The sequence below is a fragment of the Pelobates fuscus genome, chromosome 8, assembly GCF_036172605.1.
Source record: "Pelobates fuscus isolate aPelFus1 chromosome 8, aPelFus1.pri, whole genome shotgun sequence".
Taxonomy (NCBI): domain Eukaryota; kingdom Metazoa; phylum Chordata; class Amphibia; order Anura; family Pelobatidae; genus Pelobates; species Pelobates fuscus.
Window position 1 is genome coordinate 156,583,314 of NC_086324.1, and position 72,089 is coordinate 156,655,402.

A 72,089-nucleotide genomic window follows, 5' to 3' on the forward strand; every position below is an offset into this window, starting at 1 on the left:
ATCTGCATCCACTATACACACACACTACATCCTTGTGGGCGGACTCAGGGCTGGCCAAGGGGGCCCAGATCTTGAGTTGTGTCAGGGGCCCTAACATTTCTGATGGCAGCCCTGCTCCCAAGCATTGCACAGGTACGTGGAGGGCACAGGGATTGAATGCCATATTCTACCTCTGTGACCACTAACACTGCATGCCACTTGATGGCTCATTTATAGACCGAGCAGAGCTAAATGAAGATCATCAGCTGTGGTCTTGCTTGGTCACATTGGTGATATTTTATAAGACAGGTCATAGTGGGTGTTGGGTCAGGTGGTTTAGGAGACACATAATAAAGAGGTTTTATGACAGACACAGAAGTGGTTAAGGGTTGTTGGAGAGACACACAAGGGAGTAAGTGAAATCAGGAGATACTCACATGGGGGTAAAGGGCCAGGAGATACACAAGTGAGATGGCGGCTGGAAGGTAGACATAAGGGAATGAGTGGGTGCAAAAATACACAAAGAAGGTGAAACAACACTCAATACAGTTTATCATTCTTGAGGGGTGCCAACAGACTAGGTACCACATAACCTAAGTACACTCTGCTCATATTCACAGTTAATGTTTTCATTATTTTCCATCACCTCATCATATCTGGATGCCCACTCCAGACATTTCTAATTTTCTATCACCGATACTGTTTTAACATGAATACAATCTGAAACCTGCTGTTATGCATTAATCGAGCAGTGATAGAATGTAATGTTCAGACCCCTAAAGCACTTAAACTTGCTGGATAACTTTATGTGTGAAGAGTGTGTCCTCTTTATTTATTTGTAGGTTGCAGAGATTTGATTGTTTCATGCAGAGAATGGGGTCTCTCTGTACACAGTACTCAGGGCATCATGACCTGCTAAGGACCATGCTCAATTTAGAGACTAAAATGTATGTTTGTGATTCACCTGCACTTGACTCGAATAAGCCAGAAGCCTGTCAAGTAATTTTCTGTTTAATATAGGCCACAATTTAATATTTTTGGCTAAACTAATTTTTTTGAAAAAATATTATTTTAAAATATTAAAAATATATTGTATAAAAAATTAAAATATTTTTCAAAATTTTAAATTTTATTAAAATTGATTTTTTTGAAAAATTAATTTAAAATGTTTGTCACAAAATATTAAATAATTTGAGAAGCTTATTCAAAAATAAGAATAATAATGGAACAGAAACATAACCCTTGCATACTAAGACAGTACAATTTAACAAACATAACAGGTAACAGTTTAATGTCAAATGTGCTATACATTTTATTTTTTCCCCTTGTGCTTGAACAGTTCACGTTTGCTCCTGTACCATACATTGTGCCCACTTTCTCTGATATAAATAATTATTACAATAATAGAAAGTGGTTAGGATACTTCCAGATATCTGAGCTGTACAGATACACTCACAAGAGTGGCAAGATTATAGAGCATTTTACTCTTCGATTGATCATATTTTCAACATTTAAATATCTTCAAATCAAAATTCAGAAGCAGGTCATCTTTAAAGACGAGTTAATTACACATCTTTATATATAATTGAGTTTTCAAATGAATTCTCTGGTATACTGTTACAGCCTCAAACCAAAATGCAATAATGGAAGAAGTATTTGATGTTGCCTAAACAATCATCCATTATCTACTCAAGTTCTTGAGCTAGTTTTCTGATACAAAGTCAGTCCCAGCCAAAGTTCTGTTCAGTCATCTGATAAAATTTCATGTTGTAAGGTCTATAAAAAGCTTGAAGGTGCCTCAAAAGTTCTTTGTCAATATTAGGGTGCAGCCGACCTTTGGATTTGCCCAAGCACCTTGGCATGCTACTACTACTACCATTTGGCTTCTTCAAGCAGGGAAAACCCTTAGTTTCATTAAAATGGAAATGTTTATCTGTGATTATTCTCTTGAGTCCTAGAAAATCCTGAACACGTCCCATCTCCTCCGATGGGTTACTGACCAGCTTTTCTCCACTGACAAAGAGGAATTTGGAAAGGGGGAAATACTGAAGCCAGTTTTCCAGATGCTTGGCATAGATCCCAATGCGGATGGCACTCCATGAAGTGTTGATTGTCCCTGTGCTTATGTTTTTAAATGCCAGTGCTTCGAAACTGGACAAGTTCTGATTTTTAGACAGTGTCTGTGTATAGTCAGAGATGGCTCTGGTCACCGGGTCTCTGACTACTACGATAAGCTTGGTATCCTTGGACATGTTGTAAATCCGTTTTGGAACCTCAGTGGTAACAAAGTAACTTGGTGTCTTCTCCATGGTAATTTGTCCCCCTTGAGTCCGTGGCATTAAATTCCTGTAGAAATGAGAAAAGGAAATATAATAAGTCTATTACAGCAATGATTAACTTTCCACACTAAAATCTTATTAAGCATCCTACATGCACGTTATGCTACTTAGTATCATCAACGACTCACTAAGTACAACAACCACTACAGCTATTGTTTGCATAATCTATGGGCAAAACAAAAGTTTGGCAATACATTTAGTGTTTATTCACTACACTAACTAATAAGAACATTAACATTAACCCCTTAAGGACCAAACTTCTGGAATAAAAGGGACTCATGACATGTCACACATGTCATGTGTCCATAAGGGGTTAAAGGAAGACTTCAAGCACCATAACCACTAAAGCTGCTTATGAACTTCCGGCTGTTTGACTGATGTAGTAGAGATGAGGAGCGGTGCCCGGCAGACCACTGTTAATAGGTCAAACCATTTAACTACTTACATAAGGGGACGGTGCCAGGGTACTTCTGGCACCATAACTGCTACAGTTAGTAATACAGTATTTGGAGTGTTTTAAATTTACCTTGATTAACGTGGGATACTGTCCTTTTTTTTATTCCATATTAACTTTCTATGAATATTAATTTACTTCCTCTCCTGCCCCCTTATAGCGCTTATGCCTATTGTGACTGTCTGTGTTGACTGCAATACCTTTACATGACCCACATTACTTATTTTCTTCCTATCTTTTTTCAAAGTCTGAAAAATAGCTTATTCTACTGATTCGTAACCTTTTCAAGGCCAATTTCCATTAAGGTCTGTCATGCTTTTGTCTAAATTGCCTTAGTTAATTATTGATAATGTCCATTTGTATCTGATATAAAACGGATACTAAACATTGAGTATTGCATTAGGCTTCACTTTTCTGTGCATTCTCGTAACTTTAATTAAAATTACAGCTAATATTGGATGACCTTAAGAGAATTCTATCTTTGGAATGCTAAGCAGGGCCTCGAGGTGTTTAATGGTAATTCCAAGTGCTACACACAACCTGTGATAAAGCACGCTGACATTAAATCTTGCATTACCAGTAAAGTAAGAATCTGTTTGACGGTAATGACCTACAGACCCTTTGGGAAAAATAGATGGATGGATTAACACACAGATGGAGCCGGCGTGATTTTTTAGCCAGATAACAAAATCGCTTGTTTCTTTCTTTGCAATCAAACTATGATTCATCAAAAGTAATTAACAAAGCGATTTCAGCTAATCTAAATGTACAAATGTGAATTGATACCCCCAAAACAAGAGAACAGGTTGTAGAGCATTACATAGATCAGCACATTTTGTTAAAAGAACTGTATTGCTAATCACAATATAACATACTAGACTACGGTATAATTCGGATTATCACAGATGGTTTCAGTCCCCCAAGTTATCAACCTGTGAATATTGGACTGAATCCACCCTTGACATAAAATGAGTAGTAAATAACTGAACTAAATTAAAATTTGAATTGGTCAATTAAAAACTACCCCTTAAACAAAAAAACTGAAATAATTTTAACAAATCCTGATCTCTATCCTCTTGTCCCCTTGCTGTCTCTGTGATGTAAGTGGCCGTCCCAATAATGCATCCTGTTGTAGCTCATACTGCAGGGGTAGGCAACCTCTAGCACACCAGATTTGGTGGATCTGCCATAATGCTCTTTCAGCCATAATGCTGTAGCCCAAATACTTGGTGTGCCAAAGTTTGTCTATTCATCTCATAGAGCCTACTGTCCTCTGTGCCAGTGGAGGTTCCCCAGCATTGCAGTTGTCATGAAGGACATCTTCCTCCTCTTATAAGATAATAGGACTCGCGCAAGTTTAAGGCACTCTTCAGATTGGCAATCAATTCTAAAAGATTAGCCATTACTTCTAGCTGTGACGAAAGGCAAGGAAAGCATTGGGAAGTCAGTGAGAATTTTTGTAGATTTTGCTAATATCTATTCAAAAAAAATGCTACAATTTCAGTCTATGCAGAGTTTGTAATATAGTTCCAAATACTATGTTTTGCAGGGATCTAACACAGGCGCCATTCAGATATATGTTGCACATTTAAAGGACCACTATAGACACCCAGACCACTTCAGCTTTATAAGTGGTCTGGGTGCCAGGTCCATCTAGGGTTAAACCTGCAGCTGTAAACATAGCAGTTAGAGTTAATCTAGCCTCTAGTGGCTGTCTCATTGATAGCCGCTAGAGGCGCTTCCGCGCTTCTCCCTGTGATTTTCACAGCGAGAAGACACCAGCGTCCATAGGAAAGCTTTCCTTTGGACCGATTGAATTCCTATGGACCGATTGAATGCACGCGCGGCTCTTGCCGCCCATGCGCATTCAGCGCTGACGTCGGTAGAGGGAGGAGAGTCCCCAGCGCCGAGGGAGCCCAGCGCTGGAGAAAGGTAAGATTTTAGACCCTCCCCCCCCTTCAGCCTGGCGGGAGGAGGGCCATGAGGGTGGGGGGGGACCTATTAATTTTATTATTTTTTAATTTATTTTCCTGGCACTATAGTGGTCCTTTAAGTTCTATCGTGTGTATACTGCACATTATTTAGAAAAAACTATGATAACCTTGTTTTAGCAAATAACTGTAACTCTTATTTTAAGGTGACCAGATCAGCAAAGACTCGTGGAAGATGCAGGGGTATATATGTATACTTTGTATATAGGTGAAATTTAAAAGCAATAAATCAGCATTGTCTGATTTCCAGCCTGCTGTTCTGGATACTTTTGTAGTTTATTTGGTAATTTCTGCCAAAACTAAAGTTAAAGGGACACTATAGCACAGCTTAATGTAGTTGTTCAGGTATGATCTATAGCACCCTGCAATAGATCATACCTTGATAGGAATACCTCCAGACGGCCACCAGAGGGACTTCCTATCATGCAGGGCCCTAAAAAGGCCCTGTACACGTCAGACGTATTAAAATACGTCTGACGTGTGCAGGAGAGAGAAGGCACTGTGTGCGCGCCTTCTCCCTCCAGCCTGTCAGCAGAGGAGGGGGGCGGGCAAAGACCGCGAGCTGAGCTGTTAGTCAGCTAAGCTCGCAGCCGCACACAACGTGCGCATGCGCGGTAGTGCGCTCAGGACTTCAGAGGGCGGCATGAATGCCGCCCTCGGAAGTATGCGCGCATGTGCGTCGAAGCCGCGCATGTGCACAAGGGAGCAATGACGCTTCCAAATGGAAGTGTCTGATTGCTCCCTGCTCGCGCCTGACTATTTCGTTATTTTGACGAAATAGGGGGCGCGGCTTCACGAGGCCCCCGGCGCTGGAAACAGGTGAGTAAAAAGGGCTGCCTGGAGAGTCCCTTTAATATAAAGGGCAATTTGAATTATCCCACACAGTCCATATATCTGTTACAAAACAGAGAAATGCAACCTATTAATTATTAAGGCAGTCTTCAATTTATTTTTTATAAATGCACCTGAATAGATTTTCCAAAGCTATGATTTTATCCATTACACAAAAAAATTGATTTCTCATCAGAAAATCTCATTAATGCTTGCACAGAAACCCTGTCACAGCGATTCTTAATGGGTTGCTGAGAACAATGGCTTATCTGAATATAATGCACATTTTCCCCCTTACTAAGAACAACAGGAAGTCAAAATATATGAAAAGACTACTAGTAAAGAGCCAACAAAGAAAAATCAGGTTGTTATATTATTTCTAATATTACCGTAATTAAATAATATTAAGTACTTACCGATTCCCTCTGAGGCTACACAACAATTACTTATATAACGCCAACATATTCCGTAGCGCTGTATAATAAGTAAATAAGACAAACATATAATTCTAATAAAACTAGTATGACATATGGGAACAGTCGATGAAGAGGGCCCTGCCCAAATATCAGCTTTCTCCTAAAATCTCCAGACAACAGACCTACCCGTATTACTAAATTCTCTTTATATGGTTTTGAACCTTTTCGCATAATTATATATTGTTCTGTTTCGACTAAAAAGGAGAAAAATACTGTAAAATCCTTTGCATATCAAGTGGGGTGTGACAATATTAAAATCCACTCTGTGTTTCCATTAAGTACACAAAGTGCATATCTGCTACAGAAAGACAAAAAATGTTTATTGGTGGAAGTTGGTTTATGAATTTGATGAAACTGTTCCAAACATTAGGTACACACTGAAATAGCATGTGGACTCATATTTGGGTTAAAGCATTATGCATTTATTTCATTGGGGGTATCTAAACACAGGTTGCAGTTCTCCTGTCTGAAGTCTTTGCAAGCCCTCCTCTTCCAACCCCACCCAGACCAGGGCCGGCGCATCCTATAGGCGATTTAGGCAGTCGCCTAGGGCGCACGGGCCCGAGGGGCGCCTGATTTAAGTGACCGGCAGGAGGGAAGCGCACGCTACATAGCTAGGAGGCACAACAGGGAGGGAGGACCACTAAGGTGGGGAGGGGGGTGGAGCTACTAAGGAAGGGAGGACCACTAAGGGGGGGGAGGGTAGTGAGAGGACGACCAAGGGGGGTGAGGGAGGACTGGAGATGACCACTAAGGGGTTTGGGAGAGGGGGAGGACCACTATGGGGTGGGGGGAGAGGGAGGACCACTAAGGGGTTGGGGGAGAGGGAGGACCACTAACGGGGGAGAGGGAACTGGAGAGGTACACTAAAGGGGGGGAGAGGGAGGACCACTAAGAGGGGGGGAGAGGGAGGACCACTAAGAGATCGGGAGAGGGAGGACCACTAAGGGGGGTAAAGTGAGAGGACCACTAAGGTGGGAGAGGGGGGAGTGAGAGGACCACCAAGAGGGGCATGGAGAGGGCCACTAAATGGGGGGGGGGGGAGACCACTAAAGGACAGGGAGAGGAGAGGAACACTGAAGGACAGGGAAGAGAGGGGAGAGACCACTAAGGGACAGTTGAGAGCTCTAAGGATGGAGGGTTAGGGGAGATCACTGTCTAAGGGACAGGACGAGTGAGGAGAGCACTAATGGACTGGGGGGAGAGAATATCACTAAGGGACAGGGGGCCAAGAGAGAGCACTAAGGGTCAGGAGGGGAAGAGAGAGCACTGAGGTACAGGAGGGGAGAGGAGATCACTAAGTAATAGGAGGGGAGAGCACTATATAAAAAAAAAAAAGTGGCTCCCCTCTCAGCCCCTAACCTACCCCACAAACCCTCTCTTTTATACCACACACATACACAATGCATCCTTACACATACACAGAAACACACAATGCAACCCTACACACACACACAGAAACATACAATGCATCTCTACTCACACAGACATATCGAAACACACAATGCATCCCTTACGCACACACACTGGTTCTCTAACACACACAGAAACACAATGCATATCTTACACACACCCAATGCACCCCTTACAGACACACACTGCATTAAATTACATACACATAAACACACCTTGCATTCCTTACACACAAACACACACTGCATCCCCTATACACACACTACATCCCTTACACAAATTGGTATCCCTATACATTACATTCCATAAAAACACCTCTACAATAACACATAACACATCCAATACACACATTCACTCCACTCCCTGTGAGCGAACTCATGGGTGGGCCATGTAGGTGGACTTATGGGCATACTCATGGTGAGCTGCTTCCTTCATTACTTGTTGTGAGCACTGTTACAAACTGTTACAATATATCATTAGTGGACACTAATCTCTAATTTACCTTACATTAAAGGGCCACTATAGTCACCTGAACCCCTACAGCTTAATATAATGGTGCTGGTGTCTAGAGTCTGTGCCTGCAGGCTTTGTAATGTAAACACACTGCCTTTTCAGAGAAAAGACACTGTGTGCAGAACTGGCGTTGGCCCATATGGCAGATCATATGGGTGAGGCATTGTACTTCCCAATGCAGCTCAATGAGAAGTCTTTGCCATGCAGGTGCTCTGGGCAATTGCTGCCTCTTTAGTTTAACTCCACTGAGCTAAACAACCAGGAAGTCGCAGGACCAGTTGTCTGATTGACAGCCAGGCGGGTGTAACAAGGTTAATTTATAAAAGTGTCAATTTCTGTTGAAATCTTCACTATTTGTAAAATGACAAAGAGAACACACTTTGCACAGATAAAGCAGTTCAGCAAGCTAAACTTTAATGTTATAGAGTGAGACCTTTAATTACCACTGCCCTAGACTGAATTACAGTGTAATACAATAAATAAATTACCGTAGTGTGTATCACTGCTCAGTACAACTGCAATTATTACAACCTTTAACACTTCCTATTTATCAAAAGAAAATGTGTCAGCCTACTGGTAACTATGTTATTTGCATATAACTTTCTTTTAATGTTTTAACTGCGTCTTACTAGTTGGAGAGCTACAATTTTACTTTGATGTGCTTCAAGCTGTCGGGTATTGTCAGCGGTTCCGTACTGAGCACAAATAAGCGCTAATAGAAAAATTAACCTCAAACGGGTCATCCAGGCTTGTGCCGCTGCCAAGTCAGTACCAGAGAGACACCATCACTCACACAAAGTGTTCCCAGGGCCAGCCATAAGGACTCGCCTAATGGGGCCTAAAAGCAGCCTGTAGACCTGCCAGATTAGTGTCCTCTCCCTGAGAAATTGGAAAAGGCATCTGTTACATATCATGTGGCTTCGACTTTCTGTTCGTACAGACAAACCCAGCTCCGCGAATATCTCAAATGGAAAGTACTGCCAAGTTTCTAGTCAGGCTGGCAACAGGAAATCTCTAAAGTTTTTCAATTCTTCAATGATTGTTCCCCCCCCCCCCCCTATTCACACTGTTCTCAGTTTTTTAGTCAATGCCACTTAAAAACACAGCAGGGTTTTTTTTCTGATCCTTTCCAAACTGTGCCCCTTTCTTTGTTTGTTCGTGGTTTTTTTTTCGTCTTCGTTTTGAGACTGCCAGCCAAATTTCAAGTCTGCCTCAAACCATTGCAAGCACCGAGGTTGAAATTTAATTGCCTTTAAGCACAAGATGCGTATGCTAATGTCCTTGCTTAATGAGGATATGATCCATCCGAAATCAAAAATACTCCCGCTGACTCCGAGGCATTTTCAATTAGTAACAGAGGGGGCTGATTTAAACCATTTCCATAACATTTGCCCTTTGCCCCAGCAGCCTAATTACATTGCTGATCAGAAGTGAGCTGTGCCAGGGAGACTGGAATAGTTTAAACTGGCTTAGTTCTGGAGCAATGACGGATGTTTCATTTTTCAACCAAAGGCCTATAAAGCTTGTTTGAATCACAGAGCTTGGATTGTGATGCCAGAAACACTCGGAGGGATGAGGGTAGAATTAGGTGATGCTGAGGCTGGGAGCTCAGTGAATGGATAATGGTGCCTTCAGTTTTCTATCTACCAATATTCTAAAGCAGTATTACTGCCTGTGTTTTTGTGAAGCAGTCAGGCAGCTCATGTCTTGCGTTTATTCATTAAATGGTAATGGAGTTGAGGTAGAGTTGAAGAAATGATTGTAGTTGAGCTATTTTGTTCTTCATCTTGCAACTCTGTTGTCAGCGCACCACAACTCAGTATGGTAGTGGGCATAGCTCTTACAATAAAAATGTAAAGAGTTACAGTAGGCAGGCATTGAGCCCTATGTGTCAATCATTACATACATGTAGAGCTGTCATCTGAAATTTTAAGATAATCAGCTCAAGGATTAGGCACTCGGGCGCTGGCACAGAGTCTGTCTACAGGAGTCCATCCACAGGACACATACCCATGTCCACCCACAAGGGATGCAGTGTGTGTGTATAGAGGATGCAGTGTACGTGTGTTTAGTGAATACAGTGTGTGAAATTACTGTGCTGTATGTAGTGCATGCAGTGTGTGTGTAGTGGATGTAATGTGTTTGTAGTGGGTGCAGTGTATGCATGTGTGTGTAGTGGATGAAGTCTGTGTGTGTGTAGTGGGTGCAGTATGTGTGTGTGTAGTGGGTACAGTGTGTGTAGTGGATAACGGTGTGTAGTGGCTGTAGTGTGTGTAGTGGACACCGTGTGTGCAGTGGTAGTAGTTTGTGTGTAGTGAATGCAATATTTGTGTAGTGGAAGAAGTGTGTGTGTGCAATGGATGCAGTCTGTGTGTGTAGTGGATGTAGTGTGTGTGTGCAGTGGATGAAGCGCGTGGTTAACTATTTACTATCTTGCCCAAACATGGTTGAGTTTTGTGTTGATTTGCAAGATTAGCTGACGAGTAAATTGGGAAAGCCACAACTGGAGTGAGAGTTAGACTTGCTGATGAACAATTACAGCTCGCATGATGCACTCCCAGGTCGTAAAGAACACTCTAAGGAACATAACCACTACACCACTAACCACTATGGTGCCCGTACCCATTGTAAGCAGCCAAACCAAGCAAATAAGAAGCTGCAGTGGTTATAGTGCTTGGGATGTTTTTAAGGCATGATTACAGTTGTTATATCACCAAAATACATTTGCAGTTTCAGAATAACCTTGAACAAAAATCACTGTTTCTAGAAACTATTTTCCACTTTGTTCTTCTCTGGTGGTAAATTTGTATCCTGCTGTTTTCAACTTCCCAAGGAACATGGTTTTAAACATGTTACTCAGTAAAAAAAAACAGCTTATACTTAGGTCAAAAGCTGAACTTACTTTACTTAATTTCCACAAACATTTGCCACAATTAACATGGACATAGTTTTGCTTTCCGCCAAGAGACCGATAAAGCCAAGAAACAGCAAAAGTAAATTCACCGATCACCCATATCACGCTAGCAGCAAAGACCTGCATAGAGACCACAGTTAACGTTAGTTATTGACAAAATAAACTGCACACAACAATACGAAAAGATAGCATCTCTGGTACTATCTCTGGTACTACGGAGGTGTATGACCGAACATGGTCTAAATGGGGGGGGGGGGAGGGACACCAGCCCGACAAATTCCCTAAATAATTGATTGTTGAAGTGGTTGGTAGATGCAGAGTCTGTACTCTGACTAAAGTAAACAAATTTCGATAGAGCCAGTATCTCATTTTCTATGTTCCCATATAACGTCAAATTTTTATGTATAAGTGTTGCTACTGTTCCAGCACACATTTCATACCCAAAGACCTACCTACCTTCCCAATAACAGAAAAATGCATGGTGTGACCAACTTACGTGACTAAAACAGGTGACAAAATGTTAGGCTCTATCGCCACCGACCAATAGCTGAAGACGTTCCTACTTGTCGGTGAAACGCTGGCTGACCACAGATGTCGCAGCATCTTGTGCTCCTTATACCAGTCTATGTCATGTTTTGGACACATAAGATTTAACATGTAACATATACCTTACCTGTATGCACCTGTCTGACATTTAGTATGTAAATCAATGTTTCACCTATGGAACGATTACTGTTTTGCCTGTACCAATGTGATATATGTGACCACCTTGCAATAAAAACAAATATTAAAAAAATAAAATAGTATTTTTTTTTTTTTTTTGCAGAAGATTTGAAGTCATTTCAAATCGGTTCATGTTGGGTATTTCACTTTTGGATCGACAGCAAAAGTAGAGCTGTGCGGATGGTTGAATTTAACAGGCTTTTTCAACGCATATAACAATGTAAGTACCAAAATATTTAAAACATTTTATTCCCACAATATGTCTGCAAAAAATTAGTGCATTACATTTTTAAATTGTGTTAATATACATAATTAAAGGGTTACTCCAACCAAATATCAGTATTTTAAGAAAACTCTTAGTTTTTTGTGTTTAGTGTCCCCCCTCCAAAAAACGCTAAAACGCACCTCTATTCCAACACAAAGGCCCAGTTCTCCCTGCAGTCTGATTTTAAGTTGACGTTGTTCCTTGAACGGACATTGTGGAGGTTGGGCTGAGGGGACCACATGGGCGTCAAGGAGGGGACATGCTACCATTGGATACCTGTCGCCAGCATGCTGTGCATGATAACAGACGCCAAATTTGCACAGAATTGACATTAGCCACCCAAAACTCTTGTTCCGGATTGACACCCCAATGACACGCCTGGAGATGAAGTTACACCTACAGGGTTAATCTCCGTATGTGCAGCGTTTCACAGCAAACATTGCACATAGAGACAGACACCATGGCCAGTCCAAATCACTGAAGTGCTCATGGTGCTTGGAGTAACCCTTTAAATTTATACCATATCCCAGGGCAATGTGCATAGCATATGTAAAAAATCTGAAGAACTGAGTAGTTAATGGACTAATAGTAATTCATCTGTGCATATTTCAGTACTAGGCTTATATTGGTTTTCAAGTAGAAAAGCATTATGGGGGACGTAGTCCCACAACAGCTGGAGAAGGCTGATCACTTTGATATAAACTCTAAGTCAACTAGCACCCTTGATTAACACTGAAAATCATTGCTTCCTAATTATTTAGAATCTCAAGCCCTTTAAAAAGATTAAATTAATTCCGTAATAACAAAGATCTGTCTTAATAGACTCTCGGGGAGCCTGCCGTTTATTATGGATTGCTGGCTTCCAGCACAGATTCCCTCTGTTAGGGTAAATCGCAATCAAACATGCTGACAGCTACAATAATTCCTGTCTCTTCCTCAATCAGCAGAAGCTATGGGAGAGTTGACATAAACCCCTAGAGAGATGAATAATTTCACTATACCTGTATTTATTTGATCCCAATTCAAATTGCTTTTCGGAGTGTGGGCTGCCGTACTAAGCCCTGCCAGCAGTTTATAAGTGCTGTGGGTAATGCTTTTTAGAACTAACAGCCTTTATTAAAGGAAAACAGATCTTAGTAACTCTGCATTGCGCTGACTAGTAGTTGTATAACTTCTAGCAAATGCAAGAGTCGGGCACGTTGCGCCATTTTAATATAATCTCAGGGATAAGGCTAATGGGTTTTGTATGTTTAGGAATCGCAATTGATCTACTAAGCCTTCGTTTTGAAGTATTAGAAAATCATTAAAAAAAAGTGAAAAGTATTTTTTGTAAGAGATCCATTAATGAGATAAAAAGTGACTTTGTTTTACGTCCCATCCGCATATTTCATCCACATATTTGCAGAGAGAGCAGATTACGGTTTGGGCTTTACAGCAAGACAGGGTTTTAAAGTCTTTTCCGCTTCTTAATCTTGCTTTAAAGTGGTTAAATCTGCTAAGTGCCTTTTCTAACACAAAGTTCTTTGGAAGAATTCTATTCCACCGCTAAATTCTTTTAGGTGACATGTTAATCATTTTGAAAGACGCCTGCCCGCTTCTTCTAATGTTGGCAACCAAATTGTTTTACGTCGTTAAAACAGGCCGGTAGCGGTCTGTATAATTTTTAAAGGCACAGGAGAGATTCATTATTCAAATTAGTCTCTTGCTGTTCAAGCGCTTAAACAGTAAAGAGAGGGCACTTTAAGATAATCACAACATTCAGTGTACAAAGGAATATAATGCAAAACACACTGAAGGTTGTGGTTGTTATAAAGTTTCGCTTGTCAGTTATTCGTTCCAAACAGTTCGCATATAAGTGATCAGAGGGAACAGATTTTTTGGATCGAGACAGAGAGCAATACAAAAATCCATATCTTTAGAATTAAAACAAAATGTAAATTTTGTGGGAAAACAAAGAAATCGAAAGGAATTTCTATTATTAATTATAGTATGTTTTCACATATTCTACAGCACTATACGGTGCAATGCATATATAAAAATATCAAGTAGTATATCGGCCTCTGCAGATTAAGCCCAGATCAGTTTGGTTGAAGCAGTGTTTAGAATAATCGTTTCAAGACCCGGTGGTTTCACGGATATCCCAAGAATGAATACAGGAGGCCAAGGTATTGTGTCTGCAGTGGGAGATCTGTCAAAGAAACTTTAAATGGAGATATTTCTTTTTCTCTAGGCCAGACTCTTAGGAAAATCTGTTTGAACTATTTATAAAGAATTCAACATTCCTAGTTTTGTGCCCATAAAGATTCAGTAGCCTCTCGCATTGCTACAAAGTATGTGCAGCACAGTAGTGATTTTTAATATATTTATTTACACATCTGCTAGTGCTTTCAGAGACTTATTAGTTAGAGTGATAGCAGAATATATGTTTCTTTTTTTTAATCTTTGATTTACTAACTAATCATTTATTTTAAAGTTAGTCCCTTTATTGGGATTAATGTGCATTTCTCTTGCACAACAAATATATTACCATAATATCAAAGTTCCAATAGAATTGTAAATCCCATCTGTTTGTAGGAAACAACCCACAACATTGGTCTTTTTGGAGTGCTTTCTAGAACAGTAGTGGCCCAGCAGGTAGATCCACAGATAAATCCAGTTGAGATGTACCATCTTGGGAAGACGAAAGGGGAAATGATCAACATGACTGTAAGTAATGTCAATTCCCTCTCATTGATATCTCACAGCTTTGGGGGGGCTATGAATGTGGGACACGAGGTGGTTTGGGCCAGAGAGGATCATGGTGATGAGATGGTGGGGTTGTGTGGAAAGTTGTGTCTGTGAGACTCACTCGGAATTATTCACTAGATTGTAGAAAATTTAAATCCACATGCCACAATTAGGACTATAATGGATTAATCTTTAGACTTTTTTCTAGCTTTGCAATTTTGGTATAAATTATGCAAGTTGGTATTAGATCCACCATGATTCATTATTGAGTAAATATACCCCACACATTACAATGTAGGCAAGGTACCAAAGCCAACATAATGCTTTAAGGTGGGAAAATTAAGCTGGGTTTTAAAGGCTAAATAAAATTTCGAATAACAAGACAGAGCCGAACATAAAAAATAAATAAATGTGTGCACAGCTAAAAGGTTTTCTCTTTATGAGTTCTAACCAAGTCCCTCAATGGGAACATTATTTTTTGCCCACAGAAGGGAAACTTCCCGGGATTTATTATGTTGTTTATTTATCCCCATATTTAGCAAATATGTATTGTGTGGTATAAAAAATACATTTAAAAGTAGAAATCCGCAGCTCTTTATCCTGCAACTGGGCACCTCCATCTTAGCTATCTGTCAATCATTGTTTTAAGCTCTGCCTTCTGCACCTGGCAGTCAGCATAGAGAAAGAGAAGAGGGGAAATGAAACAATATTTCTATTTCTAATTTGCATTGTGTGCCCTGGCTGTGCCTTGTCTGAACTAGATTTTGATATAATTTGCTATTTAAATTTTTTTTTTTTTTAAATTAAAAGAATATATAGCCTCTACTGAAAATAAGGTTAAGAGAACTTACAGGTGACTTGAAATATTGTATTGATTGGTGTTAATTCCAGAAAGGTGACAGCTCCCCTTTACATAGGTACAGGGAGATGCTGATAATGTTAGTATTAGAATTAAGAGCAAAGTAGCAGAGATTTTTTTCAACATTTGGCCTCAGTTGTGCAACTCTACATTCAACTCCGCTCAACTCTTGGTTCACCAACTAAACCGCTTTGTGGCCTTCAAGCCTTGACTCGTTAAACGGAGGATTAAACAAGAGCAGAAAAGCTGGAAAATTAAATCTCTAATGTCATTCTATGGAGTCTAGACATGAGTTTGTTAAGAAAGTTGCGTGGACTAGCTATACAATTCTCAACGTCTATCTTTTCTCCTCTCATTTGTACGCTCCAAAATGCTTCTGCTTAGGATTTGACAAACACTTTTTATTACTGGTTTCATTTCCCAAAGCAAGCACATTCTTAAAAAAAAAAAAAAAACAACAAAAAAACAACACAAACGTATCCTACAACTGATACCAGATGTCTTCCTGCCCCTTCATTGTAGAGTGTAAGCTCCCTAGGGCAAAATACCCTATTTAACATTATCGGTTTGCCCCAGCATTCCTTTACCCATCATATTTCTATATTCTACATGATAACACACAATCATCTTGCTAAGAGCTAAAAACGAAGGCCTAAATAATGACAACTATAGCGAAATATTTCTGTTCGGCACGTTTTTCAGTTTGCAAACAATGAACATAACCTGAGATTCCTACACGAGTTCTCAACATACCAGATGTTGTCTTTTAGGAATATCAGATGACATAAAACATTAAACTCGCTGAGATCTCTGCCTTTCAAGCTCGAATGAAACCTTAGAGTCACCTGAGAGAAAGAGAAGAGATCTTTTCTCGGGCTATAGAAAAGAATTGCACAGCCGATAATGTTTCCTCGCGAATTCTTTCAAAGGGAATGCCACAGGTTTATACAGAGCAGCAAAATAAAGTGCCCTCTGGGGAACAACAATATAAAAACTAACAAAAACTAAAGTATTTGAGCCTCGCCGTTTACATGCTTCAAATGGAACCCAGGAAAATATGATACTAGCTGGCTGTACTGGCTGATACACTTTATGGGCTTTGAAATGCTTGTTTGAAAAAGAAAAATGCGTTTGTTACAGGTGATTTTTAAATTCCTCTGGGCGCAGTTTATTACATTTCGCTGTGATATCCAAAGACTAAAAGACTAGTTGGTTCTCAATGTTCTATATCTCTTAGGACCGTCATTTATCTGATACAAATTATACTTTCGTGTCTGATACTCTCTTTAAGGATTTTTAAATACCCCATGAGGAGAAAAACAGAAATGAAGAATAATCGGAAATAATATTAAGAATAATTTAAAAAGCCATGTTGTCTAAACAAGGGGTAGGCAATCTTCTACTTTCAAGACTACATCTCCCATAATGCTGGCAAAGCATCAGGGGAGATGTAGTCCAAAACATCTGGAGTTATTCACTAAAAGGAGAAATTCAACATGAGTACAAAGTTAAAATCAAACTTATGTGTTAAGCATTGGATTTAACAATATAAAACAAAGACAACATAAATCAAGAACTAGAGTTTAGAAGGGAGCTCAGTTGGTTCATGCACCAACTGCTGTAACTGCTCAGGCCTCAGAATAAAAAGTTCTAGTCATAACAGTCAACTTTTATTTTTCTGAGATGACTATAAGTAACTTTTAATAGGGCAATAGAATATATTAATTAGCTGTTAAAGGGATGCTCCAAGCAACTAAACAAGTTTAGTTTAATGAAGCAGTTTTAGTTCATACATAGTGTCCCTGTAGTCTCCCTGTTCAGTTATCTGCCATGCAGGAGTTAAATCCCTTTTGTTTCTGTGGCTCACACAGCCAGTGGTGTATCCTGGTTTTGTGCTGCCCTAGGCAGGACAAAACTCAGGCCCCCCCTCTCCCCCCTGCGCCACTCCCACCCAACCCTTCCCCCCGCCCCGCCTTCTAAATACACACACACATTCACTGACAGATATGCATACACTAGCTAACAGACAAACACATTCACTAACAGACACACACACACTAACAGACACACACACAGACACACACTCACTCACTAACAGACACACACTCACTCACTAACAGACAGACACAGACAGACACTAACACACACATACACACTAACAGACACACACACACTAACAGACACACACTCTAACAGACACACACACTCTAACAGACACATACACTAACAGACACACACTAACAGACACACACTCTAACAGACATTCACACACTCACTCACATTAACACATTACTTTTTATTTAACCTCCCCCCAGCCTCCTTACCTTTGGGGTTGCTGGGGGGGGGTTCCCTCTTTGCCCGGGGGTCCAGTGGCTGTCGGGCAGCTAACTGACATGCTGGGCTGGCGGCTGGCGAGGGAGCACTTCCTCTGAGCTGTCTGCTCAGCTCCCTCGCACGCCGCCCGCACTGTGAGGCTGGGAGACGGAATATGGCGTCATATTCCGGCTCCGCCTCCCAGCCTCACTCTGCGAGCGGCACGCGAGGGAGCTGAGCAGACAGCTCAGAGGAAGTGCTCCCTGCAAGGCTAACAAGGCATTTGCCCTGGGCATTTGGGGGCAGCTTTTTTTGCCACCCCCTGGAAAATGCCGCCCAAGGCAAATGCCTTGTTTGCCTCGCGGCTAATACGTCCCTGCACACAGCCTACATGAAAAAAGGGTTAATTTTCAATCAGATCTTACAGCACCAGTGGCCTAATTATAACGGTCGCAGAGTTGCTGCTGCAACCAGGTCCGTCACTCCATGGGGGCCCGGCTGCCTTGTCAACTCCTGTGACTTGCTGGCCGGCATAACTTCACACACAGCACTCCCCCTCCTGCCAGTCACTGCATGTAGCATGGCCGAGCGGACGGCGGTCTGACAGGAAGTACTCACTGAGAGCAACAACCTCAGCCACGCTACATAGAGGTATGGAGCAGGTATAGGAGGGGAGGGATATGAGGGAGAGACACATGGAGGGGCTGGGGGGTAAAAAGAGACATGGAGGGACTAGAAGGTGGGTGAAACACATGGAGAGGCTGGGGGTGTGAATGAGTCACATGAGGGGGGGGACAAGAGTAATTTTCGCACCATGGCCCTGTGGTTACTAGTTACGCCTCTGTACAGCACAGTGTGTTTACTTTGGACATTTTAATTTCCTACTCTGTCAATTGAACTTTAATCCCACACAGGCTGCTAGTCCAGGTTCTAAACAGAGCATGAGCATAATTCTAATTAAACAGACTCTGTGCCATGAAGGAAGTTTAATCATTAGATCTCTCTTTACAGGAAATATGTAGGGAGACTCTGTAGTTAACATGTAGGGGGTGTGGCTAGAGCTACATACACACTGCTTAATTAAGCTAAAGTTGTTTTCATGCTTATAATATCTCTTCAAGAGGGTATTCATCTCTAGTTCCTTTGTGGAGACCTGTGCTATGTAAGTATTAAGGTTTTTTTTATACTGGGGTGAAATGTCTCATACTTGTCCAACCTTTATAACAGGCCGTGTTTTATTCTCATAAAGAAGTGGCTTAAGACAGTCTCATGGAATTTACATTTAACAATGAAGGTTAATCTAGGATCGTGTTCTGTGTGGACCCAGCCATGTCTTTGATTAGCTATGAAAACCCTTTCAGACCAGCACTGTTTATGCAAAGGGCTGTGAGGCACGGAAAATGAATCCCATCTGCCCAAATATCTGTCATAAAAGAACAGACAAGATCATCTGCTATGCCAAAGGGAAAATATGAAATGCTTTGAAGTTCAGCAGTAGATTGCAAGGACCAGAGAAACATGTAACCGTACTTCCCTCAATTACCAGCCTGATTCTTCAAATAACAGCCTTGATTATTTGTAATGATTCACTGCCATTAAACATACTTTCTAATTAATCATTGACTTTCGGAAGCCCTGCATTTATTTAATTTTTACAATGTGGATTAACCAGTAGCTGATTAATAGTATTTACTGGTACAGGTGGTTCTCGTTTTGCGACCTACCTGTTTTACGACGGCTTGCACTTACGACCAGCTCTCTCGCGGGGCGGTAAGTGCGAGACGTCGTGGGAATTAGAGGGATTCCCTGCTCTGCTGTGTTCTTCTATGTTCGGGGATATTTCTATTTCGGGGATATATGCAGGGAATCCCTTAACTCCTCACTTACTGACCAATTCGTTCTACAACCAGGTCGTATGAACGGAACCTGGTCCGTAAGTGAGGAGTACCTGTATTCCTTTTATCCGCATCAGATGTATCAGGATCTGTGATCATATACTAGGTATTCCAAAGATTTCCTTGACAAATTGCATGCCTCTTGATCAGACAGTTTGTACCTCTAGTTATTTACTGAAGTGAGAAGTCAAGGTGAAGTCACAGCAAATTTTAAATTTAAGGCCAACACAGAAAGCATTGCTGATTTACAGATTTTTGTGTAGTAGTGTTGGACTACTTTTTAGGGTCCCTGGCCCCCCTGTCTGTGGAGAAATAAGGCCTTTAAACTTACCTTTTCTCCTTCGCCAAGCCAGTCTCTTGATGATGTCGGCCTATCCAATTCTTTCCCATAAGAAAGCACTGGGAGACTATTGTGCATGCGCAGACAAACGCAGCCCTGAGACAATCAGCATCTCCTCATATAGATGTATTGAATCAATGCATCTCTATGGGGGACATTCAGTGCCTCCATGTAGTGTGTGGAGTCGCTGAACGTCAGTGCTGCACACTGTGCAGCACGGACACATGAAGCACCTGTGACTGCCACTAGAGGTGTACACACTGCCTTTTCTATTAAGCTGTGTAAGTAGTGGTTATAGTGACTTCCCTTTAAATGTATTCGCTTTGAATTCACTACGAATTCTCACATTAGTTAATAACCCTGCAGGTGTAGAGCTCCCTCAACTTCTCGTTCTTGCAGATGTAGCCACTCCCACCCACATCTCCCATCATACATGCAGATACTCATGCACTCATATCACATAACTCCCATCAAGCAAATGCACCCACCCTCCAATATACACATATACACTCACCCACACAATCTCACACAGAGAACTCCATATACAAATCCTGTTACACTCATGGCTGCATGCACACACAACGCACACAGAGAGTGAGGAGCGACAGAGGTTAGAATAGAGTTTGGGAACTGTTGAACAGAAGCAAGTGCAGCATAATCCTGGGATAGGAAAACAATAAAGAAAGGAAAATGTTAAATAAACAACAGTAAGGGAGTCTAACAAATAGAAAATATGGGGAAAAACATTTATATTGAGGAAAAATTAATAAAAAGAGATTTGAAATGGAAAAGGATGTCTAATATTCTGTTTACTTATCCCATATATTTAGTAAATATGTCCCTGTGAGGTCTGGAGGCTACAATTAAATGTAGTAATCCACACATTTTTCTGGAACTGGGTGGAAGTGGGTCTCCATCTTGGTTGAAGAAAAACTGCAACGATGATTCTGATCTCCTTCTCATTTGCATTGTGTGCCCTGGCTGTGCCAAGACTGAACTGGATAGCAGCAACACTTGAAATCTTGAAACCACATTTTAAAAGAAAAGGGAGCATCATATAAAAAAAAGATTAACTGGATTCATTGGTTATTTTCAATATTTTTTTTAATGGTGTCATTTCCAGAGAACTGACAATTATTTTTTATGAAAGTTGTGCGATGCGAAATGGGTGATAAACTGGAATTTTGACTAGAGCAGTAAAAACATTTGTAGTAGCCATGGCAAAATAATTATTTTAGAATTAATAGCAATAATTGCTAATATAGTTCTACAACTCAATGGTTCAAACTAAACTATGTCACTGTCTTTAAAAATACATAGACCAAAGAGCCAATATTAACTCATTGTTTATACACAAAAAGACAGAATGCTTTTAGGAGCTTTTACTGGCAGCATGTTAAAAATAACTTTTTAATAATAGAATTTTATTAAGATGCTTTAAATCATATCATTTAATTTAAACAATAAAATCATGGCACCATAACAATTTTGCATCACTGAAAAGCGTATGAGTATTCTGCATCCACTCTTAAACATCGAAGAAGAGAAGTTTGCAGAAGACAAGTTTTCACAGGTTCTTGAAAGATGCTCAAGAAAGAAGGACTGTCTCTTTAAGGACCTTTCGGTAAAGCCTTATTGATAGGAAACATGGTCAGCAGCACATTGCTCTGATAATAATATAGACCAGCTATACATGTCCTATGGGTGGACACCTGCAACAGCGGTGGGCACTGAATGGTTGCAGGGGATGTAGTTATGATTGGGACCAGGATGTCCTGCACGTTCTATTGGTTGTCTAAAGGAAGCTTAGTCTCTGATGCTCTATTTTACAGACATAGAGCATCAATAAATTATGTTCTATATGAACTCTCTCTAGTATAGAAAAATGTTTGAGAAGGAGTAGAGGAATGATCTGTGTCAAAAGGACTCTGGCCTGAATACTATCAGGAATTGGATCATAAACCACGTATATTTATCCCTAAGAAAGTGTAAAATAGGAGCTGCATTTGACCATAAGACAGTGATCATAGTATAAAGGAGGCTCTGAATTTTAGAATCCCAAATCCTTTAGAGCAGCGGTTCCCAAACTGTGTGCCGTTGACGGGCACACAGGGGAGCCGCGAGTAACTGTGCACTTTGCTGACAGCCGGCAGGGGAGGGAGGGAGAGGATCCAGGGGATCTCTAACCTGCAGCTCCACTGGGTTCTCCTCTTGCGAGCTTGAAGTGTTGCCGTGGTTATCACGGCAATTCTCTGAATCTCACGAGATTGAACTCCAACAGCTCCTGAGGCTGCTAGAGTACACTCTCACCACTAGGACCACTTGCAAGAAATGTATCCTCTCCATGCTAACCTTTGCATTTTTATTTTTAATAAAAAAAAACCAAAGTATATATTTAATAATTTGCCCTCCTACTCCCACAGACTCTACACCACACAATAACTCCCCCATACACACACACTGCCCCCCATACACACACATTATCCCCCATACACAACACACTGCCCCTCATAAACACACACTACCCACACATGCACACAATTACTCCTCCATACACACAATTACCACCCATACACACACACTACCCCCATACACACACACTATCCCCCATACACACACACTATCCCCCATACACACACACTACCCCCATACACACAATTACCCCATACACACACACTACCCCCATACACACACATTGCCCCCATACACACACATTGCCCCCCATACACACACTGTACCCCTCACACACACACTGCACCCCCCACACACACTGTACCCCTCACACAACCTGCCCCCCCACATACACACACTGCACCCCTCATGCAAAAAACTGGCCCACATACACACAAACTGCACCCCTCATACACACACACACACAAACTACATTGTTCACAAACACAATGCACCCCTGTACACATAGTGCACCCCTCACACAAACACACACGTACCCCTCACACACACACACGCACACTGCAACCGTCTTAAACAGTTTGACTACTTACCCTGGCAGGGCACTACTGGCACCATACCACTACAATGTAATTGTTTCTTTAAATAAACCAGTGCTACTCCCAATATTAGGGGCCCAGTATTTGCTGCAGCGCTGTACATATATACAACCTCGAAAATTGTTCTGACTTGGGAACTGGGGGTGCCTTGGAAGAATATTAAAATATTAAGGGCGCCTTGAACCTAAAAAGTTTGGGAACCACTGCTTTAGAGTATTACATCATTAATGTGAATGGGTCCAGCCAAATAGCATGTAAACCATCCACCCTATGAAAGTATTATAAACTACGAGATACTCTAAATTGTCTTTCTCTCAACATGTGCTGATGACATCCAGATGGGTGAGACACTTATCTATGGACAGACTTTTTGATTCATGGAAATCCCAAGCTATGCTTTAGTTACAAAATTATTCTGAATAAAATACTTAAGGGGAAGAATAGTCATATGATTTAACTTGTAAATATAACTGAACTCGCTTCATTCGGCTATTTTAAATCCCCTGATAAAGACCTGGGTAATTGTACTTATAGCTCTAAGCCACCCAAACACTTATTCACCTTAACACTACACCCAGCCCCTCCCCATTTACCCTAAATAAATACCCCATTCCAATAAAACCTGTCTTTCCTTAACACCATTTTTTTTGTAACATTGGAATTCATCTGCAATTTGGTTACAATTTAATAGTAATTCCACTGAGTTATTTTTGTAAGTATCTGCAGGCAGCAGTTCGAATCCGATCCATGTAAAAATAAAAGGGGTTTGGTTATTCTTCTCAATTCTCAGTTAAGTAAAAAAAAAAAAGAAACCACACACTCTTCCATTAAGGAAACCATGAGCGTTCGCTGTTATTTAATATGAGTTGCACACAGCCACTGTTAGCCTGTTCTTTAATCTGACTTGAAGCATACCATCGCAGTGCATGCTTTCCCAAAAGGATGGGGCTAACTAGTGCGATATAGGGAGATCTCACTTCACCTGTCAGGGAAGATATGTGAACTTTAAAGGTGAGGCTTGTTAAAATGTTTTGCTTTGCAGCTTCTGCCCTCTGTGTTGTTGCTGGTGTTTTGACATATACGTTTACCTTTAGTTACCCTTTATGTAATAAAGGCTATTACGTCAAGGAAATATTTTATTTTCAGGGCGATCTAAGTAAGATAAAGCAAAATATTCCGTCTATATATGGTAACAGGATTGCCAGCTTGCCATGACAATACTGAATTCTACACTCGGCTGGGCAGAGCCTGGAAGTGCTGGCCAGCAGTGCTTGGAATTAATCTACTGTCAGTGTGAGTCCATTTAAATAAACGCAGCAGGTATAACTAATATTTAGGTGAAATTGCTGTATGTCATGCAGCCGGGCAACTTCCACTTTGGGGTTGGGGGGGAGCTGGGCTGTAGGTGCCCGATGGATTCATGTATCATTTGAAAACAGTTTGACTATTACTAGGGGACATAACAAGAGGACTCTTGGCAGCATAACCAATAACCACTACACTGCACTGTAATGCCCTCTAAAGCGGCATTGTCACCGCTTGGGGACTTTGCCGAATTCACAAAGTTCCATGACAGTGACATCACCGCTGGTGGATCGGTAGCTGATTTGGGGCAGGTAAAGGTGAGTTAACTTACCTGAACTATTCCCTCGTGGGTATCGTCGTCTTAATCTGATGGGGTTCTTATTGGCGCCGACTCACTGCTGTATTTACGCGCATGCACGAGAGTACATAATTGAGGTCCCTCCTTTGTCTCTGTATATCTCTTGACTGGTTTGGAATTTCATTTAAATTCCAACACAGTCATCATGAGTATTTCATGCAAATTCTATCTTTATAAAAATACAAATTCTTCAGGGGAAGGAGTGACAGTGTCACTTTAATGCAAATTCCTTGGCAGTCCCTTCAGTGCCAATGCTGGCATTAAAACCTACAAAATATAATCCTCGCACTAATAACTAAAGTATAATACATAGTAATTTTAGCAGTCTGTACAAATAGTTTTGCAGCTCTTACAACATTTGTATCGTATTTCTATCTTCGAGCCCTGGACTTCGTTTTGCCATTGGCATTAATAGACGTTATATAACCCACATCAAACCCATTACTCCCTCCTGATTTTTGCACCAGTAACAAAGTATTCCACTCAATAAAATCACGCAGTAGAGACAAATCTAAAAGTTTTACACAGTTTAAAGAATAAACATTAGAACCTGCAAATGATCTCGTAGCCTAAAAACCTTGTGAGGCAAGGTAAGATGTAGTCAGTAAACTATTTGAGTAGGGGGTCACGCAGCCCAACACAGCAATCAATAAGCACTTAAAAATGGCCTTGGTAACAAAGCGTCCTATTTACCGCTACGGAAACTATCTAGGTACTCTGAGTGCCCGTGAATAAGAGGAGGTTGTCTACTTGAAGTAACATCAAAATGTTAAAATAAAACATGCCTAAAACCAATGCAGGAAATGTTATCGATCTGAATAATCCCTCGGGTTTAGATAAACAGCGGGGAAGGGGGGGAGGGGGGGGGGATATATGAGTCCGCTCGTACAGACATATATTGAATCTTTAATAGAGAGTTGTCCAGAATGACTAGACTTAACAAATCCTTCATTATAGGAGCTGACTCAGAATGGTTTGCTGTAAATAATAACACAACTCTGTTATTATTGACATCTGTTTATTTCTCATACTATATACTAAAAGCACAGTGACAATGAGGGAATGCGGTGTGCGTGTATTACCAGCTGTGATTAACTCATACACTGCATCTCAGCTTGAGAATATAAGTGCGTCATTTTAGCAATGTAGTCTGCTTAATTTAAAAATGTTTAGAATGTGATTTATTATCGCAAACTGTATTCATATAGTTCCATGTATAACATATGTATTAAAGGGACACTCTCTCATACAAATATATGTATTTCTTTTTAATGTTAGGGATTAAGATTCTTGTCCCCACCCTGTAAAATTAAAATAAAATAAAAAACACAGTTTTTACTTAGAGGTAATCCAACATCTAGCGGCCCCCATCAGACGGTCACATGTCCTCTTCTGAGATCGCCTTGACACATGATTTCTAGTCCAATCTAGTGCTCCTCATATTGTGGACCTACTGAGCTCAGCCAATCCGATGCTTCTCATAGAGACGCATTCAAAGCACGTTACAGTGCTAAACACAAAGACCATCAACCAGACAGCCATTAGAGGCACCCTTAGTGATAAAACTAAACATTGCCATTTCTCGGGAAACGGCAACACATGTATTTTTTTCAAAGTGCAGGAATGCAGGAATAGGGTCTTTGCAGCAGAACCACTACATGTAGTACAAGATGTTGTGGTTTTGGTGCTTAGAGAGTCCCTTTCCTAATGCAAAAATTTTTTTGGACAGCCTGTATGTTTTATTCTTTTGTGCACTCATCCTTCAAACTGTGTAAGTAGGTAACAATTCAAATCAGACCAAAGAGTGGCATAGGACAATTTATTTACTAAATAAGGGATTGACATTTTTAGACATACACAGCTGAATCACAAAGATTTCCCCAAAAAAGTTATTTTCCAGCTTAGCTATTTAGCCTCAAACGTGCAATTCCTTGACAAATCTCCAACATTCTCATTTTAGTAAATAAACCCCTCTGTCTTATATTCACACATTTGTGTCGGTATAGGAACCTACAAAATGCATGAAATTAATTTCTGATCACTCACACTCTAAAAGATAAATAGTGCAGGCCAACTGGTTAAATACACAAACGGAAAGTGATAGCGTCAATGTCAGGATGCTGGCTGTCACTACATAAATTACGAGGAATCAAACAGATGGTAAGCAATAAAATGTGATACAAATATAGTACAGTGCAGCTCCTGTGCTCCCACTGCCCATATGGTATCAGGGAAACTCATCTCCAGTGCACACAAAACAGAATGCATGCCCATCTCTGCCCATCAATGTAAACCCAACAGCAAGACACTGCCCAGGGCTCTTTAAGTGCTGGTAGCAAACCAGCCGACGACTTCATTTAAGAAAGCCAGGGTTAGAAGTCACAGAGAGATCAGTGAGATACAAGACTAAGAAACGATGCGGTTGTGGTCTAGGGTGGTATACTAGTGGCTCTCAGGTTTCTATGGATCATGCAATAAAAGAGCAATTCTGAAGCAATTGGCAGGAAGATGCCATTGTTTTCAAGGATATCGATCCATGTTTAGACCTGTTATCAATACAGAGCTCTGTAATCAAGATGGAATACATGGACATCCATAACAAAGGGTTAGAGAAGGCAAGTTCTCCTACCCAGCACATACCAATTTCAGTGAAACTACAGCTGATATTTGTATGTTTCTTTCGTGTACATGGTAGGTAGTCTTTATTGTACCTCTTTCTAACTAGTTCAATAAGGGCAAAGTTTCAACAGGACTTATGTGACAATGTCTTTCTTTGATACTACAGAGTATTTTGGCATAATTATGCATCCTGTGAGTTCATCTTCCAATTAGCAATGTTGATTTTACTGCGGTTATTAAAGAACTGGAAAACGCAGATTTGCTGTGGCTTGTTTACTGTCAGGCTCAATGCCGGATTTACTCAGTTTCCTGCAGATGTAGATTTCTGATGTTACCGCACCCCACCTCCCCCCAGAGCACGCTACTGCTTGATCCATAATTTAGAGCAGGAATAGGCAACCTTCAGCACTCCCGGTGATGTGGACTACATCCAGGGCTGGATTTGCCAAAAGGCCACCTAGGCTACGGCCTTTGGGCAGCAGGCAAGCGGGGGTGGCCTAGAGCAGCAAGTAGGGTAAATCCGTCCCTGACTACATCTCCCATAATTGTCTAACAGCCATAATGCTGGCAAAGCATCAGGGGAGATGAAGTCCAGAACATCTGGAGTGATGAATGTTTCCTAACCGTGATTTAAAGGATGCACGTATATCAAAATATATCTAAAAGAGAAAAAAAATACACGTTTAATCAGTAAGTACTCATGGGCCTGTAGGTGGCGTCCTAATATGTCTACTAGCAAATTCTGAACCAAGTAGTGGGCTTCCTACCTGCTCACTAGCCTTGTACTGTGTTTCCATCCTTGCTTTCCTAAGAGACTAACAGGGTTCCTCAGTTGGTAGCTGTCTCTTTTAAAAGCAATAAGAACTTGGGAAATATAGGATTGTTGCGTATTCCTAACGTTATTTTAAAAGTAATTGGTTTTATTTCTAATGCAGTCTGTTTCTTTAATTTCTTGTAATTACTCGTCAAATGTTTGCCAAGTAACGAGTCAACAAGAAAGGGTTAAAACCCATCTAAGAATTCCAAAGGGAGTCCGGTTATTGCACTTAGCATTGTACTGTCAATGTGCGGAAGTATATTGACAGCGGCTAACCACACTGCCAGTTACTCACAGCGAAATTATTGGCAGGCTTCAGTAATGAATGGCAGGAAAGAAAAGTGCAGAGTTCTTACCGTTAATTAATCAGATCACATCAAACTCTCTTCATAAGCCAGGACAGGTTGTTCTTTTACATTGTATAATCACATCATTTGAGGTTACGAAGATGTATTCTGCTATAATGCGACTCTGAGATATTGACAATCCGTCATCATTTAAAGGCATAAATTATAGCCAGAGCTAGGATTGTGTTCTACGAAAAGCGCAGGTTCTTCTAACACCACTGTTTAAGGTTGTAGACAATTTTCATTTTTCAGATGTATTTTATACAAATTAACGGATGGGTGTTGGAAGCAGCCATCATGGTTTCTTAGTCTACTACAGTTTAAGTCTCTATCCCACCCCACCTATTGCGGGTCATGGTAATTAAGAAATGTAGCCACCAGATGTGGCCCTTGACCTCTAGACCAGGGTGCCCATAATTTAGATACCCAGAGCTGTAAGTACCATGATGTTTCGTTAGCATGGAATAGCAAAGCAACGTGGACGTTGTAGGTCTAAAACATCTGGGATTCAACATAAAAAATAAACTCAGCTACAGAGACATCTGCTAAAATGTATTGGTTTTGGTGCATGAGTTGTGTTGCTCTTCTTGGACAATGTAAAACATTGCTTTTTCTAGGTAACATGCTTCCGGAAACATGCCTCTAGAATTGTCAAACAGACAGCTAATAGAGTCACTCAATCCATAAGACTTTCAAAAGATCTTCACACAGCGTTATCATGCCGTGCCAAACGTTATCGTTAATGTGTTGATTAGAGAAGAATTTAAATGAAATGCTTCTCTATGAGAAATATTGGATTGGCAGAGATCGGTAATTGCCGCACATGTCCGGTGTGTCCACAATTGGATTGCACAGTGATCATCATAATTGACGATTTCACAGTAAAATAGAGGAATGTGTGTTAGTTTCGGATGACAGGTAAATTTTATTTTTTTTAGAAACCTTTTTTTTCTTCTTAAAGTAGGGCCCAGTAATTTACACTAAACAAGTAACACTAATAATAAGTATTTTATTTTTAATCTTAGAGTGTTCCTTTAATTGAAATTCTCTTTAACCTGTCAACAATCTTGAACAACTCTAAAACAAACTCTCCAAAATCTCTTACATAATTTGTAATCAACTACCTACAAAAAAAAAATCAAAGGATAACTCCCGTCATCCCCTATAATACCATTAAGCTGTAGAATTCCGTGTAATCTGCCTTGTTACGTGACACCCTTTGTTTCGGATCAAAAAAATGATCCCAAGTAGTTTCTAAATATAAAATTTGTTTTTTACCCCCACAAATTCTCCATAATCTGTTCTGGTTGCTACATGTCATGATACTTTGAGGATTATTATTTTTTTTTTTTTTTTACTGTGTAAACTCTGATTAAAATTTACAGATCAGATTTCAGGCGAAGTCAAACAGTCTTAAATACATTGACAGGAGTCCTGGGGGGTATTTGCTTAGTGTCCAGAATTGCCAAGAGCAGTCAGACTCGCTCACATATTGAGATGGAAAACTGGGACTCAATGGTATTTTTGAGTAACCTAATTCCATTTATAGACAGTTTGACACTAAGAACATTAGCAGAGCCTATTTTCTTCCTTGGGTATAAAGATACAGACAACATTACACAGAACCACTAATCTTCAAAGGATTAAAGGAGAGTAGCCTCTTAAATCATTAGGACAATTTTAAAAGTAGCTTAGCAGAAAGAGATAAAATAAATAAATAAAGAGTGCGTTTTTGTGAAAATATTATTTTTTAAAAAGATTCGGAATACTATACAAAGAAATGACCATTAACCTAAAAAATGTATGCCAAACAGCCGTACTGGAAAAATTGTATAGCTCAGCTGTGTTTATAATTGACCACAACAACACACTGCTTAGTGAGAAAACCCTGTAGATTACAGACAGTAAGCTATAAATATTCAGGTAGCTTTAATAATTAAAATGTCACATACATCAAACATTATTTTATGACGTATTACAAACATGTTCATTTTTAAAGAGGAAATGCTTGGTTTGAGCACAACTCAAAATTATTTAAAAATTCTTTATAATTTATTTGATTTTCAAAGCCGGGCAAAGTATTTAAATAAGCTAACTCTTGCAGCGCCGTACACATTATTATAATTATTTTATTATTTATATCGCGCCATCAAATTCCGTAGCGCTTTGCCTGCGCACATATAGCACTGCTGGAGAAAATGGCGAGCATGCACACTTGCATATGGTTTTAGTCCGCTATATTCCTGGTTCTCAAGGCATCATGGGTTGTTAAAGGAAGCGCTACAGCAGTAACTGAGGCCTCGATTTAATATTGTTGGATAAGCTTATCAAATAATTTAATATTTTTTGATAAATATTTTCAATGATTTGATATTATGAAAAACATTACAATTTTATAATATTTTTATATTTTTTTTATATATAGATTTTTTTTTATACATTATATATTTTTTTATATTTTAATATTTTGTAAAAATTTATTTTAAAAGTTTATCCAAATATATTAGATAATTAGAATCATTTGAAAAGCTTATCCAAGAATATGAAATCAAGATCTGATTTATTTTTTAAAAGAGCCAACATTCTAAACCACTGAATGTCTTAGCCAAGCGGGACGTCTTGTTCCGGTCTGGCATGCGACACCCCAATGATGCTGTCAGAGGTATAACTCTACCTCAGAAGGGTTACACTCTGTATGTGCAGGGTTTTATAGCACAACTCTGTACATACAGATTTCAGGCACCACAACCACTTCAAATCACTGAGGTTGTCATGGTGCTTGGAGTAACACTTTAATGAACAGCAGATGAATCATATTATAGTAAACAGTTTGCAATTAAAAACAACAAATATATATATATAGAGAGAGAGGATGACACAAACGTGGAAATTGTAGAGTCCATCAGTTTTGGTGTAACAGTGGGATAAACATGCCCCAAGCTGTTTAAAATTGCTGAGCGTCAATCAAAAAATATATTGAAGAAAAAACCCAGTTACATTTCACCGAAGCCTGTATTACCATCTTGAAGGTCTATTCCTCTTATCACATATTATATTACAAAGATTGACTGGTATGTCTTACACTGTGTATTAAAACAGTGGCTACCAAACGAGTTATCACAATGCAACATGCTAAGAATTAAGTTGCGTCACCTCTTATATCTATAATGACAACTGTGTTCAAGCACAGGATCCAGTCTCTGATGTCATCTGCAGCTGGGAGGCGGGTCAAGCGCAAAAGATTACAGATAATTCCATGTTATTACACAGAAAGATTAAGCTATACAAAGTAGCAATCTACATACAAAATGTTTACCATCTAAAGTTACCACCTACAAAGTCTATAAAGGCCAAGTAACAAAGTGTATGAAGGTGGGAGAGGGACATAGGGAGTTCCCTTGTTGAAAAATCCAGAATAACACAAGTGTGAAAGCGTCTGGTAGCCTTAAATCAAGGGAGAACATGTAAGGGTAGCGCAGGCCTATGTGTTCATGAGAAACTGACCATTCACGCTGGGACCCTGAGATTGGAAAATAGAACCTTTAACTTAGGGTCAATCACTGAGTGTTCTCAAAGGAGAGGATTCTGGGAAATGTGCAGCTGATTGACTAGCAGGGGTTCCATAGACTGAACATATATATAGACACCCAGAGGTTATCATGGCACTCTGTGAGGGTCATGACTCCAAGTATTTAGGATTGAACTGAATCTCGTGTTACAAAGGTTATGACCCTCTTGTTAGCTCTATTAGAAAGCTTTAACCAAAATAACAACTGCCCGAAGCTTAGGGAACATGACATTAAGAGTCTGGGCTAGTGTTTATTTCTTGTAATACACCATACCACGAGGCACATATCAGTTTATTCACTAAATACCAAATTATATTGAAGTGCAAACAAAATCGCAAAATTTAGACAAAAAGTGCTGATTTGACAAAAAAATCTCTAACTTGGCCATAGTCACAATTTGGATATTTTAGCCTCAATTCTGTCATTCAGTTTTCCGTTTATAACAAATCTGTGTTTACTATAAAATAATATTACTCAACAAGATTAAGGTAATTGTGCTAAAATTTGATATCTTACTGTTCCGACATTATTTGCACGATACTCAGAAAATCATGTTGAGGATTACCTAAAAATGTAATTTGCTAAAAATATTCACTACCAAAGTTAAAACAACATGCTCAATCAACTGTACAGCTCTACTGACTATGTTAGTGCTGTTTAAATAAGTATATTCTAATTCATTTTTAGTGGAAGTTATGTGTCACATTGTATGATGCTCTACGAGAAATGGGCAATGTGGGGGAAAATAACTAAAAGTAGATCAATTAACAGAAATGTTCTATTGGTTTCCAATACAATTGCTCCATTTTTAGAGCTTAATTTTTCCCCCAAAAAAACCCAATGCATGTATTTGCTCCGGCTCTAAAGTGGTAGAGAATCCACACATTCTATTTATTACATAACCGCATGGTATACAATGCAATAAATAAGCACTAATTAGATCCCATCTAGTTTATCTTAGCTGTTTCAAAGTTGCTTTTTTACCGGATAGTAATCACTTCCTAATTTGTCTTAAAAGCAACACGCTGTCCCTTAGAGAGCAGTCAGCCTTACAGTAGTACGTATATAAATGTAAATCTACGTTTATGCTGATTGATGTAGATTGATACATACAATGCTATCAAAGATCATCCATTCTTACTTAGAACAACTTGATTGACATTAAAGGACCACTCTAGTGCCAGGAAAGCATACTCGTTTTCCTGGCACTAGAGTGCCCTGAGGGTGCCCCCACCCTCAGGGACCCACTCCCGCCCGGCTCTGGAAAGGGGAAAGGGGTAAAAACTTACCTTTTTCCAGCGCTGGGCGGGGAGCTCTCCTCCTCCTCTCCGCCTCCGTTCCTCCCCGTCGGCTGAATGCGCACGCGCGGCAAGAGCTGCGCGCGCATTCAGCCGGTCACATAGGAAAGCATTCATAATGCTTTCCTATGGACGCTTGCGTGCTCTCACTGTGATTTTCACAGTGAGAATCACGCAAGCGCCTCTAGTGGCTGTCAGTGAGACAGCCACTAGAGTAAATAGGGGAAGGCTTAACTAATTGATAAACATAGCAGTTTCTCTGAAACTGCTATGTTTATAAAACAATTAGTTAACCCTAGAAGGACCTAGCACCCAGACCACTTCATTAAGCTGAAGTGGTCTGGGTGCCTAGAGTGGTCCTTTAATTAACTGCAGAACGAGATGAGTCACGGTACTCTCAGATTGTCCCCGCATTCTTGACGTATTGGTTTGCCAAAAATAATAGGACTTGTAGAGTTTTATTTCAATGGCAGATCTGTCACTTCCATACATCCCTGCTGTATTCAACAAATCCCAAACTATTATTTGTATAAACCGTTTGTCAGAAAAGGAAATCTGTATATTTTTTAGCGTATCTACACGATTACTCGTTTATTCTGAAGTCACAGCATTAAAGAACCCTACAAGCATTCTAGTAGGGAACACATGTATTTAGTGATACCGAATTTTTGGGGGGCTACGTCGGCACTATTTTCTTGTAATACAAAACTCTATTCAGCGTGTAGTTACGCAATGCAACCTTTGAAAGCTGAAATTGTATTTATTTTTCAAAACAATGCCTTCAGCATGATAGATCACAAAGACAGAGTTCATCACGAACTGGTGGATTGTTACAAATTTAAAGTGAATTCGAGATTTTAGATTAAAAAAATAAACTAATTCCAAGTTGGATTTCTTTTAAGTTACTTTGGCCTTAAAATTATAAATCATTTAGAATTTACTTTAAGTTCCTGGCAATTCACTGGTTACACGATTTGAAAGTATAAACACAAGTTAAAAGTTTGTGATCCCTGCTCAGTGAGTCACTGACAGTTCCACTTGAAACAGCACTCAAGCGACAGGTCCACTTGAAATGAGTACTGGGGGCTCTAATTTTATTATTTGTACTTGTCAATTGCAGCTGTGTCTTCCCACTCACGAGAATAACTGCAAAAGAGTTTTCATATTGCGACCATTTCAAATCTCCTTTAGAAATACTTGTATTTTAGGTGTACTGTCTCTTTAAAAGAAGAATATTTTTTATTTTTGTACTTTAACTTCCATAATTATCTGTCACAGGCTGGAACAGAATTATGGAAGTTGTTATTCGTTATCATGGCTGGATGTCAGCTGACCACTCTCAGCCAATGAATGGTACACTATGCATGGAAAGTTGCACAGAATTCTACTTCGAGGTTGGCTGATGACGCCCCCCATGATGCTGACGTAGTAAAAGGGTTTATGTATGTGCAGTGTTCCAAAGCAAAATTCTACACATACAGACTCCAAATCATGGAAGTGGTCATGGTACTTGGAGTAACCCTTTAACATGAATTTTTGTATCTGTGCTGAAAACATGCTTTCACAATTATTTGATAGAGTGTGAATTTCCGGGAATTCAAAGTGAATTTCAAATTTTATGCCAAAAACCCACAATAAGTTTCCCACTTCAATGAAAATAGAGCTAGTATTACTGTTTTGTGGGCCACTTTACCACAGTGTGCTATATTTTTAACTCAATGATGCAAACAGTTGAAATCCACAAAATATATAGATTGATAAGTTTATCCTTATTATTATTATTATTTTATTAATTATAAAGCGCCAACAAATTCTGTAGCGCTGTACAATTATAGACACCAGTTTCAATAAATATAAAGTGGATCTCAACATTTTTCCTATTTTGCGGTCACCAGAAAAACACATTTGTCAAACAGTGACTTGTACATTGATAACTTACTAGAAACATCTACTTATTATTATTATTATTATTATTATTATTATTATTGCCCTTTATATAGCGCCAACAGATTCCGCAGCGCTTCAAAGCTATCAATCTGTGGTTTATTGTAGACCAGCTGGTTTGGGCTAAGCTTGTAGAGTGCAGCATGTCCGGACTTCTTCATTTCATCTTCCCAATAACATAGCATGCTAGACCATTGCCCCGTGGACTGCAGTCCATGTGAAGATGACCGGGTTATTGAAGGCCATCTGTATTCTGATTCTGTACAGCACAGAGTAGTGGGAAACAAAGAACAAACAAGACAACTTGAGGCTGATTTATTAAATCTTTTTTTTTTTATGGGATTTTTCTGAAGTCGAAAGATGAATATTCAGAAACAAACTGCTACTGAATATTGACAAAATGTGTTTGGAATAAAGCATAAATTGTCAATGCTAAATAAGAAATAATTATCAAAATGTTATTAATATTGTAATTATTATAATCGGAACCCAGTTAAATCCAATGAATATCTTGGCATATGGCTATACCCTGAGCTCTCATTTCTATGTGATTTTCTGGAATCTGGGGTGGGGGAAGTAGCTAAAATAAGATATACTTGCCTGAAGCTCTCCCTAGTGGGATCCGCCATATTCTTGTTGGTTCTGTCTCCCAGCTCCAGGTGCTTCATTCACTAGAAAAGGGGTAGGCAACCTTCAGCACTCCAAATGTTGAGGACTACATCGCCCCTGATACTTTGCCAGTATGATTGCTGTAACAGCATTATGGGAGGTTCCTTCCCGCAATATTTGGAGTGCTGAAGGTTGCTTACAACTGCCCTACAAGATGTGTCAATATGGGTCTATAAAGGAACCTGTAAGACTGAGGTAACCTCCATAGAATTTCTTTCAAGCAAACACCTTTTCTCATAGCTGTCGCTAGTGTTGAATGCTGGAAAAAAAAAAAAAAACCTGAAGTCAGAAGCTCCTCCTTCAATCAAGTTATCACTGGTCTGCAGCCTTTAAATAACTCCCCTTCTAACCCTGCCCAGACTTTCTGTGGCTGTCCAATCACAGACTTCCCAGTGCAGCTCAATGAGAAGTCTTGGCAATGCAGATGCCCTGAGCAATTGCTGCCTCTTTAGTTTAGCTCCACTGAGCTAAACAAACCAGGAAGTAACAGGACTGACTGTCTGATTGATGGCTGGGGGGTTATCAAGGTTTTTTGTTTTTTTTAATAAAAGTTTCAATTTCTATTTCTAAAAGTGATCGCACTCTTTACACATAAAGCATTGCAGCAAGCGTTTTAGGGGGATGTTCCTTTAATGTTGAAATTCCCTTTGCATTCTCACTTTAAATAACTTTAAATTAGCCTTGGTCTAAGACAAAGGAAAGAGTAAATTACAATAACAACAAAAAGGATGTAGAATTCTCTGCCTGAAGAGGTTGTTTTATCAGACTCAACACAACAGCAACAGCAACTGGATGAATTATTGCAAAATATAAAAACATTATATTCGGTGATATAATATTTAATGCACGGGGTAACAGCTTCTTGATCCAAGAAGAAATCGGACTGCCATTCTGGGGTCGAGAAGGAATTTTAACTAGTTTGTTCCAAATTTGGAGAGTGCTTCAAACTATTATTTTTCCCTTCTTTTGTATAAACAACAAAACAGATGTGAAAAAGGCTAAACTTGATGGACGCAAGTCTTTTTTTCCAGCATATGTGGCTATGTTATATAATGTAATTATATAATCCTGATGGTGATTTTTAATTGTATACCAACAGGTACTGGTCGACAGGTGTGCAGCTGCAACCTGTCTCCTGTATTCTTCTTACACCTTTAACTGAGATATGTAATGTGTAGATCTAGTGTGTAGTTTAGCGAGACTATCCCCCAATCCAGGCATTGTGTTGTTTACGAAACAGCTGATTTTATACGACAAATTTAAAAAAATGATTTTATTACAAACGGGATGTGTCATGTTTCATGGGTGTGCTCTCCCCATACCCTATACTCCAGATAGCTATCGAGCCCTTTACTTTAAAAAGTAAGACAATAATTGGCCTCTAACAAGACCAATTCTTTTGCCGTGTTTCCCAACCCTCAATGGCGGCACATTTCAATGAGTACTATTCCCAAGGCACACCTGCTTTATTTTTATTTTTTTAAAGCAATTAGCAGCTTATAAATGTATTTGAACCCTTACTGGAGAGATATCCATACCATATGTCTAAATTGGCTTATTAGTTTTAATTAATTGCTATATGGAGATTCCAGTTTACATGGCGATGTTTGTCAAAAAGCACATTTTTAAGGACTGCATTCAACCTGTTTTCATCCTGTAACGGATCACCTGGCACCCCGACTGGGTACCTCCGTTAATGGATGCTCCTAGTGCTTCCTGAGGACTCCAAGCACTCTGGCAGACACCACAATCACCGAATCCGAGAAACCTTTTAAATTCTCCCAAGCATATGAACGCTGTAGACCATTGAATAGGAACCATACGAATAGGCTTGTACTCCTAGCAGTCAACTGGAACAGCATGCAATAAATCCTTCCCCCCAATAATGAGACGACAAATCACTTTGAGGGTAAAACAGGAACTCTCGACTGGCTCATCCAGCCTGGCTTTTATTTCCAACTCACACATACAGGCCACACCCAGGGGGAGGCATAAAAGAACCAATGACATAGATGTTACCTCCCACACATCCCCTCCCCTTAGTGTGACACATAATCCCATTATGCATACAGTGTAAAATATACTTTTACACAACTTTCATAACTTTAAAACCATACATCACATTCACATAAAAATACATATCCACAATCAATCCATTCAGGGGAACAACATATTAAAAAATGGCATGAATCCGACCAGGGGTTCAAAAGTTACTAAAAGTATCTTTTGTTCCTTTCTGGCTGGCAGAAAAACATCCCCACAATGCACCCTGGTTTTCCTCCCTTCTGCCCTGGAGTTAATTGGAGAAGTAATCCAATTACCCAGGACTAAAGGCAGACTCCATTAACCACATGGTTGCAAAACAACATAAAACACTTTAAAATACATAAAGTCACATTTACACATAACACACAGACATTTCACCCATCCCCAGATAGCTGGGATCTGCACGCACAAAACTACCGAATAGCGCGCAGATCCTACTCACACAGTACAATTGCCATGGAGCTAAAGTCTTTCCCATAGTCTTTCATTATATGAATAGGCTCCATGGTATGGCTATCTGGGGTATCACATTCCCATAAAGTCTGGTCCATAGTCCAAAGGCAAGAGGCGGGCAATCAGCCCCCTCCAAGGACACGTGGCGAGGTCGGTTTCGCCACAGTCACTATTGCAACGTGAAATGTTAACCTGCATTTAGTGGACAGATAGCTTATCCAACAGCAGTTGCCTTCTTTTTTGTAACTATAAAGAAATGTATTGTGATCAGATTTTTGTCAGTGAAAAAAGGAGGAAACATGGGTAGTTTGGGTCCTTAGCAGAGATCAAACACAAATTTTCTTCCATATAATAGGCAAATAAAACCACTTGTGCAGCATTAAAATACATCCTGTCAAAGCCCTAACTAACCATTCACATTTGTATCTGCAATTTCTCCATTTTTTTTTAAAGACGTCTATGGCTATTTGGCAAGAACACACAAAGAAGATCAAACAATATTAATTATTACAATACTACGGGAAACGTTTGATTTTTGCAGACACTTTTAAACCGAGATTTCTTTTCAATACGGAACAGCTGGCTCTCGGAAAACTTAAAACAGGCTCCTTGCACAACATCTGTAAGGGGACAGGCTGCAACATACGACCAGACATAAGACATATATCTATGGATTTTTAGGGCACAAAAAAAGTTTTTCGACAGCTTACAAAACAACACGCATACCGAAATAGCAAATAAATAGAGTTGTGCACATCATTTGGTTTGGATTAAAAACTTTTTTTTAATTTGGACAACCCGGATTTTGTCAAGGATGGTTTGGTTCATCATAATATTGTCCATGTAAATGCTTCCGTAAAATGGTTCGGACGAACCAAAAGGATGCAAAAAATGGACCAGAGCACTGCAAGATATAAATATTATGTATATATTTTGCAGGACACTGATTGGAGCATTTTCCAGGCATTTGGTTCACGGAACAAGTGAGAAGAAGTAACCTAGAGAAGGACATAAAACAGGAGCACGAAAACAATCTATATTTTTATATTATCTAGTTATTAAACATATAATATATATTTGTGGTCAGAGCACAAAAGGCCGTAACATGGAAGTAATACAAGATAACATAACACAGAAGAAGTACAAAAGTCTGTTGTGGTGTGCCAAAACCGACATACTGGTAGGCCTGTAAAATAAAAACGGCCAAGGAGAATTGTTAAAAAAATACATTCTGAAAATGGGAGTAGTGGATGGGATACGTGATACGCAGACCACGGTGCGGTTGCTGGTGAAAGGAGGGAAGATCTTTAAATCTTCCTCAACTCCAGGTTCTTGACTTGATCTGTGAATAAAATTAACATTTAATGGTTGTCACCTATCTATCAATCATCTTTTTACCCATCAGTCATCTCTTTTTTTGCCTGACGGAACTCCAAATCACAAGTCAAGAGACCTGTTTGTCCATGTTGTTGTTGTTGACGCTTTGTGGAATTTGGACAGTGAACCAATTGGCCAAAATTTGGATGAATTGCAGCTTTGAAACAGAATGTCCAAGAATAAATGACTCATTTTATCTGCCTATTCTAAATCTCAGCTAGTTGAAATATGTTGGTGCGGGTAGGGGAGGGGTTACACAATAAACTACAAATTTGTATTACGGTTGTGTTTCAATATTTACGCAAAGTAGATGGTGGGAACCACACTCAATCCCAACGGCCAAGGGTGCTCCGGATCAGGACCAGCAATCCCAGAATTATACACGAAAGAAGAAAGGACCACAGGCACTCCAAATTGAAACCGTATGCAGATTTATTAGGAAAATATGCAACGCCAAGCAACGTTTCGACCAACAAAGGTCTTTTTCAAGCTTGTGAATAAACTCCTTTCAGGAGTTCAAAGAGAACTCCAAATCTAAGGCCAAAAATATCCAGAATTAAAATGTTAAATATCCAGAAATAAAATGTTAAATATCCAGAAATAAAAATCTTTAAAACTTGGTTAATTTAGACAAAAACTGGAAATTCTGTCTGGCACAGGCAACCTTCGGCACTCCAGATGTTTTGGACTACACCTCCTGTGATGCATTATGGGGGATGTAGTCCACAACATCTGGGGTGCTGAAGGTTGCCTACCCCTGGTCTAGTGAATAGTCCTGAGCTGTCAGTTTGCTGTTGAGTAAATAACTGGTACCACAATCATTTATCACTAGTGCTACAGAGAGACACTGATAGACTACTAGATATTTAAATAAGCTCTGTCCTCCACCTCTGCTGGAAGACAAGTCCACAGAGGCACAGTCTTTTCTTTAAAACAGTAATTCCGAGTACTGGCAATGAAGTTTCCCCTCTCATTTATATGCAATTTTCTTCTGACCGTAAACATTTTTAACCCAGACCCTCAATGTGTCGGTTTTTGCCATTTCAAACTGGTTTTATGAAAAATATTTGGCTTATTTATCCATTTTACAACACTGGAGAATACGTTGGCACATAATAATTATTAATTATAAATACAACTAATTGGAGACGATATAACCAACCCCTTTCTGTAAAAAAGATGCTCCATGCATTTAATGTTAAGATCTATTCACTAATTAGAGAATTATGCTGAGCACAGACTTTCAATATTTTGGTAAAAATCTATGAAATGCTAAATTTTTCCAGTTTAGCCGAGGTGGAGATTTTGTCCATCTCCCCTTTTTTTTTGGCCTTACGTTTTCCAAACATCTCTGAACTCACCACAGCTCCCCAATTAGTGAACAGAACACTGTGTTTATTATTTAACCCTTGTCCTACTCTGTTGCAGTATTAATTAATATATATGTATATTATTTAGATTTTCCAACACTATTTTTTTTTCACCATTCTAGTCTCCCCATGTCATAGATAAAACCAATTAACTGTACTGTGTGATAGCAGTTTATTAATAGATATATCATTTTAAATAATACATTTCTGTTGCATCTCGTGTACAGCGCTACAGAATCCGATGCCGCTATATAAATAATAAAATAATAATTATAATAAAATAATCGACAGAATATCTAATAGACACATAGCTAACAAACATTAAGCTATAACATATTTTACACTGACAAACTATAAGAAAACTGAGATTATATTGTTAAATATATCAGGTTTTTTTTCTAAGTGTCCACAAAATTTCAAAAGTTTCAAATATAATGTGTGTTTTATATTTCCCTGCGAATTTTAACGTGTTTAACACACTTTATGTTTACCTTATTAAAATATGTTATGTCTATGTTTTTGTGGTTGATAAACCACAATAAACAGTTTACTATAAATTAAGGAACATCTTTAAGTGAATGTTATCAGGAGAAAAACCTTTAAAAGTATATTTCGGGAGAGGTAGTGTGACACATTTACCAATACATCACTAAAAGTATTACTTTATATTCTCTTGTATTTACGTATGTGTACAAATTATAAGATCAACTGAAACCTGGATAATTTATTTGTGTACATAAACCAAATACTGAACAGGCAAGCAAAAATGATTTACTTGGGATAAAACTGGTGCAAAAATATCATCGACTTTCCAACAGCTACTTCTAAAACGGTAATAATATAATGAATGAATAATATCATTTAAAACAGTGTTCCTTGTTTTTATCAAACATTTTAAGGCAAATTCAAAAACACTAAATACAAAGTGATAAGTTACACAAAAAAAACAGTAGACAATCTCAGACCGAGAGGCAAGAACTATCTAAATATGCTAAATGTATACATGTAAAATATGCTATTATTAAATATGTCTAGTAGGGTGGACCATGAAATGGACAGAGGTTTGTTAAAAGCTTAGTAACTGGAAGGTCCAAAGAGAAGATGTTCTCTTATTTGGGAGACCTATTTTCTAGACAGCGATCTGAGGTTATTTATTTATTTATAAAATATTTTACCAGGAGACATACATTGAGATTTCTCTCGTTTTCAAGTATGTCCTGGTAAAGGATGCACAATCTAAACAAGCTAAACGTATAAAATGTTACTAATGTGAATAAATAGGAGCGTTTAGCCTAAATGTTGCCAAATTAGTTCCCAAGTCACCACAGCCTCATGATGGTTTTTAAGATACTACATCATACTGTGTAGTATACCAAGTGATCTTGCCATTAAATTATGGGTATTTATTCACTTGCCAAATCTGACTTTTAGTGAATGAACCCCTTATTTAAAATATTGTCAGCTGTGATTTAACGGTCTATATTATTTTAATTTTTTTTTTAAGTTGTCTCTCCCAGTCCCACCATGGCTGAGCCACATTAGGATATACAGTGAACAATTATCTTACCTGTACCATTCCAGTCCCTTGTCATAGAACCTGTCAAAAAAGTGGGGTTCAGCCCCCAATGCCCTGACATCTGGGTGTACCCTAAGATATTCCAGGAGTGCCCTCGTGCCTCCCTTCTTCACACCTACAATGATAGCCTGGGGGAACTTCTTGGTACCAGTTCTGTTTGGGATAGGGAAAGCACGGGGACGTTGAGTCACTATGTTCGCAGAACTGGTGATGGGAGGTGGGCTGTTCAATGTCCCATGGAATGCAGAGTCACTGGAAATAGAACCTATTGGTTCCGCGGGGGGAGTGCGCATGGTGTCCTCAGCCCCACGCAATGCGTCCTCTTGTGTTGATGCAGAGAGTTGTGTACCTTGTGGAATGTGATAAGGGATCAGAGAACTTTCAAGAGTAGAGGCTGAGGGTATGGGGTCTGAAGGAGCTGAGCTAGAGTCTAGTGGTCCCCTAAAATCAGAGTCATCAGCGCCCATTGAGTCCCCTAAAACTGAGCCAGAGCGTACCAGCCCCCCTAAAAGAGAACCAATGCGTATGAGCCTTCCAAATGTAGAGCCAGAGGGAAGCGAGTCCTCACCATCAATGTGCCCAGGGGCCACAGTCAGTCCCGCTGGCACAGAAGGGATGCCAGGCTGAGACTCACAGCAGGAGCCGGTTAGGCAGTAGAATACGTAGGTAAAGAGGAAGATCATAGTCAGAAGAAGCGAGACTTTGGGCTGGACCCTCAGTACTCCCAGGTGCCCACATAGAATCCGAGGCTTTATAAATCCACATCCCATGAGTGGGGCTGGGAGCCAGGGCACATCGGGGCAGACATGGCACAACCACCTGCCCTCAGTGCCCTGCGGTACGTGCCTTTCTAAAGAAACAGTGTCAAAGTGTGTGACCATGGGCAGGACAGACCCTGCTCCCTCTCTGCTCCACTCACTGCGGGCTGTCTAATAAAGTTCCAGGACAGGCACTGCAAGTCCATTAGCAGCATCTTGTCTAATCCCAGCTGTCAGCAGGATGTCTCGTCAAAAAGCCTCTCTGAGAGCTCCCAGTGAGAGCATTCAGGGGATCCCCACGCGAGAACGTCCACCCACAGTGACAGGAGAAATGTCAGCCTCTCAGCACAGGCTTCCAACTTGCAATCCTTTTATTGTCATGCCTGCATTCAAATGTGGTTTGGGCTCTGCTAAGGGGAGTGTCAGGAGAAGGGGGTGGGAGGGTGGGTGCCTGAGATTTGCAAACCCTCCCTCTTAGTGTATGGGAGATGATCAGTCAGAGAAATGACCTACCTGTCTGTCTGTTATATTACTTTCTAATGTATGTTGTATCTACCAATCAATCGATCAGTCTGTCTGTCTGCCTGTTTGTCTGTCTGGCCATTATGTTTCTTCGCGTATGGTTGTCTGTCTGTCTGTCTCTCTCTCTGTCTATCTATCTCCTCCAGAAGTACCGTGCGTTTAGGTGATACAGAGATGGATTATGGAAACTGATAAAGGGAACAGCAATACTCCTTTTAACTGTGTAAATGCCAGAGGTGCAAAAACATTGACAACGCGTCTGGCAAGCAAATTGTTAAAATGTTTCGGAATTCTTATCTTATATAAATATAATGCATGCGTGTTCAGGTGTGCAGCCTATTGGTTTCACTTATATATATAAATATATATACACAGAATTAATATTTTTTTTGTACCAGTATTTGCAGGCATTCTGGAAATTAAAGGGTTAAAAAAAAATCTGCAAATCCCACAGAAACGGTTTGCAAACGTGTCTAAATTCCAGTATCCGATATAAATAATAATAAAAAATATGTTGTATAATAATTTTCTATTCCAGATCCGTTAAGTCAGGGGTATTACTGAGACCACACTTGGAATGCAGATAAGTAATGTATTGGGAGAAATAATCTATGGAGATTTCTGGTTTTTACTACTGCAGAGAAGAGTGAATATTTATAATACCGTAGCTCTGCCAATTGAGAGTTTTATAAGATTTGGCTTAAAAAGTGCAGTCCCTTCTCTCTGTAAACACTGACTCTAAAGCCCTTTAATAGGAAAAAATGTTCTGATTTTAATTTTAACTGTTTATTAAATACAATTCTTTCAGAGGAGATCTGAGCCATTTAAATTAGACACACACAAAAAAAAAATCAACATGATTTAATCATTTCAATATAGGGTTAATAAATAACCTTTTTTCAATCCGGAAAATAGACAGGAACTACATCTGAGACAAAGATCTGTTTTATTCGATATATAAATAACTATTCTCATCTTTGAGGAATTCAATTACTGAAAGCAAATGACGATTAAAATACTCAGATTTGCATTAATTAGTAGTTCTAATATACATTCAGATCGCTGTGTACAGTATTAACGGACTTAACTCATTGCGGTTCGTACATTAAAAATGAGTTGTGATTTGCGTTCGCCAACCTACTCCGAAAATATGTTGCTATTTTTTTTGACCTTGGGTATTTAGCCTAAATTTAGCAATTTACTCATGAGCTCGCCACTCATCAGCTTTTTTACTGGTTAATCCCCCTTTGAGATGAAGTATAAGGAGCAATATATATCAAAGTGTTAAGCCGGAGTAAGGAATAATATAGAACAATCTGCAAATCTGGCACATGAAAAAAAAATGTATTAAAACCATGTGTATGACCACAGCGTTCCATATGTCTCGAATTCACAGCAATATTTACATTTGCATTGGAATATATATTACTATAAAGCATATACAAGCTTGAAGTTCCCTTTTGTTATAATAAAGTGAGATGTGGCTTGTGTATTTATATACGTGCACGTGATTTTTTTCAACCATGGTAGGTTAATGTGGCACAGTGAAGACACAGGAGACCAAGGGGCTTATAAAATTATAACGACTTGTGACCGGAATAACAAATTTGCAAACTTTAGATTAAGATAATCAAGCTGGGAGTAATGTTGAGTTGGAGATTTTTTCAGTTCAGCTATAGTGACCCAAATTTTAATTTCAATTATTTAAGTAATCTACATAGTCTTGCACAGCACGCTGCATCAGAGTTTGCGGCCTGTTGAAATTATATAGGTTAACTTTACTCGAAGGGGCACTGTCATCCTCCCCCCGTACTTCCCATCAAAATTGGTATTTCATAAAAATACGGTCTTTATGAAATACTCATATTTACTGTGTTGGAATTTCACTGAAGGGACTACTCTGTCTCAGTATTTTTCCTACGCCTGACACTTCTTGACATTGGGCAGAACTACTGCCATGAAGACATGAAGAAGTGTTAATCTCCCAGCCGTGACCAGTGATGGCATGCGCAAGAGTCCAGCAGAAACATTGGTTCCTGGCAGTACCTGATAAGCAGAACACAGCTTAGCCTGCCCCCACCGCCATCAATGACATCACCGTCGGGGTCTTTGCAAATCATGCAATATCCCCAGACAGTGATGGAACCGCTTTAACGGGACACTGCAGGCAGGGCCGGATTAAGAGCACACTGGGCCTGGTGCTAACAATTATGATGGGCCTAATTACGGAATCTTATCGACCAAAAACACTAAAACAGTCATTCCTCCCAAGCTTCATGTATCTGATGGAGATGGTGCTGGAGGGAAACTCATAGGATGCAGCTATAAGAAAACACATACTCTATGCTAATCTCTCTCTAATTTATGCTTTCATCTTTCAAGTAAATCCATAACCCCTAACAGCAGTGTCCAGTGAAGCAGTAAGTCAATGGGCGGGGTGAAAGGGTGGGCCACTGGTGCGAATCACGTGACCAGACCTGCCAAAAGGGGAGAACATGCCCAAAAAGGAGGCATGTCTGTCCAAATAATTTGAAGGACAGCCTGGCATGAATGCATGTCAGGCTGCCCGCCAATCCTGCAGGCTGTCCAACTAAGGGCATACTATGCAGGCATATGCAGGTTGACATAAATGCATCTAATGACGCGCTCTCTCCATGCTTTCCAAGGACTGTCCCCTAGCATTTGCTGGTCCACTTGTCTCCTTACCTTCTTACTAGCAGGCAGAAGTTCCTGGTATATAGTCTGAGACAGAGAAAAGGTGTATGTAGTGAGTGTAGAAGAAAGGGGACATGCCACAGTGTTAGAGAGACCATTACCTAAACTAATTTTATTGTCAGCCAGTCCACACAAGTTTTGTTCCCATACATCCCTCTTAAGCTTCCAAACTTAAAGGGACACTATAGTCACCAGAACAACTACAGCTTGTTGTATTTGTTCTGGTAAGTAGAATCATTCCATTCAGGCCTTTTGCAGTAAACACTGTCTTTTCAGAGAAAATAACTCCACTGGCCACTCCTTAGATGGCTGCTAGAGGTGCTTCCTGGGGCAGTACTGCCATTCAGTGTCTCCACCCTCTGCATGCAGACACTGAATATTCCTCATAGAGATGCATTGATTCAATGTATCTTTTTGAGGAGATGCTGATTGGCCAGGGCTATGTTGGACTTGTGCTGGCTCTGCCCCTGATCTGCCTAGTTGACAGTCTCAGACAATCCTATGGGGAAGTATTGTAATTTGCTCAGACCACCACTTATGATGATGTCAGCAGACAGTCAGTTCAGAGGCAGAGCCAGCAGCTGCAAACTTGAATACAAGTTATATTTTACTATACTTAGGGAGGCAAGAAGGGGCAAGGGTGGTGGTTTTAACATAATAGGGTCAGAAATACATGATTGTGTTCCTGACCCTATAGTGCTCTTTTAAGCAAGAGTATGTGAAGAGTAGTTATGGTTGCCACCTTTCTTGGAAAAAAATACCAGCCTTAATCATTTGTATAATCAAAAGGAGTGAATCAGAGAAAATTCTGTAAAAACACCAACAAACTACTCACAGTTTGATTCTGCTGTATAGATGGATTGCTCCCAGTGTCTCAGTCTCGCAAGTCACCCAATGTCTCAGTGTCCCTATGTATCACAGTGTCAGTGTCCCCATGTCACCCAGTCCCCTAGTCTCCCAGTGCCTCAGTGTCCCCATTTCTCCCAGTGTCCTAATGTCTCAGTGTGTCCCCATGTCACTAGGATACTGGGGACACAGTGAGACATGGGGACACTGAGAAACCCAGGGACACTGAGAGACATGGGGACACTGAGACATTTAGGGAAACTGGGAGACATGGGGACACTGAAACATTTGGGGACACTAAGACACTAGGGACACAGAGACATGGGAACACAGTCACTGGGAGACTAGGGGACACTGGCTGGGAGACAGACACTTGGGGACACTGGGAGACATGGGGACAGTTGTGGACATAGACATGGGGACACTGGGACATATAGGGACACTAGGCACACTTAGACACTAGGAACACAGACACTGGGAGACATGGGGACACTGAAACATTTGGGGACACTAAGACACTAGGGACACAGAGACATGGGAACACAGACACTGGGAGACTAGGGGACACTGTGTCCCCAAGTGTCTCAGTGTTTCAGGGTCTCCCAGTGTCTGTGTCCCCTAGTGTCTGTGTTCCCATGTGTCCCCTAGTGTATGTGTCCCCAAGTGTCTGTGTCACCTACTGTCTGTGTCCCCATATGTCCCCTAGTGTCTCAGTGTCCCCATGTGTCTCAGTGTCCACATGTGTCCCCTAGTGTCTCAGTGTACCTGCTGCCTTTCCCCCCCATCCCTCACTTACCTGAGCTGTAGAGCTGCTGTCTGGACTCTCTGTGCTGTGTAGCTGCTCCCCCACAGATCACTGAGTAGTAGAGAGAGGCAGGGATTTGATGTAACTTCCAATCCCTGCCTCTCTCCACACACAGTGACCCCTACTGGCCGGTGCTGGTATTGCAGAGTAATCACCATTTATTCTGAGAAAATTACCTGCATTTGTATTGCCGGTATTACTGCAATACCGGCATGGCCAGGCAACCTCAAATACCGGCTGTGCCAGTAAACCAGTCAGGTGGCAAACCCTAAGAGTAGTGTGTAAAAAAAAAAAAAAAAAAAAAATTTTTTTTTTTTTTTTTTTAAATGGGCCTATTCCATGGGCCTGGGCCTGGAGCTGCAGCTCCATCAGCCCCTATGTTAATCCGGCCCTGACTGCAGGCATTAAAGTTGTTGTAGTGTCTGCGAACCTTGGTGCTGACCTTCCGTTGAGCGATAAACCATTTTAATGCTAAACAGTCCATCCCCTCTGTGCTGCTTGGTTTAATGAGGAATCATTAGTCTGAGCAGCAGTGGGCAGCTGTAGTTGGCTGAGAGTGTCAGCTGACTGTTTTCAGCATATCACAGTAGTCATAGCTGTTACGAATTGGTATGGCTAGAAGGAAGTGTGTAATTTCTTACTTAGCGACATCTACAGTGGGGACTGGGGCTGTGGGAGACCTTATTTAATATTAAACTGCTCAAAAATAGTTTAGCACTGAACTGAGGCATAGTGCTAGGGAACTCAGGCATGATAACCAATTCAATGAGTTTAAATGATTATAGTGACTATAGTGTCCCTTTAAGCAATACACATAAAAAAGGGTAATATACTAAGTACAAAGACAGTAAAGATTTGAAAGAAAAAATATTTTAAGTTCAGTGTCCATAAAAATATAAATATGGTATAGGCAGAGGCATAACTAGAAACCATGGGGCCCCGGTTCGAAAATTGCCCTGGGGCCCCCCATATGTCAACCTCCCACCTAATATGTCCCTGTCCCCCCCCACACATGCAGACAAACAGACACATATGCAGACACACACATAGACACACACACACACACACACACACAGAAACATACAGGCACACATACATGTAGACACACATACATACAGACACACACATACACACATACACATACATACAGACATACATACTCACACATACAAACACACACAGAGACCCATACATATAGACATACATACAGACACACATACATACACAGAGACTTGTAAACACACACATACATACAGACACACACATACAAAAACACATACATACAGACATACAAACACACACACATACAGGCACACATAAACACAGAGACACATACATACAGACACACATACATACACACAAAGACACATACACAAAGACACACATACAGAGACGCATACAGACAGAGACACATACAAACAGACAGACACACAAACATACACATACAGACACACATACACTAACACAAACACATGCAAAATGTTTAAGTAACCATCCTGTTTCCTACCATTTAGGGGCAGGAGGGTGACTTCCCTGTGGTCCACTGACGCAGGTTGATGGGAGTCAGAGTTCCCACTCTGATTTCCTCCTCTCCTTCCTCCTCTTGCGCGGCTCCTGGTGGTTGCTGGGAGGAAGTGACCGGGGCAGTCACTTCCTCCCAGTGTCTGACATCATCAGAGGGGGCCTGGTCGCGCTGTTAAAGCTGCACAATTCATATCCATCAGGTGGCCCTAACAGCATGGGCCACCTGATGGGCCCCTACCATGTGCCACAGCTGTGACCCCTGTGACCGCGGTAGTTTTGCCACTAGGTATAGGGAGGACTTTGAGGCCCTGATTTCACCTGGTACACCCCTTGTTAACACCTATATTCAACCCCTCAGTTTGAATTTTATTGCAGTTTGTCAATGCTTTCTCTACTTTAGAAAAATGTATCTGAGGTTGAAATGGATGGATCATCATGCAGCCTGTGCTATACAATGAGCGAGCTGGTCTATAATAATGCATGGGAAAAAAACTCTCATTAGGCTTTGCATGATTTTATACATCCTATACACTGCAAATCTTCCTTTTTTACCTCAGAATTTTCCTTATATGTGTAAGTGGAGGAGGCTTCTGTCTGCTTACAGAAAATGATATACCACTTATGGAACCCCAGTTTTAATGCAGACAATTACAATGTTTTGTGGATTTTTATCATCCATTTGGGAAAATCACAGTCAGTTTTTTCATGAATTTACATGGGGGGGGGGGGGGGGGGGAGGGAGGGAGGGGGGCTAGGTCTGCTCCAATGTCTTACCTCAATGTATACCAGTATCCTGTCTCTTGCAGGAATTAATTTGACTTGATGTTTAAGATGCAATGACAGAGCAGAATAATTGTAGGCAAATTAGTCCTCCAGTCCTCCGTTTATTTTTTGGGCTACAGCTAACATATCCCTCTAAGCACCTTCATGTATATCTTAAATCATGGCTGATTTTATGTATGTATCTGATTTTTATTGAACTTTTTTTGCCAGCTGCGCACAGACCTCATCGTCCAAGTCTACTGTCATAATTATTATTATTATTATTATTATTACTTTTGCATTTATATAGTGTCAACTTATTCAGCAGTGCCTTACAACATTACAAAGGGGGAAATTAAAAAATTACGACATATTATAGGTACAATAGGTTGATGAGGACCCTGCTCAAATGAGCTTACAATCTAATGCGGACGTTCAGCTGCTTTTTTTGAGAAACACAGATACTGTCAATGAGACGGTTTCTCAGGAAACATATATACAGCAGTTGAGATAGTTTGCCAAGATAGAGAGATACTGCTGTTGAAATAGTTTATCAAACTATCGCATGCGGGATGGGGCTGTATCTTTATTAATCTGTTATATATGATCACACTTACTCATCAGATCTGTCACTACTGGAAACATTTATGGTAACCATGTGTTGTTTAATATCTAGATTGTATCAATGTAAGAGTGTGCTTTTATTCATCCACTGCACCACCTTTTTTTTTCTCTCTCCAGTTTATTGACAACTGGATAGTTAGAAGGTCCTGCTCAATTGTGGAGTCCAAAGTAGATGGACACTGCAAAATCTGAAGGCAGAGTAATGAGAAGCCAATACACAATGAGAAGTCCATTGCATAAATCATTGCAGGGCGTTTCTATCTAGCAAGAACATTGTGCAGAACACTGAATTCTGCACATGGCTAAATAAATGGTGTGCAGTGATACATACACCAATCAATGAACTGAGATTTCATGACTGTAGGTTAGTAGGAGGGTGGTACAATTGCTGGCATGGGTATTGCCAAGGTGGGTGAGAGGTCCAGAAAGATTTCTGCACCATATCCACAGCTATTTTGTTCCACCACTGACATAGATCCCCCCCCCCCCCCCCCCCACCACCACTATGGGATGATGGGAATTGTAGTGCAACAGCTGAAATATTGTGCTTTGCAAACTTAGCTTTAGCCGGTAGAGAAAAGACGTATGTGGACAGTACATTGTGACATTTCGGCTCCAATAATAAAATACCAGTCTCAGCTATGCTTAGCCTTTCAGAAATTCCAAAAGAGTAGTTTGCCTTTCAGAGTTTTATTAGACTGGCATGTAGGTCTTTGTGTCAAGCATAGTGAGGTCATGTTGTGTTGGCGTCACTGTCAGCCCCTGCCCTGTAGCAGCAAATTTGTGAGGCCTGCACCTGTTGGGGCTGAAGCTGTGAGAGGACTTGGCTCCACAACATTTACAGACAGGACATTCTGTTTCACAGCACAAAATGCACTCCCACTTCCTCAGCAATGGAAGAAGACTGTTAAATATATTATATATATATATATATATATATATATATATATATATATATATATATATATAGTCAATACTTCATAAAATATGCACTAGAACAGAAACAGAACAAGAAGACATGAGACTCAAATATTCTGCATTTTTTATTAGAATGTAATAAAATATTTCCTGAAATTAACTTGTATCTAAAGTGTACACAGTGGGCCTTTAAAACAAAACATTAGAATGTTGAGATCTAATTGGATCAACTCAGAAAATCGAAGGTTCTGATTGGTTCTGGGAGCACAGGATGTATCTGCTTCCTGTAAAAAAGCGATTGGTCACAATGATGAGTACATGGAATACCAGGGTGGGTGGAGTGGAACTCACATCAGCAGGGCCGGATTAACATAGGGGCTGCTGGAGCTGCAGCTCCAGGCCCAGGCCCATGGAATAGGCCCATTGGTTTTAAAAAAAAAAAAAAAAAAAAAAAAATTTTTTTTTTACATTTTTTTTTTTTTTTTACACACTACTCTTAGGTTTGCCAGGTATTTCTCATGTATTTCTTAGGGTTGCCAGGTATTTCTCAGAAGTATTTCTCAGGTATTTGAGGCTGCCTAGCCGGTGCCGGTATTGCAGTAATACCGGCAATACAAATGTCTGTCTCAGTATAAACATAGTTTATTCTGCAATACCAGCGCCGGCCAGTAGGGGTCGCTGTTTGTGTGGAGAGAGGCAGTGATAAGAAGTTACGGCATCTCCCTCCCTGCATCTCTCTACTCACTGATCCGCGGGGACCAGTTCTGCACAGAGAGTCCAGACAGCAGCTCCGAGACATGGGGACGCTGAGACATTGGGACACTGGGTAACATGGGGACCCTGAGCATGGACGTCCGCAGGAATTTTTCCAGGGGGGGGGGGGGACATAATTGTAATGACATCCATGCTTGGCCCCTTTTTGACAGTGTCATGAAAGGGAAGGAGCATAGTCATTTTCACATAAAGCCAGGGTGAATAGCGTTTTCACAACTATGGTGTCAGGAATATATGTTTATATTCCTTACACTATAGTGTTCCTTTCATCAAATTACAGGAACATTCTGGTCACCATAACAACTTTATCTAAATGAAAATGATGTGATGCAAGGAGGCCCCTGGGTGCTCTTTCTTTGAAGGGGTTAAACCGCTCTCAAATGGTTTACCCCCAAAGGCTTCCTTCAGCTCCAGATCTCCAGGTCGCTCAGTGGTATTCAACTTCTGAAACAGAGTGTCAGGAAGTGCAGATTGACGTCAGGCATGGGTGCTGCAGATTGGCTAGAGTGGTCAGCTGACCCTCTAAGCCAATCGCTAGTTCCCGATTCATAAAAATGTTTTACGTTTTTATGAATGGGGAGCTACTGATTGGCTTAGAGTGCTAGCTGACCCATCTAGCCAATCAGCGGCACCCCTACCCAGCGGCCCTCTGTGTTTCCTGAAGTGAACACATTAACACTGATATTGTTTGTTTTTACCTGGGGAGATGAGAAGGTCCAAAGTTTCCCTGCCAGGCCCAGGTACCAACGCCTAATGATGTGGTGTCCAGAATGAAGTGCTCCAATCTCATTTTCTTCTCCTTCATTTGACACAGCCTTCTTTGCCTTCTGAGGCTCCTTCTGCTCCTTTACCTTTCTGCTACTTTCTGCTTATTTTGCGCCCTTCTGCTCTCTTTCTGATCCCTTTCTGCTCCTTGATGGCCCTTCCTGCTTCTTGATGGCCCTTCCTGCTTCTTGCATACCCTTCCTGCTTCTTACTGCCCTTCCTGCTTCTTTCTGCCCCTTCCAGCTTCTTGCAGCCCCTTGCTGATCCTTTCTGTTCCTTCTGATTCTTCCTGCCCCTTCCTGCTCCTTGCTGCCCCTTCCTGCTCCTTGCAGACCCTCCCTGCTCCCTCTTCCTACTCCTTGCTGCCTCTTCCTACTCCTTGCTGCCCCTTCCTGCTCCTTGCTGCCCCTTCCTGCTCCTTGCTGCCTCTTCCTACTCCTTGCTGCCTCTTCCTACTCCTTGCTGACCCCTCTTGCTCCTTGCAGACCCTTCCTACTCCTTGCAGACCGTCCCTACCCCTTCCTGCTGCCCCTTCCTATTCCTTGCTGACCCCTCCTGCCTCTTGCAGACCCTTTCTGCTCCTTGCTGACCCCTCCTGCTCCTTGCTGCTCCTTCTACTTTACCCTCCTGTTCCTTGAAAACTTTTCGACCCCTTCCTGCTTCTTGCTGCCCCTTTCTATTCCTTGCTGGCCCCTCCTGCCCCTTGCAGAACCTTTCTGCTCCTTCTACTTTACCTTCCTCTATGCGGTCTCCCCCACCCCCCATCCCTCACTTACCTGCTCTGTAGGCTGCCTCTGTGCTGCTCCCCTGCGGTTTCAGTCATGAGAGAGAGGCAGGGATAAGCTGTAGCTTCCTGCCTTTCTCCATTCACAGCGCCACCTACTGGCCAGCGCTGGTATTGCACTGTATTCTCACACTAAAACGAAAAATAGCAGCACAAGCTGAAAAATCCGGGGGGGCCAAGTACCCCCTTTAGCCCCCCATTCGGATGCCCATGACCCTGAGACACTAGGGACACAGTGGCCCCATGTCTCCCAGTGGCCCCTAGTCTGTGTCCCCATGTCTCCCAGCCACTGCCCCTAGTGTCTCAGTGTCCCCATGTCTCCCAGTGTCCCCATGTCTCTAAGTGTCCCCTAGTGTCCTAGTGACATCAGGACACATGGAGACATGAGGACACAGACTCTAAGGGAAACTGGGAGACATGGGGATACAAACACTAGGGGACACTGGGCGACATGGGGACACTGAGAGGCATGGAGACACAGGGAGACATGGGGACACTGGGCGACTGAGACATAGGAGACATGGCAGTGTTCCCATGTCTCCCAGCCAGTGTCCCTAGTATCTCAGTATCGCCATGTGTCCCTGGTGTCTCTCAATGTCTGTAGTGTGCCAGTGTCCCTAGTGTCTCAGTGTTCCCTAGACTCCCAAAGTCCCCTAGTCTCCCAATGTCTCTGTGTCCCCATGTCTCCTAGTGTCTCAGTGTCCCCTAGTATAAAAGAAAAAATCTCAGGCACTCAATGTGATAGATTTAGGCAGGTTTATTGGACACCGCAACGTTTCGACCTGTACCCAGGTCTTTATCAAGTCTCCAATGTCCCCTATGTATCAGTGTCCCCTATGTATCAGTGTCTCAGTGCCCCATGTCTCTCAGTGCCCATAGTGTCTCTGTGCCCGTAGTGTCTCTGTGCCCGTAGTGTCTCTGTGCCCGTAGTGTCTCAGTGTCCCCTAGTATAAAAGAAAAAAATCTCAGGCACTCACTGTGATAGCTTTAAGCAGGTTTATTGGACACCACAACATTTTGACCTGTACCCAGGTTTTTATCAAGTCTCCAGTGTCCCCTATATATCACAGTATTTCAGTGCCCCATGTCTCCCTGTGTCCCCTCGTGTCTGTCACCCAGTGTCCCCAAGAGTCTCAGATTTCCCAGGTCTCCCAGTGTTCCCTAGTATCTGTGTCCCCATGTCTCCCAGTGTCCCAATGTCTCTCAATGTCCCCTAGTGACATGGGGACACTGGGAGACATGAGGACACAAACACTAAGGGACTGGGAGACATAGGGACACTGACATTCCCCCTTTTTGTGTATGTTCGCCCTTTCGGACGTTCTGGTTATGTGATTTGTGTCAGTAGCCCACCCTTTTACCGCATCCATAGACTTCCTGCTTTACTGGACACTGCTGTTAGGGGGTATGGGTTTACTTGAAAGATGAAAGCATGAGATTAGCAAAGGGTATGTGTTTTCTCATAGTTGCATCCTATGAGTTTCCCTACAGCATCATCTCCATCAGATACATGACGCTTAGGAGGTAGGACTGTTTTAGTGTTTTTGGTCAATAAGATTTTGTAATTAGGCCCATCATAATTATCAGCACCAGGCCCACTGGGCTCTTAATCCGGCCCTGCACATCAGCCTCAGCCAGTTTTTTTTAATTGCATGCGGGAGGGGGCTGATAGGATTTGAAACCGTACCAGCTGAAAGGGATGAAGTTAGACATTTTTTGATGCAGCTAGTGAATGTGAATTACACTTTAAGCATTGACTGTTAGAAGAGCAAACAGATTATTTCTATGTGCGTAGCATCGTTTTCTGCTGCATCTGCATGAAATGTAACAAACTTCTTCAAATTTATCACATCTTCCGCTGGCCGCTGGCCGGAGAGTATTAAAAACGACCTTGGCACCGGCAGAAGGTTTCTTGGCTCTAATAATAGGGAAAACTAATCAAAGGTGCAATGGGAAAAGTCACTGAACAGATCTTAACACTTTAAGTGCTAGCAAATTATTATTATTATTATTATTATTTATAAAGCTCCAACAAATCCAGTAGCGCTGTACAAGGGGAAACGAGTACACTCATTCTGGAGGAGGAGGGGGGTTGTTCTCTTATTCTCTCAGGTTATTTTCTGACTTAATTTGACCGAAATCTCATGAATTGTGTTGTCAAATCACCACGTGTCAGTGTTTAGAGAACCTACCCCCAGGGTAAATACTTCCTGAAAAAGTCTAAAGCTATTGGTAAAAACACATGTGATATATTTTAAATTTATTGAATATACATTTTATTTAAGATAATACAAACTATCATAGTTGCAACCGGAGAGAAAAGTATAATGTAGTTGAACTTTTTGCCATGAGAAATAAGGAAAGGTCTGTACTATGAATGCAAGAGTTATACATTGAAGGTATATCAGATAAATATAGAGCAGTTGTAATGGTTTCAGACCAACAGCCATGGAAAGAGACAGGCTGGGACAGCAAGGGGTACACGTGGAGCAAGGGCTTGATGTCTTCTGAGCTGCTTAGATTTTACAAATTTGAAACACTACCACAAATGACATTTTTACTTTATACCTGCTATTCCACATGTGGCCACAGGAGGGCAAATGCAAACGTTTAACCTCCTACGCTACAAAAAAAACTTTATTTTTGTTTAAAGTATAAAAAGAATATTAGAGTAACTTTTATTAAACTGAGGGTGCATAGCTAGCGCATAAGCATTAATAGCATTAAACAACAATTTTGTTTATTGACTGATGTTTCGGGATATTTTATATATTTATAAATATAAATATATATATACACAAATGCACACTATTTTATTTTATTGTTTTCATCTGTTCGTTCATCCTTTACAGAATTCAATTAAAGAAATACGTTGTTTTACTCAACAATGGCAGCATAGTAAAGTCTGTGAGGTCGTCTAGAAAATCTTTTGAGAGGCTCTCACATACGTATCCTGATTATCCAAATGCTAGTTTAAATATGCAAACAGGATGATCTCACCTCTAGTCTTCTAGTAAGTGAACACAGAATTTCTTATAAACAGATCTCCCTGCACAAGTCTCCCAGAAGTACCCAATGTTCAGCCTATAAGCGAGGCACAGTGCGCCAACATATGACATCTGCACTCCACGCTCTCTGCTTCACTAATAGACTGACCAAAACAACCAATTACACGATGGACTGGAGGAGATCGACACCTATGCAACATGATGGGAAACTGATCTCCAGTCCCTTAAAGCCGCCGAGCTCCCTGCATTGTGTTTGAGAACATGCTGAGTGATATTAAAACCTATTGATTGACATTCCTGTTCTAACTTGTATCTCAATTTACCTGCGAGAAATTACATCTAGAAAATTTAAATACTAATATAAAAGATATGCCTATAATGGCAGATAACTGAGGTGTCAAAACAGCTGGTATATTTCAGAATTCCTTGTAAATGAAACAAATATGGCCAACGTCCACTTATCTACAGAATAAACAGTCTTTATTATTCACTGGAGCAGCTCGTATTCCGTCTACAAAGGCAGATATGGGAAAAGACCCCCAACTAAAGACTCTTGGTTTAGTTGGCTGCCCAGCTGCTTGACGTTTTCTTTAATGCTGTATTAAGTTGGAAGAGATGAGGCTGATAAGGAAAATGTGTCTAAGAGAGGCTGAGATGTCAGCCCTTGTCAGCCAGGCTCAGAGTCCATGGGATACGGTTTCTGGAAGCGGACATCTTATCTTCCTTTGGTATCAGTTTCATTCCTCGAAGTTTCCTGACGGATCTTTATCCACACAAAACCTTTGTCCTCGCTGGACGCCTCACGGGTATCAGTAGTAGAGGGATGTGATTTAATTCCTCCTCCAAAATACACACGTTTCTGAATGTGTTTTCCGATTAATAGTTTAGTTTTAAAAAGGAGTTGTGTAAACCAGGAAAAGTCAGGAACTAACAGCGGAATTTGAAATCTAAGGCCAAAAATTGCAGCGCTTGGAAAAATCCCATATCTAGCCTATTTTTGCTTAAGACTTCACATTGCGTGGTTAGTTTTCCACAAATTCACAGATTTGTAAACAACCTTCACAGCTTGATAGCAACTAAGAGGAAAAGAGGCCTTACACTGAGACTTGAGGAAAAGAGATTTCACTTGCAAGAGATCAAACAATGCTTTATACAAAGAACAATAAAGATGTGGAATTCTCTCCCTCGAGAGGTTGGTTTATAAAGGGGACATTTCAATCGCACTACGGGCTTTTATGGGTTTCAAATTCATGTTTTGTAGCATTTCATGTTTTTCAGTATTTCACAAAGTAACACTCATACATGTCTGCATACATACTCAGAGAGATTTATCTCATTGATTCTTTTTTATGTCTTATTTTTGGTGACAATTTGGTGCAATGTATTGAATCTGTTTTGTCATTTGTTCCTCGAAGTTTCCTGACGCATCTTTATCCACACAAAACCTTTGTCCTCGTTGGACGCCTCACAAGGTTTTAACCCCTTTAGCCCTGCGTGAGGGGGGGCGCGAGGACGGGGGGACCTATTAAACCTATAGAGCCATGATAACTGCTTTGTTTTCCTGTCACTATAGGATCCCTTTAAATTTTAAATTCACTTTGAATTATTGACAAATCTCATTTTAGTAAATAACCCTAATGGTCTCCATAAATGGTGGGTCTAGGTGTGCACCACCATTCCCAGTGGGAGAAACAGCTGCCTGGAAAGCTGTATAACAGGGCCACTCAGCTGGTCCAATCATCAATGTGTGGATGTGAATGAGGAGGTATATTGATGCGGGTGAATTGGCTGGTGGGTTTCGTTGGCTGCAGAATATAGTAGAGATTTGCCCACAGAGGTGTGCTGAATTCATTGTGGGTGAATTTGTTACCAACTGCCTACGAGTCTCCTAGAAATAAGAAAACTGACTCAATAACAGCTTAGTTATGAAATATATTACCTGCGTTAGTGATAAACCACACAGTGCTAATAATAATACAAGCAGATACATCCATTCAGAGAAAAGGCACAACAAACATTTTAACAACTTTTCCAGGCCATTCACTAGACTGATTGTGGAGGACTGAGACAGTTTAGGCTAAGAGCCAAGTTGGTAATTCCAAATCAGCTACTTTGGTCTTTACATGTAATTCCCTTTTCAATTCTAGATTGAAATAAATCCTCCAGACTCATAAAGTACTTTTGTCTGAATCCGTAATTTTTTGTGGAGGTTTAGAAAAGTGACAATTTTATAAAAAATCTGTACTTTTATAATTGGAGTCAGAAAGTCACGAAGACAGTCAGGAAAGTTTCCTTCCGCTTCATTTAGCTTCACAGAGCACCACCCTAGCCCAGCGTGCCTGCCTTGCCTCTATCTGTACTACAGATTATTGATAAGCATTGGAAAGCCGCGATTGCATGCACGCAAATTCATACAAGAAGTCTCTGATTGCTAATATTCTGAAGGCCTGTGCAGGAGAAAGAGGGGAGAACTTACAAAGGCTGCAGACAAGAATACAGGACTGTTTGTTTGTTTGTTTGTTTGTTTGTTTGTTTTTGCGAGGATGTCTACTAAACAGTTTTAAAGTGAGCAAAATCAATGGAATGTTAATTTATGGAATATCCCCACATGTGACCAGACATCATAATATGCAAACAAAAAAAGAAATCACAGTAAATACACTTTTCTCTTTAACCGCTTTATAATCATTTTTATTGCATTTCTGTTAGTCCTCGCCTTGTCTATAGGGAAGTGTTATTAAACCATTTAAAAATGTACCTATTGTAAGCAAAATACTAAAAAAAAAAAAAATAATTCTGCACAGTTTGTTTGTTCTGACTGTGATTGTTCGGCCTACTTTATTTTTCCTTGTTAGTATTCATGCTGTTCCCCAATCTCTACATCTAAATTCTGCTCAGAAACTGTTGCAATTCTTTGCAATTTTTGACCAAAAAAAGCAACCGTAAATCACAAATGTGTATTCTGAATATATATATTTGCGTATAAAACATCTGATCACATATTAAATTTAAACCTTGTTTTTAAAAACACGTTTAAATTCAGCCAGTGGTGTTGAAAGCAAATTATATTTACTAGTCCATATGTAAAACTCGCTAGCCCTCACTTTAAAATACATATGTTAATTTAAGAATACATAATAAAAATGTATACATGTTGTGTTAACATTTTTTTTTAATTCATTATATGTAATTAATAAAGCTTTAGAGTCCAACACTATGAAACCAGAAAAAAAAAAATATGGCACATGGTTTGTTATGATACGTGAGCCTGCTGGCACAGAACACATATTGTGCGATTCTAACAAGGATACGTTGGCACTTGAGATTCAATATCTTTATGCTGAGAAAGCCTAAGAAGGGGCTCCCATTAGCTCTCATGAGCTAAGCTATGTCATGCAGAGCTAGCTCACTGGCTGAGAGCATCAACTGATCACTCTCAGCCAGAGCTCTCTGTCAGAAGTAGTGGAGGTGGCAGTGGCCCTATTGGACCCCAGGTGCCAAATGGTTTGACTACTTACAATGTGGGGTGTGCAAGGGCCCCATGACCATTATAGTGTGCTGCAGTGGTTATGGTGCTTGGAATGTTCCATTAAAATGTTTTTCTCCGCCCCCTTTTAAGACATCCTCATTCACCAACGTTGTGACAATGTACTTATTCATCAGTGTGTGTAAGACGTGCAAGACCAAATGCAATTGCAAACATCATATATTACAATAAATCACATTTGGTCTTCGAATCCAGTCCATCATTAGTCATCCAAATTTCTTAACAAGGGGCTCAGGGTAATCATCATACCCCACATTGTTAAAGCTGTAACCCTTTTCTTCAAATTCTGACATTTTCAGGAGGAACTATGAATCCCACAATGCTCAGGAGGCTGCCTGAGAGTCATGGCAGTTTCATATCAAAGGAGCTTGTGTAATGATTGCAAGCGAGTGTTTTCTCCCTGTCCTGTTCAAAGGAACTCATCTGCTGTGTCTGTAATAAACGAGCGACTCTCATTAACACATGAGTCTGGAGAAGAGCCACATTCATCGTCTGGTGCCACTGGTCTTAAAGAAACATGATTTGCTGTTGCAATAAGAGTCAGCCATTTGCCTCCATTAAGGCTGGGGAGACTAAACTTTTCATGACCTCCATACATCATACACACCAAGGGGAGGATGGGGGTTATAGGGGGCAGCTGTCTCTTGGAAATATTAGGACATATTGGAGAGGTGCAAGTGTCTGTGATGGGAACACATAAACCCAAAGCTGTAGTACATTCAAAATGGCCTCCATTATTTTTAGTCTCTGAAATATTGTTTTAATATATATTTTTTTAATAAAATGCACAATTCGGGGCAATTTGGGGTAAAATGTTGATTGCATTATTAACAATGTATTTTTTTTTTATCAGCATTCCAGATTACATTAGCCCGGCAGAGTTATTAACTGAACCCCGAATTGCAGTGATTCAAAATCTGAATTTCAAAACTGAGCTTAAAATAGCCAAGCGAATAGTCTAGTTTAGCAGATTAATTTACCCAGTTCATAAACTTTGTCAAAAATTATGCAATTCACGTTTTCATTCGCTACAATTCAGAGATTCGCGAATAAAACCTGTGAGTTTGCAAATCGTTTTTAAAAATCCTTTAACACTTCATGAAGTAACATTCAAGAAAACCTGTTAAAATATAAATTTGGCTATTTACACCTGGGTTTATTAATTAAACAGCCAGTAGTACTGGGTTGAAAGATGAATTGCAAAAACATAGGCAAAAAAAAATATTTCAAAACAGCTCTGGTCACATCTTGCCTACTTTAGCTTGAATTTTGCAATCCACTTGTCAGTTCGCTATTATTCATTGTTTATTGAATAAACCACTAATTATTACTGTCAGGAATTTTCGTTGAATTTTCATATTTATGTCAAAGTAGTCGGGCTGCAAAAATTCTCCAAGTCAGCGATTGTGGTCTAACAATGTTCAGGTGAAGTCTTAAGAGCAACACCCAGCATATACAGGTGAGTATTCAAAGAGAATTTAAAATTTAAGGTCAAAACAGTCAGCTATGCTTCTCGTTCGGCACGTTGAATTCTCACCTAAGTAAATCATCCTGATAGACTAGCATTCTCCAACGTTGGTTCTCAAGATATTGCTAAAATATATTCACTATAATTCTCCATCAGCCTTGGCTTGCAGGGAACTATGGTAAATGTAGTCAAACAATAGTTGTTATTATTGGTTTACTGTGTCCCCTTCCCAAAAATACAGTACGTATTTTGGTAACATGACACCTTGATAATATGTTAAATACGCCTGTTTTTTAATATTCAAAAACCTCAATAAAATACAATTCGCATAACAAAGAGGAGAGAAAAAAAAAAGAAAACTGAATTGCAAAATTTAGGCAACAATAAGTAATTTGGAATAATTCCCCAACTCGTCTGTAGTGACAGTTTGGTTACTTTCTTTCATCTGAACTTTGCAAATTAGATTTCGATACATTATAACCTTGTATGTATTGTATTAAACCCAACATAGCTTTTCATATTCCTGAATTAATGTAAACAAACTGTTCGTTTAAATTAATTAACTGAACTTTTAAAGGACTGTTCAATGTAAAGGGACACTCATAGTTAAAAATAAATAAATGCTATGTATTCTCACATTTGCTGCAAAACTCCAGGCTTTGCAGCTGCTTCAGTGAGCTCTCATTTAAACCAGGAAGTGCCTGAATAATCATGACGCCCACTTAACTTTCTATATGATAATAGTTACCCAAGTTACATATTGCACCGAACACATTTAAGTGTATTTTAAAAAAAAGAAAAAAGTGGAGTTCAGTAGTTAACTTCATAAAAAGTCTAAACATTTGCAGAAAAACTTATATATTTCTAGTTATAGCAATCATATTAAAGGACCACTATAGGCACCCAGACCACTTCAGCTTAATGAAGTGGTCTGGGTGCCAGGTCCATCTAGGATTAACCCTGCAGCTGTAAACATAGCAGTTTCAGAGATACTGCTATGTTTACAAATGGGTTAATCCAGCCTCTAGTGGCTGTCTCATTGACAGCCGCTAGAGGCGCTTCCGCGCTTCTGACTGTGAAAATCACAGTGAGAAGATGCCAGCGTCCATAGGAAAGCATTGAGAATGCTTTCCTGTGGACTGGCTAAATGTGCGCGCATGCGCATTCAGCTGATGACGGGAAAGGAGACGGAGAGTCCCCACCGCCGAGGGAGCCCGGCGGTGGAGAAAAGGAATGTGTTTAACCCTTTCCTCAACCTAGAGCCCGGCGGGAGGGTGACGGGGACCCTAAGAGTGGGAGGGACCTATAGACCCTATAGTGCCAGGAAAACGAGTATGCCTTTGATTCAGAGACACAAATTAATTATTCATTGGAACTACAAACAGAGAACAGAGGAAAGAATGATATTTTCTTTATAAATGATTGTGGCAATGGTAAATTCACTTAGGAGAAATATACGCTAAACTTGACACTGACCAAAAAAACTGTGCATTATGGGTCAAAACATGGATAGTGGAACAATTCTCGAACTCTGTTTTCTTTTCTGAGGTTAATTATTTTGACCTAAATTTTGCAAATCCCTCACCCATTCCTGTCAGCGACAGTCCAAAGGGTGTTAACAAAATGGCTAAAGTAACGTTTGTCACCGACACTTTATAACGTTGCCTACAATCGCAGGTATGCAACATATTCAATAATTCACACATTATTAAAATAGTTTTGTTTTTTAACAGTATGTTCTCTTCCCAGTCCCGGTGAATTTAATCCCCTTGCCCAGCCCCTGTTATATTTCAGATTATTTATACGTCTTTCTCTTGGAAAAGCCTATAAATAATTATGATGACCAGCGGGCATTGTGTGTTGTGCGCAGCAGTGTCATAATTAAGTGAATGGATGAACAGGTCGCTCCTTATTCATCACTTTGAATCCCACCCAGATAATTCAGTCCCATGGGTGACCTGACAGCTGTTCTCCTCTTCCTTGACCTTCTGCTCCTATTTCAGCCCCTCCTGATCCCAGTGATTAATGCTCTATGGTGGACACCTGTCTTTTGCAAAATTTGAGGTGAGGAGATTCTGGCACCTGATCAGTCCTGGGATTCAGGGATTATTCGCAAAAAACAAAAGGCCATCTCTTTGTCTGGTGTCCAGAATACTCCCAATTCCCTTAGCCTTACTGTCCCTCATTAATGTTCTTGATACCTGCTTAAGTGTCTCTCCGAAGCACCTATTTATCCTGTCACCTGCTTATGGGTTTTTTTGAGCAGTGGGTACACAAGAGGATTCCAAACTGAACATGACCTATATTTTTATGGATTTTATAGATAATGCATTCAAAACATGTTAAAAAATTAAAAATTAAAACATACTCAATTTTGAAGTTCTTGTGTTTAGTACAAATCCCCAGGATTTACAGATGCAAGGTGCTGTAGCCTCGCTAAAAAGTCGCTGACACCTGTCTGACAACCCTATCTCTCCTTATTTTCACCACAATATCCCGAGCAGGAGTTTTTGGGAAATATAGTTCAGGACTCAGCACCAATCCTATTTGTTGGAAAATGCAGATGGAGGTTCTGCCCAAAATGGTAGCATGTGCACAACTTACTAACAGCGCCATCCATGGATTTAGAAGATGGAGAAATAGATGGTACTGACAAGAGTCTTTTTTACTAAACTTTGAATCCATAGTGAATTCAAAAAGGGAGGAAAATGGAGAGGAGAATCTTTCAGACACATTAAAGGGGTCACTCCAGACCCCTAAAGCTCTTTAGCTTCCTGAAAAGATTTATGTGTGAAGAGTGTGTACTATTTTTTATTTTGCACAACGTACAGATTTAAATAGAAATCAACACATTTATAAATGAACGCTGTTACACCCCCCTGGCTGTCAATCAGACAACAATTCCTGTTACTTCCTGGTTTGGTTAGCTCAGTGGAGCTAAACTCTAGAGGCAGCAGTTGCTCAGAGCACCTGCCTTGCGAAGACTTCTCATTGAGCTGCACTGGGAAGTCTGTGATTGGACAGCCACAGAAAGTCTGGGCGGTTTAGAAGGAGAGGGCTTACAAAGGCAGCAGACAAGAGATCTGCAGGCTTTGCAAGCTGTTTTTAGTTATACCCCCCAATTTAAAAAATGCATAATTAAATACATGTAAGTTTGTATTGTGGGTATATCTACTAAACAGTGATTTATATTTATTTTGTATTTGGGCAGTGGAGTGTCCATTTAATTTGTACAAGGAGCACATGTTTGTGTAATGCTTAGAGTGTCCCATTATGATAAAGTCCGCCACATAGATACCGAAACACTTTATCAAAACTGACTTGGGACGATGCCGAACAAATTGCTCTCGTTGGTCCCATCAGTTTTTAAAAGCAGTTAGTAACCTAAGATGTTCTAATGGCTTCTGGTGATAGCCGAATCTGAATGCAACAGACACTGGAGCAGCTGCTCTCTAGATTAATCCAATTTATCCCATCATGTACAAATCTGCCAACGTCTGGGCCCAGTAGCCTTTTACCAAGCTTACGTGGCTCCATAAAGATTCACAGGGCTCAAACATTGCTACAACGTAACTGATGGGACAGGTAGCAGCATTCCCCTGTGACTCTGTACTGGAAAGTCCTCCCAAAATGTAATCAAATCAACCAATCCGTGTTGGAACTTTTACAGCAAAGAAATTCTAAAAAAATATTTCCCCCAATTTTGGCAAAAATTAGCAAATTGATCAGAGAGTGTCCTGACCTCCCTGTTTAAAGAATACACCCCTGGGTTTCCATAAGGTGATTATTTAAGAAATCTAATATAAACGTGACCTCTCCTCTGATTCACGTGTAAGGATTGTTTTACAAGTATACATGCCATCTGAATATGGGCTGCCAGCAGGGTCGTATCTAGGATCAGTAGATCGTGTTGTGTTAATTTTTATAATAATATCTAATGATGACTGGTTTTCCTGTCTGTCTGGAGTAATTTATGAAAGTAGTGATACTCAGCTGCTCTGAAGAATGACAGATAATAACAGCTGCACTTTCATGATTACTTCACTTGCAATTCCACACATGGCCACTGGGGAGTCAGGAACAAGTGGGATCTATAATGTAACATCATTTGTAAATTCACTGAGTTAATTCTTTGCTCGCTCTAAAGGGAGCCTAGCAGATCCAACAAAAGCTGGAGAACAAACTGGACATTTGGGGTCCAAAGCGATAGGCAAGGACGAACCTATTAACAACCTCGCTTTTAGAATACACTAATCCAGGTACGTCACCTGCCTGGGAATCATGGGAGTTAGAGTTCACAGCAGCATGAAGGTAGGTACCCACTTCTCCCAAACCTCACATTTTCTGAACTGTCCAGTATCTACACAGCTTTAGATGTCTAAAGTACCTACCAGGAGAAATAAGACACAAATTTGGAGAGCATGAGGGCAGGTTATAAAGGGAGACTGACGTGTTGGATAATTTAGCATTACTGTCAAAGGATTTAATAATTTGTTATCATGGCTTTGTCTCGTTGGTGTCTGGTTTAGTTTTATTGTGTTTTGCGGAGAGTTTGCGGCTCCTGTGATATACAGATTTCATTAAAGCCAGCGTCTGAATCCCAAGCGTATCTCGAGAAATGATTGGTCGCTATCCTTGGATTTATTTCTGCGATTATAGTATGTGTTCGGCTTCAGGCCCTATCACACATTGTGCCCATCTAACGTTCCTACTAGTGATACATGTAAGGTTATTCAATAAAACTCAAAATGTTAATAAATTTAATTAAGAATTAGAAATGGGGCATAGGGGGTCTAAATAGATAGTTTAACACTGTAGGATCAGGAAAACACATTTGTGTTCCTGACCCTATAGCGTTCTTTTAAAATCCAGACTTAGGATCACTATACATTATTTGTTCTATTTCCTCTTCTGGTTTACCTCTGTGCTTGAAATTGGGAATACACTAGCTTAGTGTTGGCCAATCTATATTCTTTTTCAGATTTGTGCATCTAATTTTAAAGGACCACTCTAAGAATTATTACTAGTACTAAAGTCCAACATGGTGGTTATGTGCCAAACAATTTTCAAGCGCTTTGACATAAACCGAGGGTCTCCCAATAGCAACATGCTTAGCGAGCAAGCAGATCACGTGTTCTCCATGCCCCTTGGGCTTCAGTCAAAACGCTCAAAAATAGTTTGCTATAGAACCAAGGGAAAGTGCCATGCAGTACTGGAAGCTGTAGTGGTTATGGTGCTTAGAGTAGCTCTGATGCAAAAGTAAACTGATGGGCATATGATGGGCAAGTATATACACTCATACCTCCCAACATTGTGAGCTATGAATGCAGGATAGGAAGGAGTGACAGGCCAGTAGGAGGTGTGTCAATGACGCCATGCGTTTACTGGTAGCGCAGTGGGAGGCAGCCTCACTCATGTGCAGAGCATGCTGTGAGTTTAGTTGGCATTAGAGCATGCCTGGAGACAGTATGAGAGCTCATATTCTGCCCTGAAGAGCTTACTGTCTACCTGTTTTTCCATTGCCTGATTAATTAAACAGTCGTCACCTCATCAATATGCTTCAATAGTAAGATAGCCTGAACACATGCCATCATTATAAAGTAATAATGTATCCCTCCAAGTGATGAAAGGAAGTCCCTGTTTTACTCAAACATGTTTGGAGTGGTAAAATTCAAATTTCTGACATACCTAACCTGTTGACCTATTGATATGGTATTAACAGTGTTTGTTCACCTCTACAAATTTATTGACTATTTTCGAATCAATTTCAGCAATTAGTGTATTGGAGAAAATGTAATCATGTCAAATTTTAAAAATGGATTGTACGAAAAGTGTCTAAAGGTCGGAAAACATGCGATTGTCTCTATGTGGTATTGGTCCGTCCATATCTGGGTGCTCTTTTACCACTGGAGATTGAATGATGCGTGGAGTGATTGGAAACAGATAAATGGGAGCCGTAAAAAGGTGTCGCTGTGCTCTGTCAAACCTAAAACATATTTGGGATAAAAAAAAATCACCATGTGTGTAAATCAGGGAGAGAATTAGCAACAGAAATACAAAGCGTTGACTTAATAAAAAATAAACAGAGAAATTATGATCAACGCAATTTGGTAAAATAATTCACATCATAAAAGAAAGAAGTGTGGAAAAATATATATACACAGATTCATTTGTATTGTAGTTTATTTAATAATGACACCATTTTTTGCAGTTAAAGTTTTTATTATTTTGTTGTGACAGTATATACCAATAACAGAAACTCAGTGAAGAAAAAAAGAAAAATCCAAAGAACAACAGCTATCAAAATTTGCATGGGTACATGGAGGTGTGTAACCATGGGCAGCAAAAGGGGAAAAAAACAAAGGAAGATATCAGAAAGGAAAAGCAGAAAGAGGGGCAGAGAGAAGAGGAGAAGATAACAGAAAATGAATGAATGAATAAAAAAATAAAGGAATAAATTAGCAGGTGGAGTTGGAGCCCCTGTCAGAAGTCTACCACATGGTCATTAAAGGGTAATAATAATACAAGTTTTAATACCACCACTAGGGTTAAAAGGTACATAAAGTTAATGTGAGTGAGAAGGAAAGTTAGAATGATAGGATTATCAACGTTCATTACTAGGTACACCTGAAAGCAAATGTAGCAATACCTGGCGTAGAGTACTGTCGTGTTGAGTGGACGCACCGGGTTTGAACAGCTCACAGGTGGCGTTAAATGCCCTGTATTTCATTAATAGCAAATGTGGAGTGAGTGTGTTTAAAGATGTACTCTTACTGTACTGTACAATGACTTCCCAACACCATGTGGCACAGCTACCCTGTTGGGTGAACTGGAGGACCGTTAGGAAACTGTGTGCCACACGATTACATTGTGTGATTTGAAGTGTCACTGTCATGGATGTAGCATGATTGCAGGTTTTTTTTAATAACAGTGTATACAAGTATACAGTGGTAAAAGACTAGATCTTTAAGTAATCCATGCTGAACACGATGATTGCCAACGCTCACGGACCAATGAGAGTCTGTTCCATCAACATAGACTATAAGGATCCTATTCCAAAATGGAACGTCCAACACATATACCTTTTTGAGTTGTACATGTGTTGAATGAACATGTTATAGAATGGTTATTTTAAAATATATTTTGGCAGGGCTTAAAATGGCTACTTCCCTCGAATCATTGATGATTGAAAATGTAACCATGGTGAGTGTGACATAGTTGCCTAGCCTTGCATTGGTAAATGACGTTTAAGGAATAGCCAGTTGCGTAGGACTTGGACATTCAATCCCTGATTTTGGATTCAATAATATTCTGTGGATCATAGAACACAGATATCCTACTCTTAAATGGCTGTCCACCATACTTCTGTAACAGATTCTACCCACTTCGTTCCTGTTGATAAAGACCTTGGCACCAGCCGGCATCATCAGGAATGCCCAAAAATCTACCTATCCAAACTACTGCTTAGATGGCTCTTTATTCCAAAGTCTTGGACCGAATTACCGACAGATAAGCTCTGCACAAAACACATTAGGCTGATTTTTAGTCCTTATGGTTCCTATTGTAATGTTTTTTTAAATATTAATGCTACAGTGTTGTATTTTCTTTCCAGAGAAGTTTTGAATAACATGATGTTGGGGAAAATATTATATATATCTGTTTAATATGTGCTTGATTAAGTCTGTGTGTATGGGAGGTCAGGAATTATCTTCAAAGGGAGTTTCTGTTTAGATAGTTGGAAAGATACAGCACCTGAAAGGCACCTATAGTCTCTATCTAGGAAATCACACCTTAGGTTAGAGGAAAAGGGATGGCTGGGAAAGTTAACACTTAAATAAAATAACAGGATAGACAACACTTTGGGCCTTGGGAAAGTAAATCACATTTACATATCAATTGAGGTTGCTATTTACAACATGGGAACCAATTCCTTTAAAAATAGAAGATACTGACATCACATTAGATTAGGTTTGGTAAGACACACATGCTGCACACAACATCTCACAGCACATACACAATGTAGCCGATATTATTAGATAGATGGAATGTATGAGTGTTATGAATGTATTTTAACTATAACTCTGTACCATTCTTCTTCTGTAATATTTAACTGGGCAGATTCTAAGTAAATATTTCTCTTTGGTAAGAACTATGGTGTTGGCTGTTTATTTGTAATATCGGATAGAATACCTTAGTAGTGCTAGTCATATATTTATCTGGACAAGGGGATAAAGATATATGTTAGTTCTTGGAAGAGGTGACACGGATATTACATTCACTATTAAAACACAACGCAGAGTGGATTTCTCTCAAATGGATACCAATTGGAAGTATTGGTGGTGAGAGAAGGATTATACAACATAATTGGTGCCGTGACCGTGGCCGGAAGATTTCTTTCTTCAGAATCTGCCTAGGATCCAAGTTTTAACATCAGCGTATTTGGTTCTGTGACTGTCAGCCAGAAGAGGTTTCCAATGTCTGCATAAAGTTTGGTGAGTATATTTGCTATTTATTATATTGTTGCAGTGTATATTTTGAATATGGCATGTGAAAAGGTAGATGCAAAAATGGCTTGTTCAGAAAATGTGAAACAATGGCTTATGAATTATATTAAGAGACATGGTGGTCCTTATGAAATCTCTCAGGACTGTAAACAGTCATGGGAAAAGATGCAGGAGTTTTTAGGAGAAGTGTTATTTGAGAAAAATGTTTCTGATAAAAAAAGAAAAGGGTGTATTATGCAAGCATTACTATCATGTTGTTTAAAATTAGAGGGAATTGTAAAAATAAAGGAGGATGAAATGGCAGAGCTTAACTCAGCAATTAACATCAAATCTGAGAAATTGAATAATAAGATTGTAGATCTAAGAGTGCATGCAGTTACAACTGGTGAAGCTTTGATTGAAAAGGCCAAAATTTGTGAGGAGCTTACAGTGGAGAATGAGAGGCTGAATGAGAAAATTTTGGAGATGCAAAAAGAATTGGATGAATGTAGACATGCTACTAATATGGCTTTTAATAAAATGGCAGAAAGCATGGCACCTTCGAGTAGGTCTCCTGTATCTGAAATTCCAGGGTCTATTGCTAACCCAGGGATTGGAGATACAGGATACAAACCTCTTTATCCATGGGAGGATTTGAAACAAAAGTCAGTGACAAATCTCCCTTCGGCTCCAACTACAACAACCGCAGTGTTGAATCCTGATAATTCTGGAGAGATTCAGCTGGTTACTAAGCAGTTGAAGCCACAAGAAATGGATGCCATAGTTAGAGAAATAGGACAGGTCCCTCAGCAGGATATCAATCGCTTTTTGCAATGGTTTTGTGGAATTCAAAGAGTGAAAGAGATGTATAGTTTGACAACTAGTGATATGGAGAGAGTGCTGCAGAGAGTTGTTGGAAATAGATTGTGGGTCAGGATTGTACAGACATGTGGTCAGCAGCGAAGAACTAGGAATATGTTGAAAGAGATCTTGAGAGC

At 40.1% G+C, this 72,089-nt stretch overlaps 1 protein-coding gene across 1 annotated transcript; it reads right to left on the bottom strand.

Annotated features, from left to right (window-relative positions):
• Positions 1-1,253: 1,253 nt before the first annotated feature.
• On the bottom strand, positions 1,254-43,903 carry HS3ST6 (heparan sulfate-glucosamine 3-sulfotransferase 6). Its single transcript, XM_063428955.1, has 2 exons — positions 42,780-43,903; positions 1,254-2,325 (listed from the first exon to the last, which is right to left on the bottom strand). The coding sequence occupies exons 1-2, from the start codon at positions 43,667-43,669 to the stop codon at positions 1,701-1,703; spliced, it is 1,515 nt and encodes a 504-aa protein (XP_063285025.1). The 5' UTR covers positions 43,670-43,903; the 3' UTR covers positions 1,254-1,700.
• Between the last annotated feature and the right edge of the window lie 28,186 nt (positions 43,904-72,089).

What these genes read in the sequence shown, in the direction of transcription:
- HS3ST6 (XM_063428955.1), bottom strand. Translation starts at nt 43,669, where the DNA reads ATGGTCACACACTTTGACACTGTTTCTTTAGAAAGGCACGTACCGCAG. An exon ending in AAGGGACTGGAATGGTACAG is followed by an intron (nt 2,326 to 42,779) that starts GTAAGATAATTG and finishes TCATTTCTACAG; the next exon opens with GAATTTAATGCCACGGACTC.